The sequence below is a fragment of the Microtus pennsylvanicus genome, chromosome 11, assembly GCF_037038515.1.
Source record: "Microtus pennsylvanicus isolate mMicPen1 chromosome 11, mMicPen1.hap1, whole genome shotgun sequence".
NCBI classification, from domain to species: domain Eukaryota; kingdom Metazoa; phylum Chordata; class Mammalia; order Rodentia; family Cricetidae; genus Microtus; species Microtus pennsylvanicus.
In genome coordinates, this window is record NC_134589.1 from 20,954,507 (window position 1) to 21,021,047 (window position 66,541).

General features: G+C 49.7%; 7 protein-coding genes across 19 annotated transcripts; 2 read left to right on the forward strand and 5 right to left on the reverse strand.

Annotated features, from left to right (window-relative positions):
• Positions 1-206: 206 nt before the first annotated feature.
• Positions 207-5,798, reverse strand: LOC142860006 (tubulin gamma-1 chain). The gene is made up of 11 exons (XM_075990679.1): positions 5,661-5,798; positions 5,241-5,353; positions 4,899-5,066; positions 3,519-3,587; positions 2,800-2,879; positions 2,258-2,384; positions 1,996-2,082; positions 1,750-1,899; positions 1,190-1,342; positions 951-1,112; positions 207-602 (listed from the first exon to the last, which is right to left on the reverse strand). Exons 1-11 carry the CDS (start codon positions 5,707-5,709, stop codon positions 405-407), a joined length of 1,356 nt encoding a protein of 451 aa, XP_075846794.1. The 5' UTR covers positions 5,710-5,798; the 3' UTR covers positions 207-404.
• A 215-nt stretch (positions 5,799-6,013) lies between these two features.
• Positions 6,014-33,614, forward strand: Retreg3 (reticulophagy regulator family member 3). Its single transcript, XM_075990707.1, has 9 exons — positions 6,014-6,330; positions 22,046-22,152; positions 25,425-25,455; positions 26,343-26,469; positions 27,502-27,586; positions 28,768-28,905; positions 30,051-30,133; positions 30,632-30,764; positions 31,498-33,614. Exons 1-9 carry the CDS (start codon positions 6,092-6,094, stop codon positions 31,953-31,955), a joined length of 1,401 nt encoding a protein of 466 aa, XP_075846822.1. The 5' UTR covers positions 6,014-6,091; the 3' UTR covers positions 31,956-33,614.
• Positions 33,615-33,707: 93 nt separating this feature from the next.
• Positions 33,708-38,438, forward strand: Psmc3ip (PSMC3 interacting protein). Of its 5 annotated transcripts, XM_075990715.1 has the most exons (8): positions 33,708-35,172; positions 35,256-35,356; positions 35,449-35,538; positions 37,167-37,278; positions 37,759-37,904; positions 37,986-38,039; positions 38,179-38,238; positions 38,313-38,438. In XM_075990715.1, exons 1-8 carry the CDS (start codon positions 35,139-35,141, stop codon positions 38,367-38,369), a joined length of 654 nt encoding a protein of 217 aa, XP_075846830.1. In that variant the 5' UTR covers positions 33,708-35,138; the 3' UTR covers positions 38,370-38,438. The 5 variants fall into 5 exon arrangements, with proteins under 5 accessions (XP_075846830.1, XP_075846828.1, XP_075846829.1 ...); XM_075990713.1 differs by having other exon boundaries at positions 37,759-38,039; XM_075990714.1 differs by having other exon boundaries at positions 38,179-38,328.
• Positions 38,313-43,534, reverse strand: Mlx (MAX dimerization protein MLX). Of its 4 annotated transcripts, none has more exons than XM_075990708.1 (8): positions 43,251-43,485; positions 42,983-43,019; positions 42,449-42,538; positions 42,083-42,189; positions 41,759-41,858; positions 41,484-41,583; positions 40,577-40,778; positions 38,313-39,549 (listed from the first exon to the last, which is right to left on the reverse strand). In XM_075990708.1, exons 1-8 carry the CDS (start codon positions 43,452-43,454, stop codon positions 39,493-39,495), a joined length of 897 nt encoding a protein of 298 aa, XP_075846823.1. In that variant the 5' UTR covers positions 43,455-43,485; the 3' UTR covers positions 38,313-39,492. The 4 variants fall into 4 exon arrangements, with proteins under 4 accessions (XP_075846823.1, XP_075846824.1, XP_075846825.1 ...); XM_075990710.1 differs by having other exon boundaries at positions 38,560-39,549; positions 43,413-43,532; XM_075990709.1 differs by lacking the exon at positions 42,449-42,538 and having other exon boundaries at positions 43,251-43,469.
• Positions 43,535-44,198: 664 nt separating this feature from the next.
• Positions 44,199-48,376, reverse strand: Coasy (Coenzyme A synthase). Of its 3 annotated transcripts, none has more exons than XM_075990684.1 (10): positions 48,253-48,376; positions 47,241-47,948; positions 46,149-46,363; positions 45,828-45,959; positions 45,508-45,697; positions 45,361-45,425; positions 45,137-45,221; positions 44,922-45,019; positions 44,666-44,812; positions 44,199-44,575 (listed from the first exon to the last, which is right to left on the reverse strand). In XM_075990684.1, the coding sequence occupies exons 2-10, from the start codon at positions 47,935-47,937 to the stop codon at positions 44,513-44,515; spliced, it is 1,692 nt and encodes a 563-aa protein (XP_075846799.1). In that variant the 5' UTR covers positions 47,938-47,948; positions 48,253-48,376; the 3' UTR covers positions 44,199-44,512. The 3 variants fall into 3 exon arrangements, with proteins under 3 accessions (XP_075846799.1, XP_075846800.1, XP_075846798.1); XM_075990685.1 differs by lacking the exon at positions 48,253-48,376 and adding an exon at positions 48,224-48,240; XM_075990683.1 differs by lacking the exon at positions 48,253-48,376 and having other exon boundaries at positions 47,241-48,235.
• A 3,727-nt stretch (positions 48,377-52,103) lies between these two features.
• Positions 52,104-53,904, reverse strand: Hsd17b1 (hydroxysteroid 17-beta dehydrogenase 1). Its single transcript, XM_075990691.1, has 6 exons — positions 53,808-53,904; positions 53,553-53,720; positions 53,224-53,403; positions 53,042-53,135; positions 52,530-52,704; positions 52,104-52,425 (listed from the first exon to the last, which is right to left on the reverse strand). The coding sequence occupies exons 1-6, from the start codon at positions 53,902-53,904 to the stop codon at positions 52,105-52,107; spliced, it is 1,035 nt and encodes a 344-aa protein (XP_075846806.1). The 3' UTR covers position 52,104.
• Positions 53,905-54,605: 701 nt separating this feature from the next.
• Positions 54,606-64,862, reverse strand: Naglu (N-acetyl-alpha-glucosaminidase). Of its 4 annotated transcripts, XM_075990686.1 has the most exons (6): positions 64,451-64,862; positions 63,496-63,643; positions 61,424-61,570; positions 61,167-61,252; positions 58,835-59,091; positions 54,606-56,218 (listed from the first exon to the last, which is right to left on the reverse strand). In XM_075990686.1, the coding sequence occupies exons 1-6, from the start codon at positions 64,825-64,827 to the stop codon at positions 55,014-55,016; spliced, it is 2,220 nt and encodes a 739-aa protein (XP_075846801.1). In that variant the 5' UTR covers positions 64,828-64,862; the 3' UTR covers positions 54,606-55,013. The 4 variants fall into 4 exon arrangements, with proteins under 4 accessions (XP_075846801.1, XP_075846803.1, XP_075846805.1 ...); XM_075990688.1 differs by lacking the exon at positions 63,496-63,643 and having other exon boundaries at positions 64,451-64,565; XM_075990690.1 differs by lacking the exons at positions 61,167-61,252; positions 63,496-63,643 and having other exon boundaries at positions 64,451-64,571.
• Between the last annotated feature and the right edge of the window lie 1,679 nt (positions 64,863-66,541).

A 66,541-nucleotide genomic window follows, 5' to 3' on the forward strand; every position in this document is an offset into this window, starting at 1 on the left:
TGCGACCTTTCACTGTGGGAAGGAATCGAGCAGGGTCCAGAGCCACCAGTGTCCTCCACAATTAGGCTAAAGGCAAAGCCAGAGGCGGCTTCTGCCCGGAGTTGAAGATGTCGCAAGTGTGAAGTGTGGGAGAAAAGCATCAGAGATGAAGGACAGACACGCACGTCTGTCCCCAGCTCCAAAGCCTGAGTTCAGAGACTGGTGACTTGATTTCCATCCAGTGCTTTATTAAAGATAAATACTCTCAGAGAAGAAGTAACCCATCCCCAGGCCAACAGACAGTGCTCGTACATATGTGTGTATATGAGTATTTGTGAGGTCCCTGATCTGTGCTCTGAGGCGTGGTCAGCTAGGCAGAGCCTGGGCCAACCGGTAAGGCAGATGAGGGTCCCTGTCCTGGGGACTCATTGCTCCTGGGTGCCCCAGGAGATGTAGTCTGGCCTCGTGGCCGCATGGTACTCGTCAATCAGCTGCTGCACAATCTCCCTAGATGTGTCCATCTCGTCGAAATTGTCCTTGAAGATGTCCTCCTTGCGGAACTGCTCCATGAAGGCCTCCCTTTTCCGCAGCTTGTCAAACTGGCGGCAGGTCCGTTCAAAGAGCTTAGGGTATGAAGACATCAGAGGTCACAGGAAATCAAGGGACAGTACAGCCCTAGAGCCAGGGAACCAAGACTGGGTTATCCCCTCAAACAGATGGCAGAGCAGGGGAGGCAGGGATGCAAACAGGCAAAGCACAGGGAGTTTATACAGCTGGGGAGGAGAGAGCTTCAGAATGGCGTCCAGTTCAGGACACCAACTAGGGACAGACTGGGAAAGCTGATGACAGTATACAGTGGAAGACAGTGGCCAGGAGCCAGGGGTGTGGCTCCCAGGTGGCACCCTTGCCTACCATTCCTGAAGCCCTGGGTTTGCTCCTTGCTAACACACAGACAACAGGAGACTGCTCACCGAGGAGATACTGGTGTGGTTGGCCATCATGAGCCCGCTGACCCGGTGGGCTGATGGCAGGTAGGGGGACTTCCTTGACAGGGCCACCTGGATGCTGGCTGGGCCCCAGGGGATGAAGTTGGCCAACTTCCTTTCCCGGATCCTCTGCAGGCTCTTGTGGACCTAGGGTGGACAGAAGGTGGTAGCTGCCTCTCCTTCACGCTGTCGACCAGAGGGTAGGGTGATGGGGCCTCCCTTACCTGGGTGGGGTCCACCTCTCCCTGGATGATGTTGAGGATGGCGATGTAGCAGTGGTTGGTCTGGCGATCCCGGCCTGTGGACACCATCACGTTTTTGGGCTGTAGCAGCCGCCTCATGACATCCAGGACCGTTGTCTTCCTCACACTGGCCACCTGAGGGAAGGGGGGTTTGCAGGGACAATGTGAGCAGTCAGGGAGCAACCCAGAGATGCATGGATGCCCAGAGAAGAGTCTACTATGTTCCCATCAGTTTGGAGGTGGCTTGGTCTCTGGGGAATCTTTCGATCAGGTCCGTGCTGAGTCTCTGCCATGAGGTTAGGGTCTCTGCCCTCAGCTCAGCAAACCCATGCCCTTGTGCATGGGCAGAAGCAGATCCCAGCCAGCACTGCTCCTGCAGGAGCCAGGGGCTGCGCGAAGCGGAGATGGCAGCAAGGAGGTGGCACAGTGTCGGTCCCTGAGAACAGAACCTGGGGAAGCTGGGTGCAGAAGAACTCAAAGGGCAGCTCATGGCACAGCAGGGGGAAAAGGCCACAGTCTGGGGACACTGCGGGAGCTCTTACTGACTGGTCCGTGGTGAGAGGTGTATAGCCAGTCATGAGGAAGTGGAGCCGAGGGGTGGGAATGAGCGAGGCAATGAGGCCGATGAGGTCATTGTTCATGTAGCCAGGGTAGCGCAGGGTGGTGGTGCTGGCTGACATGATGGTGGACACCTGGGAACAGAGATACAATATTATGGGATGGGAAGGGTGTGGGACATCCCCTGTCTGATGACCCTCTCGTAGAGGGCTTCCAAGAGTGGGACTCACCAGCTGGTTGATCTGGGAGAAGGATGGGTTCTGGATGTGCAGGCGGTCTGTGGCGATCAGGTTCAGAGCTGTGTTGTCCAGCACCACCTGGGAGGGATAGCATAGGGTTGGAAATTTATGGAGACAGGGTCCGAGTCCAGCCATGAGTCTAGTAGCCAGAACACTCATTTACAATGGACTCTTAAGCTAAGCCACAAGAGGGCTCAAATGAAAATAGATACAGACAGGAAGATGGGAGTAGGAAGGAGAATCCAGAGCTCACCACACAGTCTGCATTCTGGGTCAGCCGCTTTAGGGTGAGGAGGGAGTTGTAGGGCTGCACCACCACGTCGCTCATCTCGTCCTGGTTGGGAAACACCGAGTATGTCTGCACTAGTTTCTTGGGGTACCTGGTGCATTGGGAGAAGATTAAAGATTAGGAGAACATCAACCTTCACAACATGTCTAAAAGCATTTGTCGGTAATAGTGAAATTAGGATGGGACCACAAGCCATAGAAAAGCTGGGTTTAAGCTTTGAAAAGATAAAACCCCAAAATGGCAAGGGAATAGACACTATAAAATCCTAGGTTCCCAACCTAGACAGATTCCTTGTACATTCAAAGTACGGCCTAGATCCCGGGCTCTGACCTCTGGGAGTATCACTGGGTTTCTCCATGGTAACTTCGCTTTCCTCACAGTAAGAGGGAATGGAAGGGCTCTTTACTGCTCCAGCCAATAGGGAACTATGTCTGCTGAGCCCCAAGTGCCTTAAGAAACAAAATAAAGGCCCTATCTTCACCTAGTTCCCCCAAACACAGGCTTACCTGTCATTTAGACGTTCCAAGAGGTAGGAGCCCAAGCCCGAGCCTGTCCCCCCGGCAATGGAATGGCACAGCACGAAGCCCTGCAAAGGAAAGAGGCTCTAAGTGCCCAGGTGTTTAGTGACAAAATTTAATGTGCGTGCCTGCATGTATGCACACACAAATATACATGTGCTCACATGTGTGAGCCCGAAGAGGGCATCAGGTCTCCTAGAACTGGAATTATAGACGAGTGTGAGCCATATGTGTTAGGAACGAAACCCACTCAGGTCCTCTACAAGAGCAGCAAGCGCTCTTAACCACTGAGCCATCTCCCTAGCCTGCCTTCTGTGGCAGGGTTTCAAGCTAGACATATCCCACAAAGTCCTAGACTTTTGTCTTCCCATGTCCCCTCACTGCCTAGGAGATTCTGCCCGTCTTCAATAAGGCCCAGTGGCTTCTGTCTAATGCAGAGGATAAATGAATGGATCTCATACCTAACAGGCAGCTTTAATAAAAATTATTATAATTATTGTGTATGAGTGTGCCACTGTGTACGTGTAGAGACCAGAGGACATCATCTCCTTCTATTACGTATTTTAGGGCTCAAACTCAGTTTGTCAAGCTTGAACACAAGCAGTGCTACCCGCTCAACCATCTCAATGGTCCCTAACAGGTTGATTTCTAAGTAGCGTGGCCAAGCCTCCGCATATCCAGCTCCACTGACATCCCGGGATACTCACCTCTAGGCTGTCACTGCCATCTGCCTCCCGATCTATGATGTCAAAAATGTCCTCGTGGATTTTTTCTCCCTGGACAGACATGGAGAAGGGTGAGATGGGACAGAGCATGGGACAAGGACTGACCTCATGATAGCCACCCTTGATTCTTATTTGGACCACAGCTACCGCGCTTTACAAGCAAGTACTTTGCCTCCCAATCCACATGATCTGTTTACATACAGCTTTTCATTCCCAGGACCTTGCTTGAGCTAGGAATGGCTCGACAATTCAGACAGGATTTCATGTAGCCCAGGCTGGCATCAGACTCTGTATTTAGCCGAGGATAACCTTGACATCCCGATCCCCTTGCCTCCACCTCTACCGTGCACATGTCTGCCCAGTTTTATGTAGCTGCCAAGGACTGAAGCCCGAGCTTCATACACACAGTCAGTGATCTACTAAATGAGCGCTATGCCCCGCCCACGTCTACTACTGGATAGCATTTCTACCTAGTTATATGACTTTGGGAAGATTTACCTCAGTTTCCTCATTTGTAGAATGAAGGTAAAAGACAGTCCACAGTCCATTATTTAAAATTTGAGAGGCCAGGTATTTTTAGGGATCAAAATATTTTAGGTTTTTGAAAGGTAGTTTTATGTATACGTATATAAAACACATATTATCCAAGTGGTGGCACACGCCTTTAATCCCAGCACTTGGGAGGCAGAGGCAGGTGGATCTGAGTTCAAGGGCAGCCTGATCTACAAACAGAGTTCCAGGACAGCTACGGCTACCCAGAGAAACCGTGTCTCAAAACAAAACAAAACAAACAAAAAGTAAATAAGTTAACATTAAGCAAAAAGACCATGTCAAAGCTGGGGATTTATAGCTCAGTGGTGTAAGTCTGTCTAGTATATGTTAAGGCCTTAGGTTCTGACCTGGAACCACCAAAAAAAAAGACGCAAATACAACCATAGAGGTCTGAGGTGCATTATCAAATGGGTTAATGAACGCAGGGAAAGGTACAAGTAATGACAGTAAGCTGAACGGAAACATCAACATAGCCTATCTCCTTTGAGTGTTGATTTTGCTAAGCAGAGTTTGGAATATCTTTTGGTATCAGAGCTGTCTGAGTATGAAAAAGGAGGTAAAAGACCATAGACCCATAGTACTTCTAGGATTATTCAGAGGTTTATGAAGCTAACGTATAAAGTACTTAGAACGGCTGGCGACCCAGCACTAGCTAGAATGGGTTCTTAGCGCTCCAGTTAGCTCCTGAAGCCATGTCTGTCTTGCTCTGGCACTCTTACTCTCTGACCCAGTTTCATCTGGAGACAGTTTCATCACAGGGTCTGTGCCCACCCAGTGAGTTGAGAGCCCTTAGGGGGAACAGCAAATGACCTGGGAGAATCCACTAGCCCAGTTGTTGCCAGCTCCTCCTCCGTGCTCAGACAGGTAGATGTTCTCTGGGTTGTAGAGCTTGGCATAGGAGGAGTTGAGGATGGAGTGGATCACCCGGGGCTCCAGGTCCAGCAGCACAGCCCGGGGGATGTAATGCTCATCATCTGCCTGCCAAAGGGAAGCCAGGATGAGCCCGTGAGCCTGGCTGGGTCAAGTCCTGCATCCTCCCAACTCTGGCTCCTACAGGCCCTCCGTTCTTAAGACAGCCGTTCTGGTCCCATCCTGCCCAGTGAGTTTCCCAGCATCAGGTCACTGCCCTTGATGAAGTCATGTGGTGGGCACCTGGTAGAAAAAGACGTCCTTGCGATCAGTGCCTTCAGTGGCGAACTCCTCCACGATGCCCTCGGGGCTGATGCCATGCTCGGCACAGAGCTGTTTCCAGAACTCGAACCCAACTAAGAGAGGGAGGCGGGCGGGGAAGAAAAAGAATACGGGGGTCTGGGTAGGTTCCAAGTAGCCAGTGGCAGATGGAACGCATGGGTCTAGGGATCAGAAATTAATCTTACGACTCCCTAGTGTCCAGCCCAGCGACTGGACAGGCGAAGGCCCTTTCTTTGGCTTTGGGTACAGGGTCGGGATCGCCTTTCTGGGGGAGGAGGGAGTACGATTCTGAGGACAGATGAAAACAGACAGAATCTAGGATCTCGTTGCAAGGGCCCATTGAATCTAAGGGTCCCGCGGAGGGTCTGGAGGTTCGCTCACTCTGATTGCCGCACTGGCCCAACTGTAGGGTGATGATTTCCCTCGGCATCGCTCCTCAGACAGAGGCGTTACAGCCTCTCCCGCCAGCAGCGCCGCCGACCGCTAGCGCGCTCGCCGCAAGACGCAGGCGCCAAACAATCCGCTCCACCCCTGAACTTTCTCCGCTCCAATGAGAACTAAGCTCTGCACAAGGAATTTCCTCATTCATTGGGCTTCAGTCATGCAGGTTGCGCATGCGCGATTGCCGATCGCGCTCACCGCCGGGAACCTATTTCGACGCAGCTCTGCGCGCTAGCGTTTGTACGCATGCGCGCGCACGGGTCGATTCGGCCTTACCCCCCGCCCCTCCGCAGCCAAATCGCGCTTCTGCGCAGTCGGTGTTATTGTGACTACCGGGCCGTGGCCCCGGATGTTGTGGCTGCTGGAGCGAGATGGAGGAGGCCGAAGGGGTGGCTGCTGCCCCGGGCGCAGCTTCGGGGGTGGCTTTCAGTGGCCGCCGAGCTACGTCCGGCTCCTGGGAGCGCGATCAGCAAGTTGAGGCGGCGCAGCGGGCCCTGGTGGAGGTGCTGGGGCCCTACGAGCCTCTGCTGAGCCGGGTGCAGGCAGCCCTGGTGTGGGAGCGGCCGGCCAGGAGCGCCCTGTGCTGCCTGGGGCTGAACGCGGCTTTCTGGTGAGAGACCCGGACGGGACCCTGGCTAACCCCTACAAGGCGCGGATTCGTCATTTTGCTCTCGGGGTCTACCTCTCGCCTGCCCTGCCCCGTTTCCTTTCGCCGCCCTGGCTGCTTCTCGTTCTTGCCTAATGATGCTTCACTTGCCCCTCTCCCGCCCGTCCGCCCGCCTCCAGGCTTTGGCACCCCGGACCCTCACAGGGCTTGATTTCCCGTCTTCCCTGCTTTCCCCGCGCCGGCACCCTCGCCCCGCACACTCTCCAGGAGCTTCTGGTCACATCTTGAGTCGCTCGCAGTGAGCCAGGGTTCCTCCTCTTGTTGGCCAAAAAAAAAGCTAGTTCACTTTGAGACTATCTCCTGTTTGCCTGCCCCAGTGTGGTTTCCAGAGATTTTAACTTACCGTGGGAGGAGAAGCAGAAGGTCTTGTAGAAAGGTATCCATGGGTGTGAAGAGAAAAACGAGCTTGAACCGGTTAGCGTGAATTAGCATGTTAGGCAGGTACCGTCTCACCTAGTCAAGTTGGTGAAGTCAGTTTGGAGCTTCAGCCTGAAGAGAATTAGAAGTCTTAAGAAAAGAAGGGGACTAGGAAACAATGATGAGATGTCAGCCTTCTCAGGGCCATTTAGGATTTCTCTTCCGAGGAGTTAGGAAGGCATCCTTAGCCGTGGATTACAGTCAAGGGGGTTGAAGATTTCTGCGAGCTGGGAGTTCTCTCTAGCCGCACAGGAGGCACTGCGTTTAAGTATCTGTTTGTTTCACTCTCTTGGACAGTGAAACCTCCTATGCGGACTTCGGGCTTCATAGTCTACCAAGCACGGTTTGGGTTTATTAATAACCAAAGTACTGATCAAATTCCAAGGGAATTAACTGACACATTACTGAGGCCTCTAGAGCTGTGTGAGATGAGACTATCCTGAGTTAAGTCTGAGAAAACAAAGTGGGGTGTGTGTGTGTGTGTGTTAGGGACTGGGGCTCGAACCCAGGACCTTGTGCATGCTGAGTAAGTGCTCTAGCGGTGGAGGTACGCTTCAGGCCCATGTCATCTATTTCTGGTACTGTTTCTTTCTTGGCTTCAGATATCAGGCCCTCCCCCCCCATTATTAGTGTTTATCAGGCAGAACTCCCAGGGAAAAGAAATCGGGCTACATTAAACCGGTTTGTAGAATGTGAGGTTGAGGTGTACATCAGGGACAGCACAAAAACAGCCCTTTTTAAAAAAGGAGTCAGGGCCTCACCATATAGCCCTAGCTAGCTAGCCTGGACCACTCTCTGTAGACCAACTGATTAAAGAAGTGCGCCGCTGTGCCTGACTCATGGAACGTGTTTTTAAGGATTTATATTTGTTATTTTAATTATATCTCTGTGTGTGTGAGAGAGAGAGACAGACAGAGAGAGAGAGAGAGAGAGAGAGAGAGACAGACAGAGAGAGAGAGAGAGAGAGAGAGAGAGAGAGAGAGAGAGAGAGAGGAGATGAGAGAGTGAGAGAGTATGGGCAGCAAGTACAGGTGCCTATGAAGGTCAGAGGCATTGGATCCCCCTGGAGCTGGAGTTACAGGTGATTGTGAGTGCTGGGACACTGAACTTCTGGCAGAGCAGTGTGTGCTCTTAGCCATCGCGCCATCTCTCCAGCACTGCAACATTTTTTTAAACTGCATCCGTATTTGCTGGTCTCCAACAGTGTATTCTTTTTTGGTCCTGTGTACACTAGGCTGGCCTTGAACTCTGAGCTTCCTGCTTTTACCTCCTGAAGGTTAGGCTGTAGACATTGGCCACCACGCTGTGCCTGGACCCTGGTAGTGTTTACTTAAGCTAAGTCTGTGTTTAGAATCTTTCTTAGAACCCCTCTTGTGTGCTGTATCTCTTAAAACCTTGTGGCTGGTGTTTATCTTTGGCGTTTCCTGGTATTTTGCCTGCCGCGTAGCCACAATCCAGTTATTCTGGTTACATTCCCATCTCGCACTAGAATTCTGCTGGGGGAGAGCCTGGTGGTTTAGGACTTAGAGAGTAAATTGAGCACGGCATTTATGGAGGGGAGTCACACCTTGTGAAGGGGATAAATAGTTGAGAGTAGCTGGGCATTGGTGGTCGTAGGATGGTTTGGGGAGAAATGAGCTTCCTTTGAGGTTTGAGCAGATTGCACTCGTGTTTGTGGGCACTGCCATTTCACTTAGGAAAGTAAAAAATGATTGTTTAGATTTTAGACTTTTTGAGAAAGGGTCATTACTTTAGGTCAGAAAAACCAAATTGAAAAACTTTTCTTTTACTATTTGTCGGGACTAATGACAAAAAAAGCTGGGGTGTTTTATGCATTCTGGGGTGTCAGAAGATTGGGCAGAGGACTAGAACCTACCTTCAAGCCTGATGACCTACCTCCTGCAAGTTGTGTGCATGTGCACACACACACCCACACACACACATACACACACACGTACACACACAGCACATGGCGCACACACACACACATACACACACACACACAGCACACGGCGCGCGCACACACACATACACCCACACACAGCACATGGTGCACACACACACAGCACCTGGCGCGCACACACACACATACACCCACACCCACACACAGCACATGGCGCACACACACACACAGCACATGGCGCGCACACACACACACGGCACACACACACACACACATACACACACACGTACACACACAGCACATGGCGCACACACACACATACACCCACACCCACACACAGCACATGGCGCACGCACACACACAGCACATGGCGCGCACACACACACACATGGCACACATACACACACACACCCACACACACACGTACACACACAGCACATGGCGCACACACACACATACACCCACACCCACACACAGCACATGGCGCACACACACACACAGCACATGGCGCGCACACACACACATACACCCACACCCACACACAGCACATGGCGCACACACACACACAGCACATGGCGCGCACACACACAGCACATGGCACACATACACACACACAGCACATGGCGCGCACACACACACAGCACATGGCGCACACACACACACACACACAGCACATGGCGCGCGCGCACACACACACACAAGTCATCCAAACTCAGAGAACAAAGTTCTTTCAGTGTTGTGTAGGTTCAGGTTGTTTTTGAATATGGTCTCTTAACTCCTACACATAATAGGTTCATAAAAGAAATCATGTATATAGTATACAATCATAGTATTTACAGCACCCTCCTCAGGTTCCAGAGAAATTATGGTGGCCCTATCAGAAGTCGTACCGCACACCTCACCCCTGGTCCTGGCCTGTTCCTGTCTTTGGGATAGGAGCCGCCCCCCTCTATTTTCATTAGTCTCGGCACCATCGGCAGGTGGGTGATCTCAGGGAGACCATGAAAGTCAGCAAGACTTTCATGACAGGGTCTGAAAGGAACAGGCTCCTGTGACTTTGATCTGACTCACAGGTGATAAGGAGCCCGAGAAATGTGTGGGAGCTGCAGGCTCCTTCCCCCACTTCACTAGCAGCTCTGGGCTCACAGAGTTATGGACCTCGGGGCTCCTTTCCAACCTTGTCTGATTCTGGGTGGTTGTTGGGGATAATGGCATAACCCACAGTTGATTCCCTGTCGTTTACCATCACCATTGTTACCAGGGTTATCCATTCTTTACCTGCGTGTGAGGGTGTGTGTGATTGTGCGCTATGGCAGTGTTAACCATTCTCTACAGGGAGGTCTGAGGGGGGATGTGTGATTGTAGACTGTGTTGTTTGCATGACTTAAAAAGTTATCCTTCCCTAAAACACAAGATTGAAAGTGATCTGCAAGTGGCTAAGGGTGTACAAGAGTTCCAATTTACGGAGTTAGATGCAGCTAGAAAACGGTAGGACTAGGAAATGAGGGGACCCCCATCCCTTTGGGAACCCCACCCTCTTCTTGAATGAGTTCTGGAAATGTTTTATTTAGAAAAATAAACATTACTGGTTTTAAAACTTTAATATTTCCTTAAATGGCAAGGAAAACCCCTTTGGATAGAGACATCGTTCTTTGGGGCACAAATGGATGGATCAGAGTGGTGCAGGCTGTTAGCCCAAGCACTCAGCAGGGAGATCTCTGAGATCGAGACTAGCTTGTTCTGTGTAGTGAGTTCCTGGCTGGGACGTGGACTGTCTGGGGGGAAGCAAATTTTAGATGAAAACACTGTCGACTGTTTCTGCTGATCAGTTCTTTTTCTTTCTTTTTTCCTACTGTTTTTGCTTAAAGACAGGGTCCAGGTAGTCAAAACTGGCCCTCTCTGCTCTTGGGAGTCTGTTGCCTTGCTGGCCTCCTTTGTCTCATTGGTGGCCTAGAAGGCTCCTGATAACGTCCTCCTCAGCTGTGTCCCTTTGCAGACGAGGGGGATTAGTCACTTGTTTGTTTTAGAGCTGGGGTTAACTTGGGCTTCATGAAGGCTGGGCACACGCTCTGTCTCTTGAGCTGCCGCCAGCCTTACCTTCAGTTTTTGTCTGCATGGTACTTTCTCTGTTTCAGGGTCGGGTGGTTTCACTTCTGTTTTTTTGTGCAAGCAGCAGCTATCATGTGATATAGGTTGGGTTAATTTTTCCTTTTCATTTACCAGTGACAGGCTCATCAGCTCGTTAGGCAGTCACAAGTGCTGCACAATAATGGGCTCCCTGTCCCTATAGAATGGGATGCTGTGTTCTGAAGTGCCGCAGAGACAGACATGCTCTGTAATGACACAGGAGCCTAGAAATAACAAATTTGAAAATATATGTGACATCATTTATGATTGAATATGTTGCTGTGTATACTGAATGTACTGAACCTAGACCCTCCTATATGCTAGGCAACATTATTTATAACAAATTCTAACTTCTGTTAGTACTGAAGAGCCATGCTATATAGTTAACTCCCGGAAAACTAGTGTTGTTGTTGTTTTTAAAATTTTTATTTTTATTTTATGAATATCAGTGTTAGCTATGATGTCCGGTCCCCTGGAACTGGAATTACAGTTATGAATTGCTGGGTGCTTGGAATGGAACCCAGGTCCTCTGGAAGAGCAACCAGTGCTCTTAACCACGAGTCATCTCTCCAGCCCCCCAGAAAATTGCTTATTTCTAGAATTTCTCATGGTCTTTTTTGGACACTAGATTGCTATTCCAAGAAGCACATCTTATTTTTTTTATTTTTTTATGTTTTTTTTAATTTTCGAGACAGGGTTTCTCCGTAGCTTTTGGTTCCTGTCCTGGAACTAGCTCTTGTAGACCAGGTTGGCCTCAAACTCACAGAGAACTTGCTTAAAGTTTTAGAGTGCTAGTCCATGATCATCATGCTGGGAAGCAGGCAGGCATGTTGTTGGAGCCGTAGCTGAGGGTTTTATCTCCCCAGCTAGGGCCAGCAGGTAGAGAAAGAGATACTGGGACTGGCATGGACTTTTGAAACAAACACACCCCCATTGACACACCTCCTCCAACAGGCCGCACCTCCTAACCCTTCCCAAACAGTTCCAGTAATTTAACTAGGAACTAAGCATTCAGGCATTCTCATTCAAACCACTAAATTATACTTCCCAGTGATTTGTGTGTTTGTTTGTTTGTTTATATTTGTTTATTTTAGACTTGTTAATCTTATGTTCATGAGTGGTTTGCCTACACATGTGTGTGTATGTATGTGTGTGTGTGTGTGTGTGTGTGTGTGTGTGTGTATGTATGTATATTACGTGCATGCCTAGTCCCTTTGGAGGCCCAAAGAGGGTGTTGAATTCCCTGGGACTGAAGTTACAGATAGTTGTGAACCTCCGTGTAGGTTCTGGGAATTGAACCCAGATCCTTTGCATGAACAAGTGCTCTAACTGCCCAGCCATCTTTCCAGCTTCTGTTTTGTGTAGGGGTGTGGGTGTGGGTGTGTGTACAGACGCAGGGACACAAGTGTGGCGGTCAGAAGAGACTGTGGGAGTTGTCTGTCTTCTCCTACCATGTGTTCTCCAGGGGTTGAACTCAAGTTGCTAGGCTTGATAGCCAGTACCTTTATCCTGAGCCATTTTGTTGGCCTCCCAATGTTTTTATATGTTAATATTTTTAAAATAAGTACTCATTTTTCAGGACATATATGTGGGTGGTGGACCATTTTCAAAACTTTAATTTCATATATGCCTCTGTAAAAAATAGATGTTTAAGATGCTGTTATTTTTATCATATGGAAAAATGATTTTGTGCGATGTTGAGATGTCTGCTTTTCCCCTCAAAAAGGATGCTTTGGCGTTAAAAACAAGTGACCAAAAATCTCCTTTCTCTTGGGTTAATAGTTAAAGTGTGTGGTTGTGTCTGCTTGCTCCCAGCAGATCCATTGTCCAGAGGTTGCTCTTGAGACTTTGCCGCTGGTCCCTGTGACTTAGCACACTCCTGCCTCATGTTTCCTATAAATTGGGTTGATTTCAGAAGCATGATCAGATTCAAGTTTATAGTTCTCTTTCTCTCTTCCTTTTCTCCCCTTTCTCCCCTTCTCTTTTTTTTCTTTCTCTCCCTTCCCTCCCCCACACTGTCCCCTCACCATCTCTCTCTTCCTTTTTCCTTTCTCACTAGGTAGCTAGCTAGCCCAGGCTGGAAACTTAGGATTCTCTTGCCTCAGTTTTCCCCTATGCTTGGTTCTGTGTGTGTGTGTGTGTGTGTGTGGCGGGGGGAGGCGGGAATGGTATGTGTGTTAGTACTGGGGGTGAACAGTAAGGTGGGGTGCAAACCAGGTTGTTTCATAGTGATATACTCATTTTTATTATTTTCTTTTGTTGTGTTGTTTGTTTTTTGAGACAGGGTTTCTTTGTGTAGCCTTGGCTGTCTTGGAACTCACTTTGTAGACCAGGCTGGCCTCGAACTCAAATAAATCTGCCTGCCTCTGCCTCCGCCTCTGTCTCCTGAGTGCCATCACGCTCGGCATTTTATTATTTCTTACATTTTCTAAACCTTCACCAAATACGCTTGCCCTTAGAAATAAGGAAAGTTATTAAGGAAAAATATGGATGAGCCTGTAGTAAGCAGAAAGACTAGCAGACAAAGAAAGCCCCCAGTTAAATAATTCATAGTCCCAGTTGGCTGTATTTGCAGTTGTTTTTTGCTTAGTTGGAAAGTTTTTATGCTGATTGTAATTGCTGAAAAATGTTTTGTATGCTTTTTTTTTTAACAAACTTTGTGGATTTGGGGTTTGAGTTGTGTGTGTGTGTTTTCTAGAAAGGTCTCATTATATAGTTCAGGCTAGCCTCAAACTGTTTATCCCCCCGCTTCAGTTTTCTGAGTACTAGGATTATAGGTGTGCAGCCCTGCTCCTAGTTTGGATGTCTTTTTCCTTATTCCCTCTTGTTCAGATTCCTTACCACTTGTCTCTCTCTTTCTTTCACATGTCCGCCTCCCTTATTGTTACTTCGGCGTGTCACATTGAAAACACAACTGTACTTGGGTAGGGCACATGCCTCTCTATTATTTCTGTTTATTTTGTTACAGGGTCTGACTGAAGTGTGCCTGGTTGAGTTTGCTTAGTTGTTGAGAAGGGGTGCTGGCTTTGAGGAGATGAGTGACCTGGGGCACCTCTCGTTTATTCCTGCTAAGCTGCCTTCATTCTTTAATTGTGTGAATAATTGTGCCCTTTTATTGTGCCTGTAAGTGGTGGAATAGGAACATTGGAATCGAGTTGTCACTGGTGACTGGGTTTCTGAGTCTCATTTTCTTTCATCCTTCGGTTTATTGTATTGTACTTTAAAGTGTACAGGTGGTATGCATTGCTGTTTGTTGTACAGAAATGTCTGTGGACAGAATCTGAAGTTCCTTTACCAATTCTGTGTGTGTGTTTGTCTTCATGTGTATGCCTAGGTAAGGCTTCTTGATTTTCGATGCTAGGAATTAATCTGTCTTATACAAACTTTTACTTTTTAAAAAATTTTATTATCTTTTGGTGTTTTGAGATGGTCTCTCTGGCTGTCCTGGAACACACTGTGTAGACCAGTCTGGCTGCTGCCTCTGTCATTCCAGGTGCTGGGATGAAAGGCATGTGCCACCATGTCCAGCTTTGGAGACTGTCCGTGGCCTAGCATGGTATTAAACTCCCTGTGAAGTCCTTTGGCTCTTCCTGCTTCTACTTCCTAAATCCTAAGGATCAAAGCCGAGCCTTAGTGCATGCAGAGAACCCTGCCAGCTGAGCTCCGTCCCTAGCCTTTTTGTTTTTTATAATATAGGAATACTATCCTTAAAGCTCGTTCTGTGACTACAGAATGTCATTAGGCAAGTTTTGATCTGAAGGTGTTCCAAGGTGACTACTGAAGACCAGCTCTTTGTGACCTTGACCTGTTTGACCAGGTGAATGACAGCTGAGCAGAACTGTGTTAGGCGGGTGTTGGTGCCTTGCATTTTCCTCTTGGCTTTTTTTTTTTGAGGGGGGCAGGATCAAATGTGATATTTCATAGGTGGTTAAGTCTGTTGTTTCCCTTTTTAATAAAGGAACAAAAGAAAGAAAAAAAAGAAGAGGTCTATAAGATAACCCAGGTTGTCCGTCCTCTTAACTCACTAGGTAGCCAAGCATGACCTTGAACTTCTGATCCTCCTACCACTCCCTCCCAAGTGTTGGGATTGTAGGTGGTTTTTCTAGTGCTGAGGATCAGACTAGGGCTTCAGTCAAGCAGTTTACCAACTCTGCTAACCCTCTGGCTCAAGAGGAAACTAATGAAGTTCACATAATGTTTCTGTTTAGGGAATCAAACTCAAGGTCATCTAACTTTATTTTTTATTTAAATTTTATTTGTATAGTTATTATTATTGAGACAGGTTTCTCACTCTGTAGTCCCAGCTGGCCTGAGATTTGCTATATAGACCAGGCTGGCAGCCTCAAACTCAAAGATTCTCCCTCTGCCTTCAAAGTACGTGAATTAAAGGCATGTGCCACTGTTTCTGGCCTAATTTTTGTTTTGTTTTGTTTGTTTGTTTTTTGATTTTTTTGGGTTTTTTTTTTTCGAGACAGGGTTTCTCTGTGGTTTTGGAGCCTGTCCTGGAACTAGGTCTTGTAGACCAGGCTGGTCTCGAACTCACAGAGATCCGCCTGCTTCTGCCTCCCGAGTGCTGGGATTAAAGGCGTGCGCCACCACCGCCCGGCTGTTTTTTGATTTCTGAAAACAGGTTTTCTCTGTGTAGCTCCTGGTTGACGTGGAAACTCACTCTGTAGACCAGGGTGGCCTTGAACTCAGAGATCACCTGTCTCTTCAAGAGCTGGAATTAAAGGTGTCCACCACAGTCGCCTGGCTAAGTGTCTGCTTTTTGTTTGTGTGTCTGTCAGTGCGGGTGTGCACACGTGGAAGTCAGAGTTATTCTCTCCTTCCACTGTGGATTCTAGGGACCCAACACAGGTTGTTGGGCTTGTGCTACAAGTCGTCTTACCCACCAAGCCATCTCTCTGTTCCTATTCTAACCTTAAAGCTGTGTCTTGCTGGGCAGTGGTGGCACACACCTTTAATCCCAGCACTTGGGAGGCAGAGATAGAAGGATCTCTGTGAGTTCGAGGCCAGCCTGGTCTACAGAGTGAGTTCCAGGACAGCCAGGGCTACACAGAAAAAACCTGCCTTGAAAACACCAATGAACAAACAAAAAGCTGTGTTTTGCTGGATGCAATGGTACTTGCTTGTAGTCTCAAAATTTGAAGGCTGAAACAAGATTACTTCAGCCCCTGACTATGGAGACATGGGGCTAGAGAAATGGCTCAGTGGTTAAGAGCACTTGACTGCACTTCCAGGGTTCCTGAGTTCAATTCCCAGCAACCACATGGTGACTCACAACTATCTGTAATGGGATCAGATTTCAGATTCCCTCTTCTGGTGTGCATGAACAGAGGACTCATACACAAAATACATGAATAAGTAAATCTTGGGGAAAAAAAGTAGAACAACCAAGGCAACCTAACAAGATCTTAACTCTTACAGTGACATGCCGCCAGATGGTGGTGGTGCACACTTTTAATCCCTCATTCAAGAGGGAGAGGCAGGCAGATCTCTGTGAGTTCCAAGACAGCCGATCTACAGAGAGAATTCTAAGACAGGAGAAACTCTGTCTCAAAAAACAATTAAATAACAACAAAAAACCCAAAACTGTCTTAGGATTTCTATTTCCCTTTGAGGGCCATTTTCTTTCAAACCACAACATTCCGCTTACTGGTGCCCAAAGGCTTGTAGCCACGTTGTAATGTGCAAATGCATTCAGTTCAACTTGACGGGTCCCCATAGGCAATCCCAATCCCAACAGTGTTTCAAAGTTCAAAGTCTCTTCTGAGATTCATGCAGTCCCTTAACTGTAATCCCAATCAAAATTAAAAAACAAGTCCAACATGTAATGACATAGGATATACATTACGGTTCCAGATGTAGGGAAAGGAGCATAGTAAAGAAATACTGTCCCAAAGCAAGACGGAAAACCAGCTGGGCAAACTCCATGACAGATGTCAAAAGGTTCTGAAGCAAGCTTTTATTTATTTGTTTGTTTGTTTTGTTTTTTTGTTTCTTGAGACAGGGTTTCTGTGTGTAGCTTTGGAGCCTGTCCTGACACTGTCTCTTAGACCAGGCTAACCTCAAACTCACAGAGATCCACCTGCCTCTGCCTCCCAAGTGCTGGGATTAAAGGCATGAGCCACCACCGCCCAGCTGAAGCACGCTTTTTTATCAGAATGTTTAGATCACCAGCCCCAAATAGCAACACAGTGACTTATATTAATTATGAAAGCTTGGCCATTAGCTTAGACTTGTCCTACTAGCTCTTATAACTTAAATAATTTCCTTCTATTAATCTACATTCTGCCAAGGGGCTCCATTACTTCTCTGTACTGTATGTTTGACTTGTTTTGAATCTTGCTGGCATCTCTCCACCTCTCTTCTTCCGAGAATTTTCTCTCTCCCTGGAAATCTCACCTGTTCTCTCTTGCCTAGCTATTGACCATTCTCTTTATTAAACCAATCAGAAGGCATCCTAGGCACATCTTTACCGTGTACACAGATATTCCGCAGCAAGGTTCTTCAAATCCCCAACTCCTTTCAGCTTTGTTGACTGAAACACACTTCTTTCTCTTAGACTGGTCCACTCCCTATTAGCAGTTTTTCTTGTTAGGTATCCCACAACTCTGGCATCTCCAACATCTTGGGGTCTCCAAGACAATCCAGGTTTCAGCTTCTCATAGTGGCCTCTCTAGGCCTCTACCCAGGGACACCCCGACACATGCCTGGATTCAGCGGCTTTCTATTGGGGACTGCGGACCACCAGACCTTCAATTTCTTGTAAACAACTTCTTTTCCTCTGCTCTGAGCAGCCTGCAGCTGCTCTGAGCACGAGACCCCGATGGCAGGGGAGTGGGTTCTGATGAGACTGCAGCCGAAAGATCCTGAGAGCTGGGGCATGGCCCTATAGAAGCTGCCCCTGAGCACAATAAAGGGGGCATTCTTGTATCAGGGATGACCCATGTCTCCGTGTCTGTGTGTGTGTGTGTGTTTAAGTCTCCAGCTTAGTTCCTGGCTCACATACCATCCCGTAGCAGGCACTACAGCTTTCCTTAGTCGTAGAGGCAAACCCCATAGCTCCTTTCTTCTGTCCTTAATTCCAGAACCATGTGGCCAAAGCTGCCAAGTTCTCTGCTTACTGGAACTGGAACATGTATCCCCTAATCAATTACAACTTCACCAACTGTACTGTTTGCCTGTACTATGCCTGTAGTATGTCGCCTGCACTACAGGATGGTTCATAAGCTGGGAAAGGGCCTGGAGATTTAAACACACAGAGGCAGAGACACGGGTCATCCTTGAATTTCCCAAGAATGCCCCCTTTATTCTGTTCCAGGGCAGCTTATGTAGGGATCCTTAACTGATAACCATGCCCCAGCCAAACCCACCAGAAACTAACTACTCCCCTGCCATTAGGAACTCCTGAGGGTCTCATGCTCAGAGCAGCTGCAAACACAAGTTGCTTACAAGAAATTCAGGGTCTGGAGGTCCAGAGCTCCCAACAGCTCCCCCCTTTTCTATATAATTAGACCAAGGTTCTGGACTGGCATGGGTGTAGCACAAATATGATAGCAATAGGTTGGAAAATGCCCTAATGAACATGCTCATTCTGTGGTCAACAAGAAATTAAATGCTGGTGCCGGCTACAAGATAGTCACAGCAGCCATCTGGCTGGTGACAGTAGTGGCCACCGGCATGATCCCGAAGTCTTGGCCAGGACAGCTCTGCAATCGTCCTTGAATTCCAGATCCTCCTGCTTCTGCCTCCTTCAGCAAATCCTATAGGCATGCACCTCCACAAGTGGCCGACGTAGCTCCATCAGACTGGGCCAAGGCAACAGACCTCCTGCTGCCACTGGGAACTGGGGCAGCAGGTGGGCTTGGGGACCTTCTGCAGCCACTGCGTGGGTTCCACAGGTCTTGTAGGAAAGCCTGATGCTTTTGCTGCAGACTCTTGAGCACGCAGAGCCGGGAGCCACTGCCACTTTCTCGATATGCCGCATGCAGATGGGCAGCCCTGGCTCCAGCACTTGTTGCCACGGTTGCCAATGCTCCTGGCACTGCCGTGGTGTCCCCCTCGGCCCCACAACCTCTAGTAAATAATTTTGGGAATTTGGGCATCATTCTCTATACTACTTACTGCTGTCTATTGGGCAAAGTATCTTTGGGGGTATTCACAGCGACATTTCAGGGGGTCTTGGTGCATCAAATCACGTTGGCCTGGAATGAATCCACAGATTCTCATCTTCTGTAGAAACAAAAGCAGAACTTCTTTTCCAAAGCAATATATCCTTAGACCCATATTTTAAAGTCAAAATACCTTTCTTAGCAGTTCCCCAGAATCAAATGTCTCTCTTTAGTCAAAAAAACCAAAAGATAACACAATATACATAGTCCAGATTCTCTGTGCACATTCCATCCTTTCGTGGCTTATTATTTCTTTACTCCTTTTTACCTGACTGTCTATACTGTCTCTTTAAAGACTTACTCTTTTTTTTTTCATTCTCTTTGAGTCCTTCAATTCACCCTCCCGCCTCCTCCTCATTACTTTCCTGCTGGCCAGTCTTCCCGAGGGTATCCCTCTCGGTGGATTCCTAGTTCCCAATCCTGCTGGGAGCCTCCACTTGTAGCATCCGCTGCACTACCTGCCACGGTACGGCCTTTGAGTTTGGAACTAGGCTGAAGATTTAAAAGCATACACACACAGACAGAGAGACATGGACATGGGTCATCTTTGAAACAAGAATGTCGCCTTTTTTGTGCTCCAGGGCAGCTTATACAGCTTCTATAGGGATCCTTAACTGATAGCCATGCCCATGGCCAAACCCACCAGAAACCATTCCCCTGCCATCAGGAACTCCTGAGGGTCTCTTGCTCAGAGCAGCTGCAGACATAGGAAAACAAGTTGTTTTGCTCAGAGCAGCTGCAGGCATAACAAGTTGTTTACAAGAAATTCAGGGTCTGGGGGTCTACAGTCCCCAACAATCAACTTTCTGTTTCCCATGATTTCCTTCACTATCTAAGCTTGGCTGTTCTAGAACTTTCTCTGTAGACCAGACTGGCCTCAAACTCAAAGAGATCCTTCAGCCTCTGCACTGCTTTCCAAGTGCTGGAGTTAGTGTACCACCACACCAGACTCTTAAGTCTTAAGTGGGATCTTGCCCTGAGGTCACTACTCCCTTTATTCCATTTCTTAATCTATTTTTCCCCTTGGATACAGAACTTAGCTCTGTTTTTCTTCCTGGTGCTCCTTTTTCTCTTCACATATTTTTCTTGCTCGGTTTGCTCCTCTTAAGTATCTTCATTAGAGTTAACACTAGTAACCACATAACAAAGTCTATACTAGGCTGCTTTGAGATTTTCTCTGCCAAGGGAATTAATCCAAAACTCTTTACTTTAGCCTCAGGCAAACTTTTCTGATAGGGCGAAAAGCAGTAACATTCTTCACCAAAATATCACAAGAACAATGTGTTGGCAACAGATAAAATTCTCTGAAACCTCGTGAGCCAGCCCCTACAGTTCAAATCACTCTTAGCACCACTGTTCGTACTGGTATAGCCCATTAAGCATCGCTTAAAGCATTCTACTGCTTTCCTAACCCAAACTCCCAAATTCATATTCTTTCAAACAAAAGCATGATCAGGCCTTTTATAGCGATATCCCAGTCTCTGGTACCAAGTTCTGATTTAGTTAGGGTTTCTAACTAAATTTGCTGTGAAGAGACACCATGACCATCATAACTCTTTTTTTTTAAATTTATTACGTATACAGTATTCTGCCTGCATGTGTGCCTGCACACCAGAATAGGGCACCAGATCTCATTCTAGATGGTTGTGAGCCACCATGCTGGGAATTGAACTCAGGACCTTTGGAAAAATAGCCAGTGCTCTTAACCTCTGAGCCATCTCGCCAACGCCAAAGGCAACTCTTATGAAGGAGATATATTTAATTGTGGTGGTGGCTCACATTTTCAGAGGTTTAGTCCATTATCACCACGGTGCATCATGGTGTCATACAGGCAACAGGAAGTGATCTGAAACACCAGGTTTGGCTTGAGCATATATGAGACCTCAAAGCCTGCCTCCACGGTGACACACTTCTTCTAACAAGGCCACGCCTCCTAACAGTACCACCCTCTTTGGAGGGCATTCTTGAAAGATGATATAGGCATGCCCTACTATGCCTGGTTTATACAGTACTGGGGATTGAGCCCAAGGTCCCATACATACTAGACAAGCGCTCTACCAACTGAACTATATTCCCAGGACCCCTCGTTTTATTGATGTGATGTGCTATGCATATCTCTGTATGTTGAACTGCCATCCTTGCTGTCATCAGATAAACCTCACTTGGGGATGGGGAGCTGCATATGTAAACTTCCTGGCATGCAAGCAGGAGGACCTGAACATAGATCTCCAGCACCCATGTAAAAGCTTGGTGTGATCACACATCTATAACCATAGTGCTAAGAAGTCAGGGACAGACAAATCCCTGAAAGTCATTGGCTAGAAATCTATCCAGTTGATGTGATGAGGTCTGGATTCATTGAGAAACCTGATAAAGTGGAATGCCATGTATTGTTGAGGCGCACCTTTCATCCCAGGACTCAGGAAGCAGGTAGTCTCTGTGAGTTCAAGCCCAGCCTGGACTACATAGTGAGATCCAGGATAACCAGGGCTCTATAGGAAGATCTATCTGGAATGATACTTAGACATACTCCATACAACTGGGGATAACCATATTAAACAAGTACCATATACTTTCTCTCTTCTGTGCTTCCTAGATTGTGTATTGCTATATCAAGACGTGTGTATGACTTGACAGGGGAAGTGGAGGAACAGAGAACTGGTGGTGGGGAGACGAGTGAGAGATGCAGGGACGGGTGGGCATAGGGATGGGATAGGCTGCATTGACTGGGATCAGCACTTCCTGTAGTAAGTCAGTACTTGCTGTCGCCCTAACTTGTCTGAACTGGATAGACCGCACAGTCGAAAGGATCTCCAGGAGGCTATTTGATGTAGTCCTTTTCCCTTACAGAAGCAAATTACTGTCTCCATAGGAAAATACCTGAGGTCTGGAAAGTTGGTGTGGTCTTACTGGCTAACATCTGAGCAGCCACCAAAAGCCTAGAACTAGGGTGCCCTCACTGCAGCCCATAGTGCACATGTGATCTCTTCACTGGCTGCAGTGCTTAGTGACCCTCTTCTGTTTTCTTTCTCTGTAGGTTTTTTGCACTGACATCCCTTCGTTTTGTGTTTTTGCTTGCATTCAGCTTGATGATCATTGTCTGTATTGATCAATGGAAGAACAAAATTTGGCCTGAGATAACAGGTAAGATTTGTAGTATTTAGAACAATTTGAACTGGCAACAACTTTTTATGTGATTTTTGCCTTTAGGTTTTTTGTTTGTTTGTTTTTGAGGGATATGTGTTGCTGGGGACTAATACCTGAAGTCTGAATTGCTTGTTTTAGGAGACATTTGAAAAATATAAGCCTTAGGCCTTACACCACCTTAGGTGGTGGAGCACCCCTTTAATCCCAGCACTCAGGAGGCAGAAAGAGGCACTCTATGAGTTCAAGCACAGCCTAGTCTATATAGTGATTTCCAGGACAGCCAGGGAGACCCTGTCTCAAAAAAAATAAGAAAAGCTTATGCCTCATGTATGGGTTCATAGAGCTGGGTTATGCCTCCCTGTGGTTACATTAATGTCAGCAGATCTGTGTCTGCCACCTGTGGTGGTGATGTCAGTATAACTGGCCTGAGGAATATAGTCTTAACAGCTTTTTGTTTGTTTTGTTTTGTCTTTTAGACGTAAATGATCTTACTGGATACTGTTATCTACTGCGATAGCATCAATTCATTCTTATTTTATGTGAATGGATGTTTTGCCTGCATGTATGTCTGTGTATCTCTTGTGTGCCTAATGCACACAGAGGCCAAAACAGAGCATTGGATCCACTGGAATTGGAGTTACAGAGAGTTGCTAGCTGCCACATGGGTGTTGATAATCAAACCCCAGTCCTAGAGGAGCAGTCAGTGCTCCTAACTGCCAGACCATCTCTCCATCCCCTTTTTTGAGACAGGGTCTAACTGTGTTGCTTTGGCTGGCCTCAAACTCACAGATGTTCATCTACCTCTCCTTTTTGAGCACCACCATGCCTGGTCATCAATTAAAACAAAAACAATACCCATTGTCTCATGTAGCCCAAGCTAGCTTCCAGTTTACTGTGTAGCTGAGGATGGCCTTCACCTCCTCATCCTCCTGCCTTTCCTCCCAGATGTAGGGATTACAGGTACGTACTACCATATATAGCTCCAGGTAGCATCAATTTACCTCCCAAGAGTTTCTTTATATATATATATATATATATAATGTATACAATATTCTGCCTGTGTGTATGCCTGCAGGCTAGAAGAGGGCACCAGACCTCATTACAGATGGTTGTGAGCCACCATGTGGTTGCTGGGAATTGAACTCAGGTCCTCTCGAAGAGCAGTCAGTGCTCTTAACCGCTGAGCCATCTCTCCAGCCCCAAGAGTTTCTTTTAAATTATATAATAACCTCTAATAAATATGGTTTTTTGCCATGTGTAGTGGTGCATGCCTTTAATCCCAGCACTCAGGAGGCAGATGGATCTCTGAGTTCGAGGCCAGCCTGGTCTATGAGAAGAGTTCCAGTACAACTGTGGCATTACACAGAGAAAACCCTGTCTTGAACACCCCCCAAAGGAAAAGAAATATGAGCTGGGTGGTGGCGCATGCCTTTAATCCCAGCACTCGGGAGGCAGAGGCAGGTGGATCTCTGTGAGCTAGCCTGCAAGAGCTAGTTCCAGGACAGGCTCCAAAGCTACAGAGAAACCCTGTCTCAAAAAACAAAAAAGAAAAAAAAAAGATACGGTTTCTCTTTTCAAAAACTTATATGAAAGAAAAATTAACATACTTATTGAAAGAAAAATTAATGGCAACTCAAGGGACAAAGCGATATATGCAGTGTGTGACTGATATATTCATGTATTTATCCCCATTTCAGTTGTTGCTTATTTCAATCATTGAATGAAGCAAAATATATGGAAGATAAAGAAAGAATACATTTCTAGGCAGGCCAGTAGCTTGATTAAAGCACTCCAGAGTAGTGCAGCGTGGTGTCATACCCTTGTTATGCCAGCCGTGCAGCAGGACTTCAGAGTCAGCCTTGGCTGTCCAGTGAATTGGAGGCTAGCTTAAGTATACGAGATCCTCTCTACAAACAAAAGAAACACAATTTGCACAGGGTCTCCTGAGAACAGAACTGAACACTTTGGTAGGAATGAGAAGTCTGTTTTTAAGAGAACTTAGGTTTATAAGTTCTTGAAAGTTAGGCTTACATGTTTAAGTAGTGAATGATCATTTAAAAACTTTTTACGATTATGTTGGGCAGTGGTGGTGCACGCCTTTAATCCCAGCACTCGGGAAGCAGAGGCAGGCGAATCTCTGAGTTCTGAGTCCAGCCTGGTCTACAAGAGCTAGTTCCAGGACGGGCTCCAAAACTACAGAGAAACCTTGTCTCGAAAAATAAACAAACAGACAAAAAGAGCTACATACATACTGAGTTGAGAGTAAAGATTAATTTGATGGCGTTTTATAGGGTGGATGGAATAAACCAAAGGGAAAGGCAGAAGCTATTGGGAAACTACAGCTGTATCTCTGTGGGAAGAAATATATTGTCCATGAAACTCAGTGATGGGTGTTTGGAAAGCATGAAGAAGAAAGATAGCTCAGTCTTAGTATTGATCGTTAGTGGATAGGGTCAGAATAGGAAGAGTGGGGGACTGGCATGCACTTCACACAGGTGGGCAGAGGCAATGGAGATTGGATCAGGTGGGACCCTGAAAGGGAAACTGATGTGGATTCTGGACATGTCAGGGTTGAAGTGTTGGCAGGACGTTCAGACCACAGCATAGAGCTTTATGTACATTGCTCTATAGAGTCCTCAAGTAGTCAGCCTGTCTCATGTCTGAATGTCAAAAGACCACATTATTCAGAGCACAGGCAAATCTCTAGAGGTGGAGTAGTTACAGCATGCCTTAGAAGTTTGGCAGGTGATGTGTTTGAGCAGTCCGACATACTCAGGGATGGAGAGACTGTGTTCTCATACCCCTTGGCTGTAGGCTGAAGTAGTTAGCACAGCTCTAATGGTACATATGTGTCCTTTCTTTCTTTCCTCATGGAAAATCTTTTATTTTCTCGTTTGAAGACACATAAACCATTATTCCATTGTCTGCGGCTTCCTAATTCTGGTAGTATAACATGGGGTTTCTTTTTTATTGACTATTAATATAATTTTTTTTGTTTGTTTTTTTTTTCCAAGATAGGGTTGCTCTGGAGCTCTGGAGCCTGTCCTGGAACTCTCTCTGTAGACCAGGCTGGACTCAGAACTCACAGAGATCTGCCTGCCTCTGCCTCCCGAGTGCTCGGATTAAAGGCGTGCGCCACCATTGCCCAGCAATTTACTTTTTCTTAAATGTTAAAACTTGAACAGTCAGACCAAGAGACAGCCTAATATTTTCATGTTTAGTTTTGTCTACCAACTAATACTGGTGTTTGTTTTGTTTTATTGTTGTAGTGCCAAGACCTGACGCATTAGACAACGAGAGGTATGGAATACCAATTACTTCTTTTTGTTGTTTTGATGGATTCTGTTGTATTGTTCTGGTTACATGTCCCTAGCCCCATGTTCTGGACACAGCATTAGACACCTAGTCCATTCTGAAATAATCACAAGTCCCAAAGTTCAGATTGAGAATACGCAGTGTCTTCTCGCCCTTATAGTATGAGAACTCTGGAGAAGGAGCATTGGTGACTTACAGCCTGACATGCCCGGGAAGTAGCTGTGTTAGTAAGCCGCAGCCTGAACACAGAGGGAGCTAATTTAATTTGTCTCCTGGCTTTTATCCTGCATCCTTGGTGTTTTCTGTGACCTGTGGCTATTTTTAAGTTCTGGGTCAGAAAACATTGGTTCCTGGCATCAGCAGAGCAGTGCTAGAGATCCCTCCCTGTGTGTCTTCGAGTTCTGCTTCCATTCCTTAAGCCATCCACCCCACATGTCTGATAGAGGGATTTCCTCTGCTCTGATTGTTTCTGGTTTGCTCTACCCCCTCACATTGCCTCCCTCTTGGCTGCAGTGGAGTCCGTAGACTGTGCTCTTACTGTGTCCCTGGATTGCAGTCACAGGGAGTGGCAGTGGTCCAAGTGTGGTGAAGACGGTGTTCTGAGCACAAAGGGCCTTGGAGCTAGTGGCAGGTTTATACCTGTGGACTGAGCCACTTGCTCATAGGGTGGAGTTGTCAGAACAAGTTTGTCTTCCTAGTCCCCAAATTCAAGTTTAAGCCTCGTAAGCCAAGAAGAAAGACACGTTTCACATCCAAAGCACCTGGGACTAGCCGCTCCCAGCCTGTTTAAACCCGAAGCATTGGCTTCCTGCACAGCAGGTAGGGAACCCTAAACAGCCTCCTTTCACAGCTCCCCCTTCTCTCTCCCATAGTTGGGGCTTTGTGCACCCTCGTTTGCTCAGCGTCCCCGAGCTCTGCCACCATGTAGCTGAAGTCTGGGTTAGTGGGACCATTTTCATAAGGAATCTTTTGCTTTTCAAAAAGCAAAACCCAGGCAAGGTAAGACCTCCCTTTTAACTTTTAGCTCTGACCATTAGTTCAGCTCATGTTAAGTTGAAACCCTATTTCATGATGTGTCCTCATTCAGGGAAGAAGAGACTTGAGGTTCGTAGAAACAAAGGGAGGTTATAGGAAGGGGTTCCTTCTGGCCATCACAATGAAGGCAAGAGCAGGACTCCGTGTTTGTTGTGCTTGTCACTTGGAGTAGCTGTTTTCTTTTTTTCTTTCTTTTTTTCCTTCTTTAAATTTCTTTCTGTGCTGGGGATTGAATCTAAGGCTTTCTGCATGCTAGGCAAGCTCTACGACTGAGCTACATATCCAGCTCCACAGAGCAGGCCATTTTCTTGTCTCAAGAAGGGAAGGAAGACCAGCCTGGTCTACAAGAGCTAGTTCCAGGACAGGCTCCAAAACCACAGAGAAACCCTGTCTCGAAAAACCAGAAAAAAAAAAAAAGAAGGGCCGGGCGGTGGTGGTGCACGCCTTTAATCCCAGCACTCGGGAGGCAGAGGCAGGCGGATCTCTGTGAGTTCGAGACCAGCCTGGTCTACAAGAGCTAGTTCCAGGACAGGCTCCAAAACCACCGAGAAACCCTGTCTCGAAAAACCAAAAAAAAAAAAAAAAAAAAAAAAAAAAAGAAGGGAAGGAAAGCTTGCTTGTGGGCATTCTTTGTCATATGGAATATGATAAATTGTAGGGTTTTATATTTTTGCTTTCTTACTTAAAAAAAAACTACACCACTAATATGCGTTTTCTGAGAGAATTTTTGGCTCAAACTTACTCAAAGCAATTTCCTGGCATGAAAGGTCAGCTGTATGGGGCTAGCCATGTACAAGAAGCTTGAGTAGAAGGGAATGTTCTCTTGACTGCCCAGGGAGAATCCCTACTGGACTCGAGTAACCGTAGCTGTTGTTCAGACATGTCCATGCTTCACTCAGAGCATAAAGAACCTTTAGTCACATCTCCACTAATCCCCACCCCACCCCAGTCCTTTGCTAGGTGGCAGAAACTTATTACTGCTTCTTGCTTCTCCAGTTCTGCTTGCTGAGCTGTGGGATACTGACCTTTTTGGCCATGTTGGGCCGCTACATCCCTGGGCTCCTGCTGTCCTACTTGATGCGTAAGTATAAATGTATTTCCCCTACAAGCTGTACGCCGCTCAGGGCTTTCCAGTCATAGTCAACCTTGGGTCTAGGGCATTGGTTCTTATCTTCCTAATGCTGCAACCCTTTAATACAATTCCTCATGTTGTGGTGACCCCAACCATAAAGTTATTTTCATAACTGTTGTGACTCCTAATGTAAATATCTGATATGCAGAATATCTAATATGTAACTCCTAAGAAAGGATCATTTGACCCCAAGGGGTTGCAACGCACAGGCTGAGGACCACTGGTCTTAGAAGAGTGCTATTAATATTTTGTTCTCCAACAATGACTTTTTCATATCCTCAGGGCACGATTAGTGTCGTTAAATGTCTTTTCACATGGAACTGGTACTCCACATATAAAGGCATAAACTCCATTTTCCTTTGGGGGGTGCTTGCCCAGCATGTCATGCATGTCAGGCAAGTGTTGTGCCGCTCACGTATGTCCCCAGCCCATTTAACTAGGTGTAGACGTTGATGAGGGTTCACTAGTGCACGTGTGTCCCACCCTGAAGGACTGGCTCTGTATGGAGAAGGTTTCCGGACAGTTCTGAGTTCCTTCTCTGTTCTCGCTCTGGAGGACTTTTCCCTCCTCTGAAGTACATTTCTATAATGTAGTTACTTTTTGTTGACATGTACTGTTTGAGGCTGGAAGAAATTTTGGGTATTTTATTTTGCTTATATTTTTGTGGGTTTGTTTGTTTGTTTAGAGACGGACTCTGCATAGCCCTGGCTGTCTTGGAACTCACCGCGTAGAGCAGGCTGGCTTTGAACTCACAGAGATCCACCTGCCTCTGCTTCCCAAGTGCTGGGATTAAAGGCCTGTGCCATCACGATGGGCATCTAGGAGTACTATTTTTGTACATAATTTATCTCAGAGTCACTGGTTGTCACCATTTTGCTTTATATGTCCACACTTCCTGGTTCTGTCCCTGTGCTGTCTGTGGCGTATTATATTGTTTATAGCCATGACCTGTACCCTGTGGAGGCTACACATGTCCCGTTCTCAAAAACTATATATAACAGGCATTGTTAGTGAGGGGACCAGCAGAAAGAAGCAGAATTGTTCTGCCCCTTCTGAATTAGGACACAATAGCAGAGGGTAGGCAGGATTGCTGTGTGCGCTCTCCATTTTCCTACTGTTTCCACTCTTAGTTGTCACTGTCATGATGTGGCCTCTGGCTGTCTATCACCGGCTGTGGGATCGAGCCTATGTGCGACTGAAGCCAGCTCTGCAGCGGCTGGACTTCAGTGTCCGTGGCTACATGATGTCCAAGCAGAGAGAAAGACAATGTAAGTGTCATGGGGTGGCTTTCTTCTATGTGACAGTTTGAGAAAGAGGAGAAGCCAGGCCTCACATACTGGATAAGTCTTTAGAAGCAAAAGAAATAGGGTCCATGAGATGGCTCAGCAGCTTGCCACCAAGCCTGATGACTTGAGTCTAATCCCTAAGACCTTCACGATGGAAGAAGAACACACAGTGTGTTGTGCTCTCACTTCTACAGGTATACTACTTCACATGTATATAGAAACAATAACTAGATAAAAGTAATTTTAAAATTTTCAAGTAGAAGTAGGGGATGGTTGGTAGGAATACAAAGTGGTAAGGAAGTGTAATATCTTATTTCTGAGAAACCTAGGCAGGCTTGCCAATTCTTCTGACTTAGAATCCTTAGGCCTTCATTTTAAACCAGTTTGAGAAAAGCTCCAAGTTCAATGAAAGACATTGAAAATGTCCATAGTCCATCTGCTATTATGAAACACCTTCCAAGAGTCTGAGCACCATATTGACTGCTTCCATATACAGTTTTAAGTAATCTTTGCATCAACCTTGAGATTCAAGTGGTTTTGAACTGGGTAAATGTTAATGTAGGATTTTTGCACTTTAAAGTTAGCCTCTTTCCATTACTGAAAGCTGTCTTCCAAAGTGGACCGAAACCAGCCACCATAGATGCCAGAAGTGCACAGCATAGGTGCCCGACACAAAAGGGAGCACCAATGTGCCCCGTTCTCTGCTGTTATCAGTTTGGGTGTTTCATTAAACCTTGGCCTTCAAAGAATCCCATATGTGGTCACCAGCTTCATCTGGGCCAACTAGTTGAAAAATCTCAGTCCTAAAAGCCAAGGTGAGCGCCTCCCTTCTCTTGCTTATGACTGTGCCCTCTTATCCCTGGCAAATCCTCAGAGTTGCTAGGTGGTTTGGTAGTTTATCTTCTAGCAAGAATCTCTAGAGATGTGTAGGGCTTGGAAGAAGGAGGGATGTTGGAGGAGAGATGTAATCTCATGTTACTACTTAGCCTCAGCATCCTTACCTTCAGACATTGCTATGTAGACTTAGAACCTTATTTAGAGGGTCTTTTCCTGTGTTATGGTGTTTTTGGAGTTCAAAGGGAGTTTTTCCCTTGAAGGCATCAAGCTCTTCTGCTCTTTCCACATAGTACGCCGCAGAGCTCTACACCCAGAACGTGCCCTGGACAACCACAGTGACAGTGAAGAGGAGCTTGCTGCCTTCTGTCCTCAGGTATCTTGTGTGGAAGCTGCTCCACTGGGCCCATTTTCTTAATTCCTCTTTATCCGTCTGGCAGCTCACATTAAGATGGTAACCAGGTTTTAAGCCTATCAAGGACCCTCAAAGACCCTAGATTCCCCTTATTCTCAATAGCAGTTCTGAGGACAGAACCTGGTGTTGTATGGGGCCTTAGAACTCAGTTTGAGCCTGGTGAACAGCATGTTCCATCAGGGGAATACCTGGAGCTGACAGAAACTTTTCAACCAGTCCTCCTAGAGGTTTGGTTAATAAGTATATTTTTCTGGTTACCCAGGATTGTCTGAGATCAAAAGGTTGATGAGAAAGAATGTTTCTTTTAGGGAAGCACCGTAACAGGCATCAAGATGGTGGGCGCAGTTCCCATCTCTCTTTGATTTCACTGGTGGGCTTGGGTCTCTTCTAGGGCTTGCATTAGTAAAGCGAATTGGTGGCGGCATCATCTCTGACTTGTTGCTGCTTTCTTTTTGTAAGCTGGATGATTCTGCTGTGGCCAGGGAATTGGCTATTACAGATTCGGAGCACTCTGATGCTGAGGTCTCCTGTACAGACAACGGCACATTTAACCTGTCAAGGGGCCAGACACCTCTCACAGAAGGCTCGGAAGGTGAGAACCTTTGACTTGAGTTGATAGTAGCTCTGACTTTTGTGTTATAGCTTCCTTAGACAGGAGTCTTACTGTTGCCCTCCTCTCCTGGGTTTGTGGCTCAAGTAGCAGAGTCACCCGAGGGTGTGGTATAGCACTGCTGATACTGCTGCTTTTCTTGAAGCCCCCAGTCCATTATTAATCTTTGCCTCTGGCCTCATGGGCACAGTAGAGGAAGACAGGCAGTTCTGTGGCAGTTAGTCATCTAATTGGCAAATGGTCATCTGAGTGACGACGAAAAGCCAACCAGTCCCACAGGTTTTGCTTTATCTTAAGAACAGGGAAGCTGGACGGTGGTGGCATATGCCTTTAATCCCAGCACTTGGGTGGCAGAGGCAGGCAGATCTCTGTGAGTTCAAGGCCAGCATGGTCTACAAAACAAGTTCTAGAACTGGCTCCATAGTTACTGAGAAACCCTGTCTTGAAAAACCAAAAGAAGAAGAAGAACAGGGAAGCTGGGTGGTACTGGAACATGTCTTTAATCCCAGCACTTGGGAGGCAGAGGCAGGCAGAGCTCCGAGTTCAGGGCTAGCCTGGTCTATAGAGTGAGTTTCAGGACAGCCAAGGCTACACAGAGAAACACTGTCTCGAAAAACAAAACAAAAAGGTACAGGGTAGGGGAAAACCTGGTTTTGGGGGTATGGAGCACAAGGGGCCAAGTAGCCACCATTTTCACATACCTGTGTTCTCTCAGACCTAGATGGTCACAGTGATCCTGAGGAATCATTTGCCAGAGACCTTCCAGACTTCCCTTCCATTAATGTGGATCCTGCTGGCCTGGATGATGAAGACGACACCAGCATTGGGATGCCCAGCGTGATGTACCGCCCCCCGCCAGGGGCTGGGGATACCCAGGTCCTGCCTGCTAGTCGGGATGAGGCTGCGCTGCCAGAGCTCCTGCTTGGGTCCCTTCCTGGAGGATCTAACCTTACCAGCAACCTTGCCAGCCTGGTCTCCCAGGGCATGATCCAGCTGGCCTTGTCAGGGGCCTCCCAGACAGACCCTTCTGGCCCACCTCCCCGAAGAGCAACAAGAGGCCTCCTCCGGGCTCCTAGTTCAGACCTTGACACTGATGCTGAGGGAGATGATTTTGAACTTCTGGACCAATCAGAGCTGAATCAGCTAGACCCTGCCAGTTCCAGGAGCCACTGAGGAGAGACTCCTTTGAGGGGGTCACTGTGATGTAGGGTTTTTTTCTCCCCACCCCACTTACTGTGACGGGGCAAGGGAAGAACCCAGTCTTGTCCCCTGAATTTTATCTGTGTGCTGGGTGGCCTGGCTGATGCAGAGGCCTGCTGAGAGAACATACTCATTACCTTGCTGCCAGCTAGACACCATTTCTGTGCTTAGTCACTGAAGTGAGCACATGCTGCCCCGAGGGAGACGTCTCTCCACAGGGCGGTACTGCAGGCAAGAAAGGAGGAATAGTGGTTCCCCTTGGGGAATCAATATTGAGGTGGTAGTGCTGTTGCTTTTAGGTCTGGGTGCTCAGGGGCCTTCACTGATGTAAGAGCCCATCTCTTCTCACCTCACGGGAGCCACAGAAGTCAGGCAGCAGCTACAAGACTTTCCATTTTTGTCTTTTACCATGATTTGATTTGTGTTCTCAAAGCAAGTTTGTCCTTTGGTTCTGCAGAGCAGGCCCACTTCCTGTCCCTGAGCCCATCTTCATTTCTCGATGACTGACCTTCAACACTGCAGAGTGCTTGCAGAACGTAAGAAATGTGAATGTGACGTGGGCTGAGCCTCTGTGTCACCATGAGCTGTAGGATCAGCTGGTGACAGGGTTGGTGAGTGCCTCTCTGTCCTGAGGTCTCATGGAATCTTTTGGAGCTGTGTGGTTGTCTTTGGTGCTGTTAACCCCTGGCTCCATTTGACCATCCATCTGAGCAGCGAGCAAAGCAATATCATACCCATTTTTATGTACCAGTTCCTCCCCTGCTCCTCCTCCGGAGAAGCAATAATTCCGCAAGGGATAGGTGGCAAAGTAGCACTTTACAAATGGCTGTGGCATTCATCCGAGGAGCCAGCAGCTCTTCTTCCCACACTGCTTCCTAATGCCTTTGAGGGCTCACCCTCAAAGTAAGGATGTGCTGGTAACCAGCAGACACTGCTCTGAAGGGTGTGTGTTAGCAGTCCCTGGTCAAATCATGTGAAACAAAGCCCTGTAAATGATCATTGGTTCTAAACCTTTGCCAGCCTACTGCCTCTCTCTGTCTCCCAAATGAGAGCTCAAGCCAAATTCTCTATCCTCTTTCCCTCTTGCATTAACCCTTTGCTGATCCTCAGGGACCACTCCCCCAGCACCCCCATATTTGGGTGAGGGACGTTGGACAGAGCCCATTTTCATGTGCTGCAGGTTGGGGGTTGTGCTAACATGTTTGCTCTTGGTTGATGGACAAGGTAGAGAGGCCAGGGAGTGAAAATACTTAACAGTGAGAAGGGCAACCGCTAGGTGCCTGTTTCATAGTCATTGAGTGTGAAAGTTAGGGAGGAATAATGGCATCTCCCCACTTTGAGGTTCTCAGATGCTCTGGACATCTCTTTCCTTAGAGCCAGCTGTGTTACAGGTGAGCTCTCTGGAGAAAATGGGAGGTGATGGAAAGGAGTGGAATATTGCGTGTTTGCATGAACGTGTGTAACTTCATGCTTTGGGAGTTGGCAAGAGGAAGAGGGAGGGAAGGAGAGCAAAATCCAGAAGGTCTTTCTTGTACCAGTGGGACCCTGCTCTGAATCTCCCGAATCTTCCACTGTGAATTGGGGTGGGGGGTGGGTGCTGGGGAATAAATCTTGTATGAGAACAATCTTTAAGAGACTGCCATTGCATGGTGTACTCCTTTGATAGGTCTTCTCTTACTAATCTGGTATTAGCTAATTTGGGGCCGTGACCACCTCAGAAGGGGACGCCCAGGTAGGTGTCAGGGGCCCACCTGCCCCTTCCTGTTTCTCCCTCATGAAAGCATTTCCCCTCCTACAACCAAGACATCAGTACAACACCCTTGCTGGCGCTTGTCCCGTTGGGTTTTGTTTTCTTCTAGATTTATTTATGTACATGAGCATTTGCCTGCCTGCATGCATGCACACACACCACAACTTGCCTGGTGCCTGGGGGGTGGGGAGGGTCTGATCTCTTGGAAATGGAGTTACAATTAGCAGTTACTTGAGTGCAGGAACCAAACCAGGGTTGTCTCCAAGAAAACCAAATGTGCCTGATGGTGGCACACACCTTTAATCCCAGCACTGGGGAGGCAGAGGCAGGCGGATCTCTGTGAGTTTGAGGCCAACCTGGACTAGAGAGTGAGTACCAGGGTAGACTCCAGAGCTACTGAGAAACCTTGTCTTGAAAAAACAAAGTGCCCTTAACTGCTGAACCATCTCTCCAGCCTCATTAGTCCATTTTTAATGCTTTTTTTTTTCTTTCTTTTTGCAAGACAGGGTTTTTCTGTTTAACAGCTCTGGCTATCCTGGCTACTTTGTAGACCAGGCTGGGCTCAAACTTTCAGAGATAAACCTGCCTCTGCCTCTCTAGTGCTGGAATTAAAGGCATGCGCCACCACTGCCCGGTTTCATTCTTAACACTGCCCCTTATATAAGAGGAGACAAAAAAACCATGATCTGAACAAACGCTAATAAGTTTTACATAGCAGAAGACTTGAAAAATTAATACTGTGCCTTTTCGCGGGACTCTGAGCTGCAAGGACAGCTGCTCTTTGACCTTCAGCAGACCTCAGAAACTAGAAATATTTATTTCAGGCTCCACCGGACTGACCACCGAGGTCAGGAATGGAAAGCACCTGTCAGGTGTTGCTGCGGGGGCTAACTGGCACTTGTGGCTTGAGTAGTAGCCTCTACTCCCTACCGCCTTTTTGGGCGTTCAAACCACCGCTGGTGTCGAGCGCCCCCTACATGCGACACACGGAAACGGGCGCTGTTGGCGCTCCTTTTCCTAACCACGCTCCCGGGGGTGCACCCTGTGACTCTGAGCGGCGCGGGAGCTGGGACCCTGAAGTTTCTTCCCCTTCCCACCCCTGGGCCAAGTTCAGGATCACGAGTGCTCACATACGGCAGCTTAAAGTGGAAGGGGCCACTAGGTCCAGCTAGCGCGGAGGCCTAGGACGGCCAGTGACCTGTCGCAAAGGCTGACGCTCAGTTTCTAGACCGCGCCGGTTGGGTGGGTGGGGGGCGGCCTACGGGGTCCCGGAAGGTAAGGGCGCATTTCCTGAAGACTTCTCCTGCAGCCAATCAGCGTTAAGACCTTCCTCCTTCACCGGAAGGCGCTGTCTCCCGGAGCAACCAACCAGACCGCTGTCTTCAGTTTGGTGGCGGGAAAAGGCCATGAGTAAAAGCCGGGCCGAGGCTGCGGCCGGAGGTAACGGCGGCGCCCGCAGGACACGGGAGGGGAGCGGGCGAGGGGTTTAGAGGTAACTCGGTCTCCCACCTCGTCTCTCGCAGCCCCCGGGATCATCCTGAGGTACCTGCAGGAACAAAACCGGCCCTACAGCGCGCAGGACGTATTCGGAAACCTGCAGAAGGAACATGGACTGGGCAAGGCGGTAAGACCGCGCTGAACTCCCTTTTCAGGCGTGGGTCCCCTTTTCCGTCACCAGCCCATGTCCTCTCATTGCTCCCCTCTTCCCTCGGCCAGTCGGTGGTGAAGGCTCTGGATCAGTTGGCCCAGGAAGGCAAGATCAAAGAGAAGACGTACGGCAAACAGAAAATTTTTTTTGCCGATCAGGTGAGAACTCCCGCAGATTAGCCCCCACCTGAGAACCTGGCTGAGCGAATCAACTCCCAGCATTAACTAGTTAGTGTTGAGGCACCTCATAAAATTAGCCTAACCTGAGCCAGAAAAGGCTTCAGGCTTTTTTTTTTTTTTACTTACTTATTTTGGTTTTTCGAGACAGGGTTTCTCTGTAACAGAGAACTCACTTTGTAGACCAGGCCGGCCTCGAACTCAGAGATTCGCCTTTCTCTGCCTCCCAAGTACAGGGATTAAAGACGTGTGCCACCACTGCCCGGCTGGCCTCAGGCATTCCTAAATCATGGGCACACTGCCTGTGATCACACTTCGCCAGTGTTCATTTGAGGTATGGACAAAAGACAGAAGACCCTGGCTTGTTACTGCTCCCAGCCTCCTTTCCGCTTGGAAACACTTATTGTTTCTTCTAGCCCCACCCTCTGCCCACAACCACAAACATCAAATTTGTATTCTTCCACCTAGATTTCTCTCTGGGTGCCTCTCAGATATTAAGCATCAGTATCAATATGACCGAAGTAGAATGCTTGATCTCTGCCCCCCTCTCCGCCCGCCAAACTGGCTTTCTAGCATTCTTTTGTAAGAGAAACTCTTTTCCCCAATTCTTGGTTTCTTTTACCTTGCATATCTGACATGTGTGGTTATTTACGAATTATATCCGATTCCCCCGACCTAACCCTTTTTTGGGGGGAGGGCAAAGGGTTGAGACTGAGTCTCACTATGTAGCCCAGGCTGGCCTCAAACTTGCTTTCTTGCCTCAGCCTCCTGAGTGCTGAGTTTATAAGTGTTTGTGTATTTGCCAGGGTGGCTCAAGGTTTTCTTTATTGAATCTAACCTGTCTTCACGGCTCTCTATCAGACCCTCTTCGATATTGTAGCCAGAATGATCTATCTAAACACAAATTTGGCTGGTAAATGGCTAAGGGGCCTGGAGGTAGTTTTAGACTTTCTGAAGCATTTGTTCTCACTATTCAGCCCTGCCATTGTAAAACAAAAGTAGCCATAGATGATGCAAAGGAACAGACATGGCTGCAAAATTTCATTTTACATGCGCGAGTTGAGCAATGGCTCCTGTTCTTCAGACTCACCTTGCTGAGTTCCCCGTCACACTACATGGTCTGGCGTGCCCAACCTTTTCTAGCTACTCCCAGCATCAGCTGAGGAGGCTCTCGTTCATCCCCAGCGGCCCTCTTCTCGCAATATCTCCTAGGGAAGGAGCCTTTCCTTACACAGGACCCACTGAGCCTCTTCCACTGGAGATCTGGTCCTCCACTTCAGAAGGCATGTTGCTTCATTCTTTTAGATGATGAGAGGTTTTATTGCTAAATGGAAATATATTTCTCATGTTGGTTTTTTGTTTTGTTTTTCTTTTGAGACATGATCTCTCTCCATAGCCTTGGCTGTCCTGGAACTCACTATATAGTCCAGGCTGGCCTCAAACTCAGATTCACCTTCTGTGACTCCCTAGTACTGGGATTAAAGGCATGGGCTGTCACACCCGCCCTTACACTCTGAGCCAACCTCAGGCTCCTGGGGACAGGCATTTCACCTTTTGTTTATCTTTGTGCCTCACACGAACTCGCTTGTATTTCTCCTCTTGGCTGGCAGGACCAGTTTGACGCAGTGAGTGATGCTGACCTCCACAGCCTGGATGCCAAAATTGCAGCCCTCACTGCCAAGGTGCAGAGCTTACAGCAAAGCTGCCGCCACATGGAGGCTGGTAAGACCAGAACCCCTTCCAGGATGCCACGGTTTGGAGGTCACAAATTGCTGACAATGGTTTCTTATCTGCAGCATCTTATTGCAGCTAGGAACCCCTTTACCAGGTGCCTACACTATTACATTGAAAGAAGTGCAGAATTACTTAAGGCTTTTGTGTACAAAAAGGCAAGAGAAGAAGCCACTTGGTTTCCCTGCCGCAGTATGAGCACGCCACATTTTATTTCCACTTCTTTAATTACCTGTGTATCGGTCTGCCCAACTTTATATGCCACTGATACTTTTAGGTGGAGAAGGAAAGAGAAATAGAAAACTATGCTGTAAGCTTTTTTCTTGAGCTTTTCCAGAATGTGGGGTCCTATTCTGGAGAGGTCCCAGAGCAAGATGGAAGCTGACCTCCCACCTCTGGGAAGCACCTGCTGAGCAAGACGGAATCCATTCCTCGCATGTCCCTGGTAACACTGGGGGTGTGTGGTTTCAGAGCTGAAGGAATTAACAAATGCGCTGACCACTCCTGAGATGCAGAAAGAGATCCTGGAGTTAAAGAATGAATGTGCTCGTTATACAGAGAGGCTAAAGAACATCAAAGCAGCCACCAACCACATCACTCCAGAAGAGAAAGAGGAGGTGAGCGGGGAGGCTGGAGGCTGCCTGTGCAGGTCTGGAGTGAACATGAGGTGCACAGACGGCTGTGGTTCTTCCTTGCAGGTGTACACAGACAGACGGAAGTATTGTAAAGAGTGGAGGAAGCGGAAGAGAATGGTGAGAGCTCCAGGGGTGGCTGTGGAGGTGCTGGGAAGTGACAATCACCAGGGACGTTTCTGTACAAAAGGATCCAGCAGCAGCAGGCAGCACCCTGTGCTGCTTCTGCCCAACTGAAAGGGGCTTTCTTCCTTGTCAGACCACCGAGCTGTGTGAAGCCATCCTTGAAGGATACCCCAAGAGCAAGAAACAGTTCTTTGTAAGTGACGCTTGCTCTTACTCCCCTGGGATCTTTGCCCAGAGGACTCCTTCATTCCTTTCCTTGCCCCACAGGAGGAAGTCGGGATAGAGACAGATGAAGATCATAATGTCACACTCCCAGACCCTTGAGGGGCCCTTGGTGGAGTCTGGGAGCAGATGTCCCAGGCTGGCTGCCTTGTTTAGGTGGCCTTATTGTTTTTGCTGGTCTTCACCTTTGAGTGGTGGGGAGGGAAGTACAAAGCTGGTAATCAGAAAGAGATGCTCATGTCCATTTTGTTGTCTGTATTACAGAGGCCTCCCCAAGGACTTAGAACAATCCTAAGGGAAATTATCTAGAATATTTATTGCAATATAATTTGATATAAAAATACTTAATTTCCTCTGGATTATCAAACCTCCCAGATGTCAAACCTGGGGAAGGCAACAGGGAACACCAGGGAGAAAAGTACAGAAAGGTTTTCATACACCCAACATTTGAGAACCCTAAGGCCTACCCCCCAGATGACCCGAGTGTCTTCTGTAGCTATCCCCAAGTGCTAGGAGGAATGTAGGCCAACACTGGTGCTGGTACACAGTACACAGAGACAGCTGGGTGCTCTGGGGGGGGTCACTGGGAATTTGGGGAAACTATAACAAAAGCACGCTGTTGGTGTTTAGAAAATAAATTCATATGTGTTATGCTGTGAGATGCCTGCCTTCGGAAGAGTGGCTGAACATGCGGGACAGTAGGACCCTGGGAACCCTACCCTGAGCTGGCTAGAAAGCCCTGGCTTTGCTCAGTGCTAACCACACAGCACCAGCCTAGGCACAGGTGGCCTTTCACCCTTCGTGGCCACAAGACTCTTCTTTTTCCCAAGTCAAAAACTGCCAAAATACTCCAACTTGAGCCAAGTGTTGCCCAAGAGACCAAGCAGAGGCAAACAATTTCCAAATTATATATAGAGATTGTGAGCATAAACCCAGCAGCTAGAGAAAGGGCTGAGGGGCCAGGGCTTCTGTGAGGGTCCCTGAACAGGCTCTTGTTCTAGACACTTTTCCTGGGAAGGGGGAAGTTGGGTGGGTCCAACACCGGGCAATATAATAAATTAATGAGAGGCCTTCAGAGAATAGCCTCACTGAAGTGGGGCTGGGCAAACCAAACACCAAGTAGAAACCAGCTGACCGGTGTGAGGTGTTGCAGTCCAGTCTCAGGCCCAGCAGTTCCACAGCCAAACAGACCAAAGACCTCTGCCCTGCAGGTTTCCAGGAGCCATCAGTAGAGCTGGTTCTTCAACTGATGTAGGACTCCAATCACAATTTCTCGTAGAGTCTAGGAAAGAACGGTCAGGTGTCAGTGCAGACCTGTAAGATGCCTGCCTAGACCAAGTGTGCTCTTGAACGGGGCATTTCAAATAGTCGCCTAAGGGCTGGACATAGAGCTTGGGGTATGGAAGCAAAGGAGGGCTGGGAGATGGCTCAGTCACAGTAAAGCCTCTAGCCATGTGAGCCTGGTGAGCCGAGTTCCAGCTCCCTGGAACGCACATAGAAGTGAAAGGAAAGATCTGACTAAAAAAAAAAAGTTGTCCTTCACCCTCTCTATATGTGCTGTGGGGAGGGGGAGATGTCTCACTGGTTAAGAGTGCTTGCTGCTCTTGTAGAAGACCCAGGCCTTGTTCCCAGCACCCAAATGGTGACTCACAACCACCTGCAACTCAGGTTGCAGGGGATCCAATGCCCTCTTTTGGCCTCTGGCACACACATATGATGCACACATACATGCAAACAACACACATGTATGTAAAATGTGTTTTGTCTTTTCCCTGAGATGGAATGTTGTCTACTTTTAATTTTCAAATACTCCTACTCCTGAAACAAACATGGAGACAGATGAGTATGCCATCGGTATAACTGACATGGTAGATATGGGTGTTCCCTGGTACAGTCTTTAAAGTACTTCACAATCAAAGTGCTGAGAAACTTAAAAGGTAGAACTCTGAGAAAAAATAGGCCTCAAGAGCAGAAGATGGCACAATAAAAGCCCTGGGACTATAGGGAGGTGAGGGTGTCTAGAAACTTCCAGTAACTGCTACTGGCTTCCATATAGGACAACCAAGGAGTAGAGTGGCTAATGAGTCACCAGTGACATGGGCCAAAGCTGGACCTGGCACTGAGTGCTCACATTATGGTTGCCAGATGAGACCTTCACTGGGTTAGGCAGCAAGGAGAAACAGAATACTAAACTTGTAGACACCCTGTAGAATCCCAAAGACAACTACACTGCTTTTCTAATGGTTTGGATCCGTTTGCTTGGAGGTAATAAGAGAGCCTCAGACCCCATGACCCCTGCTGTCACGTACCTGTGGCTCACAGTGTTCCTCAATCCAGCTGAAGACACAAGCTGACAGCTCCTGGAAGCTGGCCACAGAGATAGAGGCATTGAAAGACTGGAATAGGGAGTCCATGATGCCTTGGAACACGTTGAACTTGACCTGGTCAGAGACCTGGTCTTCCCCCTCGTGAGGGTTGTCTTGATGTGCCTTCACAATCTGCTCATAGTTCCTGGAAGCAGGCAAGCAAGCAAAGCTGAGGTGCTACCACAGCTTCACCAACCTGAGAAGCATGAGATAGCCCAGTGGTCGCCCCAGAAGAGGATTCATAGAGCCCTTCGGGGATGCATTCAACAGCTAAACACTACTAAATCAAAACTGTGACTCCTGCAACCTACAAGTGCTTTTCTTTCTTTTTTGTTTTTCTGAGACAGGGTTTCTCTGGGTAGCCCTGGCTGTCCTGGAACTTACTGTACAGACCAGGTTGGCTTCAAACTCAGATCCACAGATCCACCCACCTCTGCCTCCTGAGTGCTAGGATAAAGGCATGCCCCACTGCCACCAGGCCCCTGACCGGTGTTTATTTCCTGTATGTCTGCTCTATGTAAAAGGCTGATGGGGACAGACAGCCCTGCCTTACAGCGACTACCTTGAGTCGGCATTGCCTGCATGCATTCTCCGATACAGCCTTTTTGTTTGTTTGTTTGTTTGTTTTTGTTTTTTAGAGACAGGGTTTCTCTGTGGTTCTGGAGTCTGTCCTGGAACTAGCTCTTGTAGACCAGGCTGGTCTCGAACTCACAGAGATCCGCCTGCCTCTGCCTCCCGAGTGCTGGGATTAAAGGCGTGCGCCACCACCGCCCGACTCCGATACAGCCTTTAAACGGAGAAAGTGCACTGGGGTTGACTTGCACGCCCCTCAGTTCCCCACCCTTCTTACACTTTCATTATCTTCAGGGCTGTGACATCCTTGCGCAGTGTGGATACTTCCTCCTCCTGCTTTTTCTTCTCCTTGTGTAAAAACTGAATGTAGTCAATGGCTGGTCAAGAGAGGGTTGGGAACAGAGAGGAAGTCTGAACCAGGAAGATGGCTCATTTTGTTTCCCCTTCCCCTGGAAGTCAACTTGCCCAGCACAGCCACCACACCTGGGTCAGACCAGGTACCAGCCACTCCTGGTCACTACTACTACCCCTGCCCTGTCGCCCTGGTCATACTCTTCTGTAGAACGATGGCTTTGCTGAGTTTCTGGGAGCCAATGGAGAAATCCTGCTGCTGGCAAGTAGGGACAATGGTCTGCAGATCATCGTAGCCTCTCTGTGGAAATGGCAGTGAGATGGGTTTCTTAACTCAGGGACAAGACAGACTAGCGCAAACTTGATACCAGTTCCATGCTCAGAAACTCAAAGCATAGAGGGCCGGAAGGAGGGGGTAGGGGCAATGGACTAGCCCTGCAGACTGCTGGGACTAAGCTCAGGACAGGGTGAATAAGAACCACGCAGAGTCCTCCCTTGCTTCCTGGAATACAGGCCCCTAGTCACCTTGATAGCGTCCCTCCTCTTCTGCTCAGCTTGAGTGTGTGCACGCCGCCTCCGGTCTTTGTAGGACTCCTTGTAGGACTCTTGCTGATAGTCACTGTCCTCGTCATCTACGCTCAGATGGAGGCAGGGGAAGGTCATGCAGGGTCCACTGAGTCCAGTAAGCCCACCTACCCCTAGTTTAAGAACCTGCTGCCCAGAGACGGCAAATGGAAGAACCTAGTGTCGTAGATGAACGATAGTGGGGTGAGGCTCGGCACTGCTCCAGCCGCCCCACGTGGGCTGTGGCGCTCCCTATTAGGAAGGATACTAAGATGGTGGCATAGCTGCGTTTCCCCGAGTGTGTGTGCGAAGTGTGTTGCTGCCTACCTGTGTTGGGGACGGAAGAGGCACTGGTGGAACCGATGCTATTAGCTCTGGACACTACACTCCCCTTGTGGGTGCTTTCTACAAAAAGCCCTGGAAAAAAGAGGCCTCAATCACTAAGAAGTGGGGAACATGACTAGGCCCTCGGTCACCAATGGGCACAATGGCTTCAAATGCTAACCTCTCCCCACCAACTCCAAAGTCAGCCACCACAGGCCACCCATTTCATGCTGCAATGCTCCTGTCTCTAGTGTCAACACTGCCCACAGGCCTAATTCCTGGCTCACACAGGGGCACCTGGATGAAATGAACACGCCCAGCTGTCACTGTTTCCATCATTTCCCGTTATAGAGCAGAGAAACCAGGTGTGACCCATGGTTGCTTCCTGCTTATCCTCCAGCTCCTCCCTCACTTCTCAATCCAGGGCCTTGGCGCAGTAACAGTGGACTGTGCTCAGGTGTGGCTGGCAAGACCACAAATATCTACAGAGTTGAAACAGGTCATTCCTGACGCGAAGACGGTGGAGAAGCCACTCACCAGGGTCCAGGCTGTTGTCACTGTAGGCATACTCGACCTGCAGCATCAAGCAACGGAGAAGCCTGTCAGACCTTTGCCTCTTGGGAAAGGCACGCGCAATCCGCGGATGCACGTATCACGGATGCGGGGACCGCTGAATGGTTCTCCCAAGGCGAGCCTGGCTAGGCCGCAGGGGCGCCGCCCCCTCTGTAGGACCCCTGCCGTTCCCGCCCCACCTCCCAGGCACATCCCCCTTGTTCCCGCACACACGCCTCATTTGTCTCCCCACCTTGGCATACGCCGGGTGAGAGCTGTCTTCTCTGCAGCCCCGGGGCCCGGACAGCAGGGGAGACTCTGGGGATAGTTGGGGAGCCCCGCGTCTTCCGGACCCCCTACGTGCACGAGCCCGACCCGCCCTCCCCTCGCAGGCGTGCGCGTCCGCGGAGCTTGCCTTGACCCAGGGGTCCTCCGGAGAGGCGCCCGGCTCCGTCATCGTGGACCTACCGAACCGGAAACGAGCCTGCGGACTGGCCCCCAGCCTCCAGGAAGAGGCGAGGCTCAATCACGTGATCCAGCCCACCAATCTGCAACCGTGGGCATGGGCAGGGCGAAAGCGCAGCGCTTGCGCGGCTCCAGTTATTAAACGCCTGCTGGCGGTGGCCACACCTGACCAATTCGCGTTCTTAATGCAGGCAGTGCCAGCCCTCGTGGGTCCTGCTTGCCTCCAAATGAGAATCTAGAATGGAGGCAATTTTCTGTTCGATGGAGCTCTCAAAAAAGATTGTTAAAAGGGCTATAAGTGTACTAGTTTGGGGGAGAGCCCCAAACCCGTGAGAGCCCCAGCACTGCTCACAAAAAAGCGTCTAAACAGTGAGACATCATGTACGCACGCGCACAGCTGATCGGGCTGGCAACCACAGCAGGGTCAAGAACTTCCCCTATGTCACATGATCAGATCCAATGGGAGCACAACGCCACCCCACACCCGGCTGGTGTCTGATGCAGCGCTTGTGTAATTAAACCTTCTGTAAAGGGGCCTTTGAAGTCAGGCTTATTGGCAGAACAGTAGAAAAGTCTAACATACTCAAAAGCACATCGCTAGTCACTGATAGGCCTCAAAGGCTGCGCTCAACCACAGCAATCCCTAGCTTCCAGCTCAGGCCTTGCCCCTGAATTTGGAGCTTAAATATCCAAAGATACCTAGAGGCACTGCAGCAGGAAGGAGAAACCACACAGGCAGCATTGGAAACAGCTTTAATTCGGTGACTGGGTCCAGTGTTTCAGCACGACCCATCAACAGTGGGCAGACATCACACATCCGCCACTGAAGAGGGAACAGAACCCTAGAGGGGACTGCTCCCCCATTTAGCTATGTCCTGCTGGCCAAATTCCAGCATCTAGGCAGACTTCCGGGCTTCTCTCTGTGTCCTGCACAGCTACTAGAAGCCTCTTAAGCCTGCCATAGGGCGAACATGGAGGCCCCCACTCCTCCTCACCACTGGATTTGTTAGTCTGGGGGGGGGGCAGTTTGGTGCCACAGAAAATTCGCTGTCAGTTCTTGGTCTGATGGGTCTTAGGGAGGCGCTTCTGTAGAAGAGTCCAGGCTTTTTCCACCTTTGGCCAGTCCAGAATGGTAGAAGAAAAGACGGGATCAGGAGGACGACCACTGGACCTTCCCTCCCCACAACTTCCCTTTGCACCAACCTGTCGCTGCGTGACACCTGGGTCCCACAAGGTGCTCAGAACCACATGGCTCTGCTCCACCAGCTGCTGCCCGCTCATCTGGCTCTGCAGCCGGCTTTGAGCAGCTTCTTCGCTCAGTCCATCCCTCTCTACAATGCGTCGTACAGCCTGGGCACAGAGGGCACACCGATCAGGAAGGACCTCAGCTCAGTCTACTGGATCACAGCAGGAGACTACCTACAGTGAGCTCAGACGGGGTAGAGTGGGGTCCAGATACCTCGGTCTCGGGGATGACAATGGTCCACACCTCGTGTACCATATTCTGCCAGCCGGCTTCCAGCAGCATGGCGGCATCAATCACACACACCGTCTTTCCTGTGGGGAAGCCCTAGTCACTGCCAGCAGCACCTTGACACTTGCTACCGCATGGGGCCACGGAAGACTCCATGTAACTTCCCCACTCTGGACGCTACCGTCATCCCGCCCACTCACCCTGAGCCACAGCCAAATCCATCTCTTCTCGAGCCAGCTTCGCGATAACTGGCCACATAATATCTGTGAGGATCTTCAGCTGCTTCTGGGGAGGGGGACAGAGAGCGGGCAGAGGTTAGCGTCCCTGAGGAGGTGGGGGCTGGGAGCAGATGAGCAGAAACAGACTTCCTGTGCCAGATTCGGGAACAGAGGGTTCCGCCGGTTGGCAGCAGCTGCGTGTTTACCTTGTTGCCGAACACCCGGCTGCCCAGGATCTTCCTATTGATGGTGCCATCTTTATGGAGAATATCTGGGTGACAGAAAGACGGCTAAGTACAGAGGCCGGCCCATCTTCTTACCTTCGTCCACCTCCACCCCTCCACAGCCAGTACCTGTTCCAAAGGCTTCCACCACAGGCTGGTAGGCAGGGCCCCCAGGAGCATAGGCCCGATGGCCCAGATGGTCACTGTCAATGACATATGCACCCAGTTTCTTCAACCGCTGGGCTACTGAGCTTTTCCCAGAGCCGCTGATGCCCGTCAGCCCGAGCACATAGAGCCCTGACGGGATCTCTGGCCTTTGCTGCAGACAGGTAAGCGGGAACCTCAGTTACCAGGGAGTTCAGGCTCCCACTTCCCTCGGACGGCCTGTTTCTACTCTCCAGCCTTTCCAACACGCACATTTGGTGAGGAGTTAGGGAAGGCAGACTTACGTTTGGAGCATGAAGCAGGTTTCCCAGAATCCGCTGCCGGAAGCTGGAGGAGCTGACCTTATCCTCTTCGTTTTCACTGTGACTTTGGTCCTTCAGCAGCTGGATCTGGTATAAGGCAAGTTCCTCCTTGCCCTGAGGTGAGGGGGGGTAAGAGAAAAGACGATGACTCTGGAGGCCCCAGTTGCCCTCTTCCTCCACCTCCCCAGGCAAGATCCTTCCGGCTTCCTCCACCCCGAACCCTCCCTTCCCGGCCCTGGGGCCACAGTACTTCCAACAGGCCTTCCCATCCCATTCCCTCTGCCAGTCTCCTTCAGGGGTTACATTCTCAAGGCGGAAGCGGTTGACGGCCATCCCCCCACGGTAGGTCTCCTCGCTGACCACCAGGAACTCCAAGGTGGGGTCAGACCCAGCAGGCCCATAAGGGTCCAGCAGGGGGACGATATCAAAAGTCAGGGAGGGCTTGACGTCCACCAGGAACTCACTCAGATGGTCCACACGCTCTGCATAAGGCTGGAGCAGCTCAGGGAGTACCTTGCCTGGAGAAGGAGCCGAGAGCAACCGTGAGATCTTCCCATTGAGGCAGACAGATACACGGGCACACTTGGGGAAGAATGCCCCTAGGCACTGAGATGTCCCCAAGCGGTGGCAGCGAGAAAGGGTGAAACTGGGAGTTTGGGGGGAGGGGGACAAAGGGGAGGAAACAAAAAAGCAGCACAGACACTGCAGGAGCTGGCATGTACCCAGAAAACGGGCCACCAAGAAATGACCACAGAGACGAAGCGGTACCCGTAGGTATCAGCTAGGTGGGGAACTCCAAGAGCTACCCACTCTTAGCGCCCCCTCGCTGTCCGTGGCACCACTAGGTCACCTAAACTCATCTCCCAAACATTTATTTTCAGTGTTTCAGAGCTGATCACTAGGAGAACCATAAAGGGCAAGTTCCTTGGTTCCCATTTGGGGAGTTCTGACTTCAGTAAAGATGACTGAACCGCACACTAAGAATGCCACATGTATTCATCAAAAGTCCCAGAGCAATAACAGTGCCAGGTATTGTGGCATTTTGGAAGGGTGAGAGGTGGCCCTACCCTTCCTTGATCTTGGCACTGGGGGGAGCCAAGAAAATTTAACGGGGCCGGGCGGTGGTGGCGCACGCCTTTAATCCCAGCACTCGGGAGGCAGAGGCAGGCGGATCTCTGAGTTCGAGACCAGCCTGGTCTACAAGAGCTAGTGCCAGGACAGGCTCCAAAGCCACAGAAAAACCCTGTCTCGAAAAACTAAAAAAAAGAAAGGAAGGAAGGAAGGAAGGAAGGAAGGAAGGAAGGAAGGAAGGAAGGAAGAAAGAAAGAAAGAAAAGAAAATTTAACGGGTGTCCTCCATTGCCCTATTCCGGGGTCCCTCGTCCCTCTAACTCACTCTTCAACAGATCTTTGTCTGCTACTCCCACCACAAGCTGCTCCTGGGCCAGTACACATGCAACACTGAGCAACACTTTGTGGGCATTGTGCAAGCGGTCAAAAGTGCCACCCACGGCCCCACGGTGGTAGCCACGCACAGGCTGCTTTGGAGATCTGGCAACCGGGGAAGCTGGCCTTATGGTGGAGGGTAAGGGGACATCCAGGGACTCCACAGGCAGCTCTCCAGTTTCACAGTCTGGGTACAGCAAGACAGAGGACAACTGCGAACAGCAGCTGTAACAACTGGTGGCATAGCGCTCTAGCTGTTGTTTAACAGGGTTGTACTGGCTCCCATCCAGGGTCTGGAAGTCCGTAAGTATTACTTCTGGAGGGTGGGCCAGATTCTGGACCGAGGGCAGAACAGGGAGGAAACTGCTCTTGGTCTGGATATTGGTCAGTAGAATTCTGACGTCCAGGTGCCTGAGCAGGTCGGCGCCGCTGTAGAGGTGCGTGATGAAATCCAGAACTTCAAAAGTGGCCTGCACAGGGCTGGCCTGGGGCTGGGCGGGGCCCCCCAAGTCCATGCCCGGTTGCAGGTGCACATAGAGGGTGTGCTTGACCAGGCGGGCCGCCGAGGTCAGAATGGGCGGCAGGCGTGGGGCCAGGGTGGCTAGCGGCGCTGTCAGCACCAGGAGGCCAGAGCGGAATACGGCCATGCTGCCCAGGCCTGCAGACAGGGAGACGAAGCGAGAGTGACTAGCTGGGCTGAGGATGAGGGCTGCAGGGGAACTCGGATGCAGGAGGAGGGACCTGGAGCAGGGCTGGGGACCGTTCGCTGATAGAAACTGGAATCCTGGCAGGGGGAACCGGCCGGGAACCTGAGTCATGGGGGCTGGGGCTTCAGGAATCCTAGTCCCTCTGGTTAAACTGAACCGGCATCTGCGAAGACTCGATTACGGGGACTAGAGGGGACGCTGTGGCTCGGGCCGCTTCCCTACTCACTGAGTTCTTGGGATTCTGCTTCTACTTACACCGCCGCGGAGGCGTCCTAGGCTGCGGCCCGGAAGCACTACCCTCAGATCTCAGAGCGCGGAGCTACGGGAACTCGAAGCAGTCAAACGGTGCAACTCCGAGGTTGTGGCAGAATTCTCGAGAAGACCTCTGGGGAGGGGCGCGTCGGGGCGGGGCTGGGCTCAGAGGCTTCGGGGTTGCGCGGAACCCTGGCACCGGATTCTCTTGGAACTGGCAGGAAGCGGGCAGAGCGAGCTGCAAAGCCCGTTTTGCGGATTCCCGTTGACCTTTGCTTCCCTTAGCTTGCTAAGAGACCGTGACAAAGCCAGGACCCCTCCCAGCGTCCCTTCTCAATGAGAGAGACAGGGAGAGTGGGGTCGCGTTGCTGTGCTTGCTCCGGGCCAGCGTTCCCAGGGATGTTGCTGGACATCCCATTTCACATAAGGGAAACGGGGCTTTTGAGTGTTTTGGAACACTTGGGGGCGGGTCTCGTGGCTTCCTAGGACTCTCGTTTGCAGGGAGAGGCAAGAAAGCGATCTCTGCTGTTTGGTCAGTAACGCTGCGGGGGCAATCTTTGACCTGGGAAAAGGGAGACCTAGGGGTGAGGATACCCGGCGAAGTTAACGAGGGCTGGAAAACCATGAGGGCTAGAGAGTCGAGTTGGTAGTCAAGAGTGTGGAGGGGAAGCCAGATATCAACAGAAAACATCTCAGGTAAATCATCCACGGAGATCGCAAAAAGGAGAGCAACCCAGCCTCAAGATTCCTAAAAGAGCCGAGCGTTGATCTGCGATCCCAGCTTTGATCCCAGAAGGATCGCTGCAAGTTCAAAATCAGCCTGAGTTACAAAGCAAGGCCGTGAACGTGGACAGGAGGAGATCAGAAGACCTGTAATGTGTGCAGTGGTCCAGAAATCTGGCCTTATAAAGCAACGAATCTGTTAAGGAATCGAGCTTCTTGCAGGAGGAGTTCAAACTGGATTTCAGAGATGGGAGTCTAAGGAGCCGATGGTTGGGGAAGTGTCACTCTTAACATTGGGCACAGTTAGTTTTTTATTTGCTTGTTTGTTTTTTGAGACAGCATCTCGCTGTGTCGCTGACAAAGCATTGCTTTCATTAGGTAAGTGTCTATTTGGTGCACTGTCCTAGGCATAAAGACAGAACAGAGAACAAAAGTCGCTGAAGTGGATTCGTGTGTGTCCTAGGATGGGATGGATAAACAATAAATCCAGAATACACCCAGTGTTGCTGAGACAATAAAAAGAACTAAAACAGAGGGAAGGAACTATACTGGAGGGGAAGAAATGCTTTTTTGGCAAGGTGGCTCAGGGAAATAGCAGAGATCTAAAGAAAATACAATCAGAGATCAGGGGAAAGTGGACCAGTTAAAAGATGCCAAGTTGGGGCTGGAGAGATGGCTCAGTGGTTAAGAGCATTGCCTGCTCTTCCAAAGGTCCTGAGTTCAATTCCCGGCAACCACATGGTGGCTCATAACCTTCTGTAATGAGGTCTGGTGCCCTCTTCTGGCCTGCAGACATACACACAGACAGAATATTGTATACATAATAAATAAATATTTTTTTAAAAAAGGTGGCAAGTTACCTGGCGGTGGTGGTGCACACCTTTAATCCCAGCAGAGGCAGGCAGATCTTTGTGAGTTTGAGGCCAGCCACAGAAAAACCAAAAAAGAAAAAAGAAAAAAAAGAAAGAAAAGAAAAAAGTTGTAGCTGGATGGTGATGCATTGGCCTTTAATCCCAGCACTCTGGAGGCAGAGGCAGGCAGATAGATCTCTGAGTTCAAAGCCAAACTGGTCTACAGAGTAATTTCCAGATAGTCAGGGCAACACAGAGAGACCCCGTCTCGGAGGGGGGATGGACATGGGGACAAGTGTCAATGAAGGAATTAGGGGCCAGGAGAGCAGAAGTGTGCACGGATGAAGAAGGTGGCATATGAGGTCACAAAGGATACAAGAACTGGGAAGATGAATCATGAGTAAAGCCCGAAGGACTCAAGTTCAGATCTCCAGATGCATATAAAAGTGTTTCCTTGGAGAGGGAGGGGGAGAGGGAGGGAAATGGGAGGATGGGAGGAAGTGATTTTTTTTTTTTTTTTGGCTTTTTGAGACAGGGTTTCTCTGTGGTTTTGGAGCCTGTCCTGGAACTAGCTCTTGTAGACCAGGCTGGTCTCGAACTCACAGAGATCCGCCTACCTCTGCCTCCCGAGTGCTGGGATTAAAGGCGTGCGCCACCACCGCCCGGCGGAAGTGAAATTTTTTAATAAATAAATTTTAAAAAATAATAAAGTGTTTCCTTGATGTCCTCCTGTAATGCCAGCATTGGGGACTAAGAGATCTAGGGCTCTTAGGGGCAAACTGCTAATCTAGACAAGCTGGAATCAGTGAGACCCTGCACCAGTAAACAGACTCCTGGCTTCAACTGTGGACATACACACATATATCTGTATACACACCTGCCCACATACATGGGAACACACATAGACACATGCACAAGCCAAAAGATAGAGGGACATCATAGAAAGTCTTGAGGACTTAGGGTAAAACATTAGATTTTACTCAGATGGAGGTGGCACAAAGTATCTTCTACCCTCAAACTCTGAGGGATCAAACTCTGCCTTCTGAAGCAAGCTCAGTCCTCTGAGCTAGACTCCCAGCCCAGCCAAGGGTGTTTTAAGCAGATACAATTCCACCCCCCAACACCCTTTTTGTTATTGTTGTTGTTGAGACAGGGTTTTAACTATGTAACACTGGCTGGTCTGGAATTTACTATGTAGATCAGGCTGACCTCCCTCTGCCTCCCAGAATGCCTTGGCTTGTTCCCTTGTATCCCAGGTTGGCCTTCAATTTACTACGCAGTGGATGGATGATCGTGAGTTTCGGACACTCTTGCCTTTACCTCTCGGATTCTGAGACTACAGGAGTGCTACTCACTAGGTTTTTAGTAGTTGTAGTATTTTATGTATATAAGTGTTTTGTCTGTGTACCACATGCATGGCTGGTGCCAACTGGGGCCAGAAGAGGGGATACGATCCCCTAGAATTGGAGTTACAGACAGTTGTGAGCCTCCGTATGGGTTCCAAGAACTGAACCCAGGCTATGCCCAATTGAACAGCAGCCAGTGCTCCTAACCCCGCCCCCAGCTACCTCTGTACCTCCCTCCCCTTGGGCTCTCTAGCAGCCCAGATTGGCTGAATCCTCCTGCGTCCACCTATAGAGTGCTGGCATTAGCGCTGGCTCCTTCTGTATACTCGCTGCTCTCAGGATGCATTTAAAGAAATCACACTAGGAAGTCCAGCCTGGCGGCTCAGGCCTGTACACCCAACACTCAGGAGGATCAGAAATGTCAAAGTCATCCTCAGCTACACAGCTGGTTCAAGGCCACCCCGGGCGACGTGAGACACCGATTCGACAACAATTGGGCTGATCCCAGTCATCGCAGACAGTTAAAACCTCCCCCAACTTGCTGGCTCATAGGTTAAAGACATTTCCGGTTCAAGCCTGAAGACCTGGAGTCCATGGTGGGGGAGAGAACAAAGTCCCCTGACCTCTGCACTCTGTGCCATGGTTGATTGTGTCCCCATCCACATCATGAACAACAATAATAAATTTATTGGAAGAAAAAAAAAACCTTAACCTAGAACCTCGGACTATACATATTAGCCCTCAATCTTGACCCATGAGAAAGTTTGCACTATTTAAAATGATTCTGAGAAGGGCATGGTTGCACAGGCCTTTGATTCCAACCCTCAGGAGGCAGAGGCAAGTGGATCTCTATGAGTTAGAGGCCAGTCAGGGCTACATAGTGAGACCCCATCAAAGAGAAAACAAATTCTAAAATAAGAAAAGGAGACTCTGGTTTAGTTCTTTTGCTGGTAGCATGGTTTGTTCTGACCCGGCTTATCCAATGCAGGCCAGCACAATTCAGATGCCACCTGAGGGGTCGCGCACCCAGAGAGGCAAATGAGGGCGCTGGAGGCCGCGTCCAGGTCCCCCGGGACTCTGGCCCCTGTCTCGGAGCCTTCCTGCGCCTGGAGGTCAGCGAAGGCCTCGCGGTGCATGGCAGTGACGTAGCTGTTGCCGCTGGGATCCTCTGTGCGCAACCGAGTCAGGGGCAGGAAGCGGTGGGTGGAGAAGTAACGCAGGGCTGGCCGCGGGGCTCGCAGCGCGGTCAGAAAGAGCTGCGGCGGGAAGAGCAGCACCGGTCTGTGGGGGAACCACTGGGGGGTGCACAGCCACGCCCCACCCGAAGACTGTGCCCGGAGGAGTTCCCGTTTGCACCCACCTCTGTCACCTCCTCTGGGTCCTGTGCCTCGCTCAGAGCTTGCTCATAGCTACGCTGGTAATGCGTGAAGAGGTGGCGGGTCTGGGCATCTGCACGCTCCAGAGCCCCGCCGGGACCACCCTCTAGCTTCTCAAAGAAGGCTGTGTGCACTGGCCCGCACTCGATGAGGCTCACGCTGCAGGGGCAACAGCAGTGACTGGTTATTGGCTGTGACCACAAGCCTAACCTTAGCTCCACAAAGGGAGGGCACTGAGAGGGACTGTGCCCAGGTGACAGATGCTGGCATTACCAGAGCGCTCTGGAGTCTAGTCACCTACTCGCTCTGTTTTACTCATCCCAACATGCCTTAAAGCTAGGGAGGCTTGTGAAGTGAGATAACCCGTGCCAAGCTCCCTGCATAGCATCTAGCACACAATGTGAGCTGGAAAAGGAGGGCCAGAGGCATTGCCCAAGAGTGTCTTCAAGTTTGGGGTTCCCAAACTTCAGAAGATTGTGGAAGGCTGGTGACTCACTGGATTCCAAAGAGCGGCAGCAGGATCGCTAGACTCTCGCACAAACCCTCGAGCGCAAACTTGCTGGCGCAGTAAACTTCGTGGAACGGCAGCCCTAGGAGGGGAGTCAAGGTTGCAGAGGCCCTGGCGCTCCTCGCCTTGCTCAGTACCCCTTACTTACTCACTCTGTCCCTTTTGCTCACCCATCAAGCCTCCTACACTCGCAGTCACTAACACACGCCCGGAGTGGCGCCTCTTCATGTCCGGCAGAAAGGCCTGCAGCATCCGAACTGTCCCAACCACATTCACGTCCAGCACAGCACCCACCGCGTCCAGCTCATGCGCCTCCAGCGGCCCGAATAGGCCCCGGCCGGCATTACACACTGGAGGGAGAGAGAACAGACACCGCTTGCTCATGCATGGCTCTTTCCCACTCCCAGCTTGTCCTCCCATGTTCCCTGAACTCGGTACTTCCCGGTCTGGTTGAACACTGGGTAGTAAAGCCTATTACATGTATTTCGGGTAGGCTCACCCAGCACGTCCACACGACCCTCGGTCACACGAGCCTGGGCAGCGGCCACAGATTTTGCATCCCTGACATCCAATTCCAGCGTCTCCAGGGAGCCAGGAGGGCATCCTCGAGCCCGGGCTGCCTCCAACAGTGGTCCCTGAGTCTTCAGGTCCCTCAGTGTGGCATATACTAAAATTTGGGAGGGGATAAATGACTCATCACCCTGCTTACCTGTGGGGGCTCTTCCCTGGCCTCCATGCCTGTCCCCTCATATACCTTTGAAGCTCTGGGACTGGTCAGAAGCTAAACGAACAGCCAAGTGCAGGCCGATTCCAGAGGAGCAGCCGGTAATCAGCACTACTGTGCGGTCCATGGCCAAGGGCACTGATGCTGGGAACAGGAAGGGTCCTAGTGGCAGGCTGGGGCTGGGTTTCTGCTTGACTCTTTCCAGTGCCAGTGCCCCCGCCCCTTGTTGTGTCTGCCAGCAATCTCAAGGCTGAGCCAGGTCCCTGGCAGGCTCTCCCCACCCTGCTGTGGGACAAAGCGGAGGAAAGGTGGTTGTGTCACCAAGCTGGCTCAGTTGGTCAGGGTAAAGAAGAGGTTCTCTAAGTACCAACTGGGCGCTCGGGTGCAAACTGAGCAGTGCCAGGGAGAGCTGGCCACAGGGACAAAACTTCTGCCCAAGGAACTTCTTGTTTTTGAGACAAGGGTCTTGCCAGGTAGACCAGGCTGGCCTCAAACTTACATCCACCTGCCTTTTTTTTTTTTTTTTGAGACAGGCTATCTTGTACCCAAGGCCACCTTCAAATTCATAATATAGCTGAGGTTGCCCTTGAACTTCTGACCCCTCCTGCCTCTGCCTTTTCAGGGTTGTTATTTCAGGTGTGTACCATCTCTCAAGATTACCAGCTTGCTGCTGTACAGCTTCTAAGGGGACCAGTGTTAAAACGGGGACGCTGAAGTAAGGCCTGGGAAGAAATGCCCCCACACCAGGCTCCACATGGACACCCACGCCCTTCCAGACATACCAGGATGAAGGCGTATCCGACCGGTATGCTAAATAACCAGACCAGCTCAAAACAACAGATATAATTTAATAATTGAAAACGGGGAAACTCACGCGACCTGAGTAAAAGTTCCGATGTCCAAACTGGTCAGGCGAACGCACACGCAGAGAGCGAACGCACGTGCATCTCCAGGTTTATCTACCTGGCTCCAGGCGGCCACACCCTAGCCAGACGTGATCGGCTGAGCTTCCCCACCACCAGCAGTGTACGGCACCTCGGTTAATAGAGCCAGGCTGGTTCAGCGGTTTATTGTTAGCAGAAAACAGTACTTTAGCCCCCAGATGTAGGGTGACTGCCGAGAGTAGCTCATTTCCCTCCCAGCCATGGCTGACCCTGCTCCTTCTCCCAGGCTCAGGGATCACACTGTACTTTTTCGGTTTGAAGACCTGATCCAGCAGATCCCTGGATCTGCCTGTCACAAAGAGCCTGCCTGGGGGTGATATCTGAGGAAGATCTTCTTGGCTAGGTCCACGGTGTCCCCTTGGGGCTGACTGGGGTATCTCTTCCTATTGATAACGAAGGCCTGCTCCAGTGGGAAGACATTCTTCTCAAACTCGTGCTGTTGGAAGGGGACTCCTCTGGCTAGGCTCTGAGCCAGAGTTTCCACGAAGAGACCCCAGCGCGGCTGGTAGTAGTCAGCCACCAGTCCTGCCAGCTGCTTATTGGCGTAGTCTAGAATGTTACCCTCAGGCCCCCACAGGGTCAGCTGGTAGCGGCTGTTTTGGTCATAAAACTGGGCCTCGGCTTCACTCACAGCCACTGCCCGGGCCTGATCCAACCAGCTGCCCAGCAGGAAGCGGCTGTCACTGGCCAGCAGCTCATCCAGGGCAGGCAGGAGCTTATAGGCCAGAAGGCCTCCAGCCCTGAGCAGGAGATCAAGCTCCCCCTTCAGGTAGGCGGTCCTGGCCTCCTCATAGCACAGACTGACCAGCTCTTGCACTGCTTGCCTGGTGACATCCAGCAGGTCATAGCGGAAGGCTGGACTGGCGGTCAGGTTGGGAGCCGCAGCCAGCAGCAGTCGCCAAGCCTCAAATACATCTGATCGGTTGTACCAGACGGTGGTATTCATCCGTAGGGATGGCCGCTTGACCAGCGGGCTCCGATTGTGCCCACTGCAGGTTTGCCCAGAGCAGTTGTAGACACTCCTAAGAAGGAGTCTCCAGGCTGCCCCCACATCCGGTTGGGAGATCCCATATCGGCGACTGGCAAAGCCGCTCACCCAGGCCACCAAATCTGGCACAGGGTCCTTGCGCCAGCCCAGTTCGGCCATGAGAGCATAGACTACTTCATTCTGGCCAATGCCCTCAGGGACTATGCCAGTGCCAACCATGGTGGAGTTGGGGAAGAGGCGGGCTGCCCTGGGGCCTTGGTTCACAGCCTCCAGGGTTCCAAACAGGCCATGGTTGCCCCCAAAGTTGTGGAGCATGCACCAGATGAAGGGCTGGCCGTGGAAGGAGGCGGTGTGGAGGTAAACTGGCTGGCTCTCGGCAAACAGGTCCAGAACCAGGAGACGACCGCGGGGCACAGCCTCCAGCACAGCCTTGACCTGAGCAGGGCCCCAGAACTGGGGCTGATGCTGGAAAAGCCAACCTTGGAGCAGCCACATAGCATCGGGGTCCACTGCGGGGGGCAGGGAGGGCAAAGAAAGAGATGAGGAGGCTGATGTGGACCCTATTCTGCCCAGGAGGAAAGAAGACGATTGTTACAGGGTACTCATCACCCATGTCTGATCCACCTGCTGTTCTGCCACCCCCGGACCCCTCCCCCAACCTGCCTCCTCCTGTACAGTACTTAGCCAGCTTCTTGGACATCAGAGCTACCCAGAAAGTTTAAGACACGGATGCTTGGGCCCCAAATTCTGGACCTGCTCAATCAGGAAACCCAGCGGTTGAGCCTGAGAATCCTCATATCTGAAAGTATTTGGGTTAAGATAGTGTTGGAGTATGTTTCTCCAGGGTTCATAAGTAAAAGATTAAAGTTTTATGCCTAACCTCCACTGTGAGATAAAAAGGTGGAGACTCAGGTCTGCGAGACGGCCCTGCTAGGGAAGGTTCTTAGTGTTAAACCTGACACCCAGAGTTCCATCCACAAGCCCACAAGACAGAAGGAAAGAACAGACTCCTACGAGCTGTCCTGTGACTTCCGCATGCCCCTTATTTTTTTAAAAAATATTTATTTATGCTGGGCGATGGTGGCGCACGCCTTTAATCCCAGCACTCGGGAGGCAGAGGTAGGCGGATCTCTGTGAGTTCGAGACCAGCCTGGTCTACAGAGCTAGTTCCAGGACAGGCTCCAAAGCCACAGAGAAACCCTGTCTTGAAAAACCAAAAAAAAAAAAAAAAAAAAGAAAGAAAGAAAGAAAAAAATATTTATTTATTATGTATACAATATGTCTGTCTGTATCCCTGCAGGCCAGAAGAGGGCATTATAGATGGTTGTGAGCCACCATGTGGTTGCTGGGAATTGAACTCAGGACCTTTGGAAGAGCAGGCAAAGCTCTTAACCTCTGAGCCATCTCTCCAGCCCCCCCCCCCATTTTTTCCTTAGTTGAAAAGCTACAGCCAATGCCGTGGTGGTGCACACTTTTAATCCCAGCACTTGGGAGGCAGAGGCAGGTCGATCTCTGTGAGTTCAAGGCAGGCCTGGTCTACACAAGGCCAGCCTGATCTACAAAGCAAGTTCCCCAGGGCAGTCAGGGCTATTATACAGAGAAACCCTGTCTCGAAACCATTCCCCTCCCCCCCAGAAAAAAAAAAGAAAAAATGAGGCTTGGGCCTCTGGCTCCAGATCATGCCTGGAGAAGCATAAGCCAATGTGTGCCTTTCGGGATGACCCATCATGATGACAAACAGCTCTCCCTCACTTGTGCCCCTCCTCTTCTGTAAGTGGTAGATAGAAGTCTTGGCCTCATATCTGTCGGACAGGATGGATGTAGAACCTCTGGCCTTTACAACTGATCCCAACAATGAGGTGGAGACAAATAAATTATTGTTGCTGTTGCTTGGTTTTGAGACAGGGTCTTTCCACCTCAGCCCGGTTGTCCTGGAACTCACTGTGTAGTTCTGGTTGGCCTCAACTCAGGGATCCACCTGCCTTTGCTTCCCGAATACTAAAATTAAAAGTGTGCGCCACCATGACCAGCTCCAAATAAAAGCTCTGTTATTGCTGTTGTTCGTGTATCTGGTGTGTATGTGTGCACACACGTGGGGAGGCCGCAGAACAACTTTGTGGCGCTGCTTCTCTCCTTCCATCTTTGTGTGGGTTTCATGCATCAACTTCAGGTTGTTAGGTCTGAAGGCCTTTACTCATTCAAAGCATCTCGCTGCTGCTACCACCCCCTTCTGAAGTAGCCCAGGCTGGCCTTGAACTCCCAACCCTCCCGCCTCTGCCTCCCAAACACTACGGTTTCAGGCCTGTGCCACCATGCCTGGCTTAAAATATTTTTATTTAGCCGGGCGATGGTGGCGCACGCCTTTAATCCCAGCACTCGGGAGGCAGAGGCAGGCGGATATCTGTGAGTTCGAGACCAGCCTGGTCTACAAGAGTGAGTTCCAGGACAGGCTCCAAAGCCACAGAGAAACCCTGTCTCGAAAAACCAAAAAAAAAAAAAAAAAAAAAAATTTTATTTTTATTCACTTATTTGTTTGTTTGCTCATTCAAGACAGGGTTTCTCTGTGTAGCCCTGGCTGTCCTAGAACTTGCTCTGTAGAACAGGCTGGCTTGGAACTCAGAGATCCACCAGCTTCTTCTGCCTTTCCAAGTGCTGGGATTGAAGGCATGCACCACCACTACCCAGTTTAAAAATCTCGTTCATAAGCCGGGCGGTGGTGGCACACGCCTTTTTAATCCCAGCACTTGGGAGGCAGAGGCAGGCTGATCTCTGTGAGTTCGAGACCAGCCTGGTCTACAAGAGCTAGTTCCAGGACAGGCTTCAAAACCACAGAGAAACCCTGTCTCGAAAAACCAAAAAAAAAAAAAAAATATCGCGTTCAATGGCTTTTTTTTTTTTTTTAACAAAGCTAGGCACCCTGCTCTACTAGATGAAGCAACAAACCCCGGGAGGGAAAGAATCCCTTGCCAATATCAGCCAGACCTCAGCACCCAGAGTGGGTAAGTAGCATGGCATATGTGCACAAAAGGCTGTTGAGCTAGAAAGTGTGGTATCCCCAGGGTACAGGTCCTCCTCCCACCCACCCCCTCTCCCTGAGGTCCCAGGGGGCTTCCAATCCACCATACCTGCAATCATGGCCTCATAGACAGCTGCAGTGGCTGCGGTGAGGTAGGAAGGCTCTGGAGAGGGTGGCTGCATCTCGTTGAAGGTGTCAGCCCCGTAGATGTGATCTGTGCCAAACTCTTTGGTCAGCTCCCGCAGGAAGAGGCTCCCGATGAGGGGGAATACGGGGTCCCCTGGAGCCAGAAGGAAGGAGCACGAGTAGGAGCAATTGAAGTGTCCCCAGCTGCCTAACTGGGTGACGTTGACCTGTGGGAACACCCTGTGGGGGGAAAAGAGGCTCAGGGTTGGCAGAGGCTGACGCAGTGTTTGGCTTGGTCTTATACCCCTCATCAGCCTCACATCTGTGGCTTTCTGGAATGCGTCTGAGTTTCTCACAACGCCATGTCTTTCCATACACTACATCCCTTGCCTGGTACACTTCCTCCACCTCTAAGGCTTATCCGCCCAGTTCTTCCTCACTATCCCCAAGAGTAGCCTGTCTAAACAGGCTCTGCTATCTTCTCCATAGCCAATCATTTCTCCATAGGGACAGAGCCATGGGTGCCTTTGTCACTGCAACCCCAGGACCCAGCACGGGACTGGGTCTGACATCTGTAGACACCTGGGAAGATGTTCACTGAATGAGAAGAAGGAGGTTCCCACTGCTTGGTGAGCAAGAGGAAGGGGTAGCCCATACTCGGTGACTGTGAGGGGAGCCAGGTGCTCCCAGGCATGATGGGGGCACCAGGAGGTGTTGGCAAGGCTTTACGAAGGAGGAGACTCATCCAGACCTCGAAGGTCTGTCCAACCACAGAAGAGAAGACAGGGTACAAAACACGGGCAGAGACCAACACAGCCCCTGGGTCACTGGCAAGACCAGCAGCTTACTGACATTCTGTGCTCGTATATACGTACCCAAGGTTTGCAGGAACTACCTGTTAGTAATTTTTCACTCCTTTTCTTTAAATATTCTTCTATTAAATAATAATAATAACAACACACACACACACTAAATTAAACTTAGGGACTGAAATGATATCTCAGTAGTTAAGAACACTGGCTGTGCCAGGCGGTGGTGGCAGATGCCTTTAATCCCAGTGCTGTAGGACAATGGTTTTACCCTGGAAAGATTTGTTTCTTGTACTAGTTTAATAAAATATTGATTGGCTAGTAGCCAGGCAGGAAGTAGAGGCGGGGCAACGAAAACAGGAGAATTCTGGGAAGAGAAAAGTCAGTCTGAAGTCATGATCCAGAGACAGAGGAAGCAAGACGTGACTGTCTTGCCAAAAAAGATACCAAACCATGTGGTTAACACAGACAAGTATTATGGGTTAATATAAGTTATAAGAGTTAATAAGAAGCCTGAGCTACTAGGCCAATCAGTTTATAATTAATGAGGACCTCTGTGTGTTTTCTATGGGACTGAACGACTGAAGGGCCGGGTAGGACAGAAATCCCTGTCAACACACCAGCACTCGGGAGGCAGAGGCAGGCGGATCTCTGTGAGTCCGAGGCCAGCCTGGTCTACAGAGCTAGTTCCAGGACAAGCTCCAAAGCTACACAGAGAAACCGTCTCAAAAGACAAAAAAACAAAAACAAAACCCAAAAAAACAAAAACCAAAACAAAACACTGGCTGCTCTTCCAGAGGACCGGGTTTGATTCCCAGCACTTACATGGAAGTTCACAGCCATCTGTCACTCCAGCCTTAGGGGATCTGATGCCCTCTCCTGTTCTCCACCAGTAGCAGGCATGAATGTGATACGCACACACACACAGACACAAACACAGGCAAAACACCCATACACATAAAATAAACTAAACCCTTTTAAACTTGGTGAGCTTTCTAAGTTTGATGCTAATAATTTGGGAATACTTTAAGATTCACTGACTTTTATGTGCATGAGTGTTTATCTGCATTTATGCAGGTGTATGCAGTGCCTGAAGTCATCAGATCCTCTGGAACAGGAGAGACAGATGGCTGTGAACTACCACGTGAGTGCTGGGAACTGAACCATGGTCCTCGGCAAGAGCGGTGGGCCCTGACCCCCGTGGGTATAAATTTACATATAGAAAGACTGGGTTTCTCTATGTAGTTCAGGCTGGCCTGGAACTGGTGGTGTCCCCACCTCAGTCTCCTGAATACAAAGATCAGAAGAGTGTGTCCCATCCTACCCAGCAATGGACCCATTTTACAAGCAAGAAAACTTAGTCACGGAGACGTCAAATCATCTGTTCAGGCAATGGCCGATGGCAGAACCAGGAGTCAAGAGACTCCAATGTCCAGAGCTTCTGTGATTACATAATGCTTTTCAGGGCAAACCTTTTCCCTTTGAGTTGAATAAGGAGGGCCTCACCTGGTAATGGCCTTGGGGACGTGTCCTGCGAAGGCAGGCAGTACTGGGATCATGCCAAAGGAGCGCATCCGGTCCAGGATCCGATGCTGAGAGGGACAGAGGTCAATGTGCCAGGACCTCTGCTGGGAGAGGCCCTTGCTTATTCAAGGAGGGAAGTTCCCTGTGGACCAGTTAAGAGCCTGAGGGCTAAGCATCGCCATCCCTGGGTCTGAGACCACCCAACACCCATTCTGCCTTTTTCCTTCTCCACTCCTTACCTGCAGGTAGACTTGCTTGAGATGCCAGGAGCGGGGCAGGGGGCCACCCCAGGTGTGCAGATTTCCCATGCGTTCCCAGGCCAGGAAGGCCGGACCGGTGAAGTATTCATCGATCTCTGACTGGGTCAGGCCCAAGGCCAGGTATACCTGCAGAAGGAAGAACCCCCACACCTGTAAACACGTGACTCTCCGTTCATCGCTGCTGCTATAATACGAACTGGAGTCCAGCCTGCAGGGAGCTCCAGTCCAGAAGAAACGGACCTGCTGGGTAGGAGAATCCACAAAAATAACACCTTTGTGGGACGGGTAAAGATACAGGACCTAAAGGGGCTTTGTGACCCATGGAGAGTCTCTCTGCCAGTTTTTTGTTTTGTTTTGTTTTGTTTGTGAACTTTACTTAAGCTAGGGTTATCTGGGAAGAAGAAACCTCCACTGAGAAAATATCCCCATCAGATTGGCCTGTAGGCAATCCTGTGCAGGATTTCCTTTTCTGTTTGTTTGTTTTTGAGACAGGGTTTCTCTGTGGCATTGGAGCCTGTCCTGGAACTCACTGTGTAGACCAGGCTGGCCTCGAACTCACAGAGATCTGCCTCTCTCTCCCTCTCTTTCTCTCTCTCTCCCTCCTTCCCTCCCTCCTGAGTGCTGGAATTAAAGGTGTGCACCACCACTGTCCAGCAGGGCATTTTCTTGACTGATGATTGATATGGAAAGACCCAGTCTGTTGTGTGCAGTGCCATTCACAGGCAGGTGATTCTGGGTGTATAAGAAAGCAAATTGGGCCAGGCGGTGGTGGCGCACACCTTTAATCCCAGCACTTGGGAGACAGAGGCAGGTGGATATCTGTGAGTTCGAGGCCAGCCTGGTCTACAAGAGCTAGTTCCAGGACAGTCAGAACTGTTATACAGAGAAACCCTGTCTAAAAAAAAAAAAAAGGAAAGAAAGAAAGAAAAAAGAAAGCAAACTGGGGGCTGGAGAAATGGCTTGGCGGTTAAGAGCACTGGCTGTTCTTCCAGAAGTCCAGAGTTCAATTCCCAGCAATCACATGGTGGCTCACAACCATCTGTAGTGAGAACTGGTGCCCTCTTCTGGTGTACTTGAAGACAGGTCACTCATATACATAAAATAAATAGATAAATATTAAAAAAGAAAATGTTGTGCTGTGGTCTGGCAGTATGGAGACACCCAGGCAACTTGCCTCACAGTTTCTTTTTTTTTTGTTTTTGTTTTTGTTTTTTTTTTCTTTCGAGACAGGGTTTCTCTGTAGCTTTAGAGCCTGTCCTGGAACTAGCTCTTGTAGACCAGGCTGGCCTCAAACTCACAGAGATCCTCCTGCCTCTGCCTCCCGAGTGCTGGGATTAAATGCATGTGCCACCATCACCTGGTGCCTCACAGTCTTGAACATAGGGAAGATCTTCCTTTTAAAAAAAAAGAAGAAGAAGAAAGCAAACTGAGAAAATAATATAAGCAGCGTTCCTCCATGGCCTCTGCCTCCCTGGTTCTTGCCTTCTACCTGGCTTGAGTTCTACCTTGGTTTCCCTCAGCGATGAACTATGGCTGGATGTGTAAACCAAATGAGCTCCTTCCTTCCCTAGTTGATTTTGGCTATGGTGTTTTAGTATAGCAACAGAAAGCAATAAGAGGGTCTTTGAGTAAGGTTGGCCAAAGGGAAGGGAATTAGCCAAGACTAATGAAGTAGAGGAGCCTTGCCCCTCCCTCACCAGACTCTTGGAACTCACTACCTAGCTGAAGATGACCTTGAACCTCCCCCCCCCTTTTCCTCCTGTTTTTTTGGAGACAGTTTCTCTGTGTAGCCCTGGCTGGTCCATCTGCCTCTGCCTCCCACCAAAGGAGTGCTCCACCACCACCCAGATCTTGAATTTCTCATCCTCCCACTTCTACCTGAGCGCTGGGATTACAGGCATGTACCACCATTTCCAGTTGTTTCAATGGATTGCTGGAGTCTCACCTACAGTAAGAACCCAGTTTGTCCCACCCAGGGAAGCCTCAGTCCCCCAGGGCCAGAGGGTGTGTAAGTCGGGCAGGAGAGCGTGAGGGGCCAGGTTGGCACAAACCCGCTGCCAGATGGCCTCCTGGCCACTCCAAGCCAGAGCCAGGTTGATGCCATTCAGCGCCATCCAGTCAATCTCTTGCTCCCAACGGGCCCAGTCCCACCACACGAAGGAGTAGCTGTGCGTGCACACATTCTGGTAATAGCGGTACCTGCAGGTAGGGGGCACATTATTGGGGACATATGGGATGCCCCACTCACCCATCACCCTGGAGCACCTCAGAGGCAGCCTGGCTCTGGAATACTACCCCCAACACACATACACACACAGGACAATGGGCACGGGTTTCCAAGAGGCCCCTCTACTGCTCATTCCAGATCCACCCAGGTAAAAGCCAACACCTAGTGCTGGACCTTCTCTCGGGGCTCCGTAAGCTTTAGCGATTGTGGATACATTAACTTCATTTTCATTGAAAATGCCCAGACCCTCTACTGTGCATCGTGGGAAGGGGGTGTCCTAGGATGTCAGTGCCTTAAGGCAAAATTGGTCTCTGTCCCGAAGTGGATTCCCAGTTCCTTCAGTTTTATGGGGTAGATGGTTGCGCGAACACATCATGCCCACACAATGTGCCAAGGGCTAGAATAAGGGCCCGGGGCTTCTGGAACGGTCACTCCACAGCATCGTCAGAGAGGCCAAAGGAGGGGCATGGAATGCATGGATCACGAGAACGTTTTTTGAAATTCTACCATCGCACGCTGACTTTCAATCAACAGCGTGGCGGGCGTCATTATTTGCAGCAGGGGCTCTGAGAAGCTAAGGGGCTTTGCTTAAGAACGGACATCTATTAGAGAGGAGCTAAGATTTGAAGGCACCGTGGTAGGACCCCACTTTCTTCTCCGTCTTCTAGGAGTCTGTAACTGCGGCTATCCCCACCCTAGCGTGGTGGGCCTCTACAACGGTGGGTGCCCCGAGGCTACAGGCCTCTGCCCCAGCCAGTTGGGACCTACAGCGTCGATACCTGTTGGGCGTGGCCTCGGTCAGCTCGTCGTGCACAGCGGGCAGCGGCCGGGGCAGGTGCAGTTGAGAGCCGGACCAGGCCACCTGGCAGCCGCAGAAGTCGCGCAGGTAGCGGTGCAGCCCCGCGGCGGCCGCCACTCCCGTGGAGCCGCGCACACGCACCGGCGCCCCGCCGCCGCCGCTCAGGCTGTAGGTGTCCAGACCCGACTCAGCCGCCAGCGCGCGATCTACGGACACTAAGAAATCGGCTGCTGGCCCGGGTCCCAGCAACCGGGCCACCAGCTCCCGTACGGCCTCTGCCTCCCGAACCTCGTCACCCACTGAGTCCCCGGCCAGGAGTAGGAACCCCAGAGCCACGGCCAGCACCGCAGCTTCCATGATGCCAACTTTGCGGCAGACCGCTCACAACCTATACGTAGTTCAGGGCCAGGGGCGGGGCTTCCCGCATCCAATCCGCTGCAGACCTCGGGCCACGTGGCCTGAAGGTTGGGCTCCAGCTACCCGCCTGGAGACTTGGTTTCCGGACCTAGACCCTAAGGTGTCTGCTGACCGCGCTCGTGGCTAGAGGGCGCGTGACCCCATTAACATCCGCGGCCACACGGGACGCTGCACAGGCCCCAGCCCTTTCGGGTGCAGCCCGCTTCCTTTTGCAAGTCGCTTTCATCCAGCCAGACACCCTTTTAAGTGATGAGAACTGAAGCCAGCCAAGTGCTCCACCACTAAGCCCTATCTCCAACCCCCTCCTCTAGTAACTATGTATTTTATTCGTATCAGACGCTGCCACTGCTACTGTTGGACGGGTAGAGGACGGCCCCAGCTGTTATTGTGGCCAGAGACCTGGAAACAAATAAGGATTTCCCTTGGTGAAGAGAGAGATAGGTCAGTGGGTAAGGCCCTTGCACCTGAGGACCCGCGTTCGAATCCTCAGGTCCCAGTAGTGGCCCAGTAGTGGGAGTCTGCCGTCCCAGTGTTGGGTGAGTTGAGAGATGGAAACAGTTGGCCCGGTGTACAAAGTTACAAAAAGGAAGAGACCCTGTCTCAAGGTAGAAGGTAACACTCGAGACTTGTCCATTGACACACAAACACAGCACTTGCTTCAAAAGGACCGAGATAGTTTGTTCTGGAGCCAAATATGAGTGACCATGGTCTGGGAACAGTTTTAGGACACCCCAATTCCATGTTCCAATGTGGAAATGATTTGGTGAAGTTTTTACAGTAGCAGAGCAAAGAAAGTCATAAATCAAGACACTTTTCTTAGAGTTTATTATATGTGCATTGGTGTGACAGTGTCAGATCCCCTGGCACTGGAGTTACAGACAGTTGTGAGCTGCTGGGAATTGAACCTGGGTCCTCCGGAAGAGCAGTCAGTGCTCTTACTGCTGAGAGGTGGGGTAGAGTGAATCTGGGAAGTCTGTTTCAGGCTTCTGATGACATCCTGGGTTCTGGGATGATGGGAGCCGGTGGTCTGATGCATTCCAAAGCAAAACTAATGTTCTCTGCGTTCCAATGTTCATTCCAGTGTTCTGTACACTCCAGCACTATGACATTTATTTGTCATAAAGCCGTTAGGTCAAGTACAGGGGTGGGTAGGTAACAATGGCTATTGAGAGAGGCTGAAGACGGCCCAAGATAATTTGGTTCTGAACCCGCAACATTCCAGATTCTTTAGCTGCTCAGCACGGCAGAAGGTTCAGGAGAAACTACTTTTCTGGAGCTCTGGTTCAAAGCTCTGACCATCATGTGTGTGTGTGTGTGTCAGACACCTACACTCCCCCACACACATGTGCAAGCACACACACTCGATAATAACATAATAACTCAGAAATAACAGAATTTCACCCAGGGCTGTGACGAATCCCAAGTCTTCAAACAGGCAGAGACATTTTATCTGACACCCAAGGATAACTAAGAATTTCCAAGAAGGAGGAAAAAAAGAGCCTTCTAGACAGAGGGCACATAGATAGAAGAGAGTGTGGAGAGGGATTTGAGGAACTTGGGGGACTTGAGGAACTAAAATGTGGCCTTGTGTGCCCAGCTTGGCTAGCAGCCTACCAGCGGATCCTCAAAGGGCTGCAGGAGCAGAGCAGGGACA

Bases quoted from the DNA above. Each gene is read 5' to 3' on its own strand.
- LOC142860006 (XM_075990679.1), bottom strand. From the start codon at position 5,709: ATGCCGAGGGAAATCATCACCCTACAGTTGGGCCAGTGCGGCAATCAG. The intron at 5,067-5,240 runs GTGCCCACCACA...TCCCTTTGGCAG, and splicing joins AGGACGTCTTTTTCTACCAG to GCAGATGATGAGCATTACAT. The intron at 2,083-2,257 runs GTGAGCTCTGGA...TATCCCTCCCAG, and splicing joins CCCAGAATGCAGACTGTGTG to GTGGTGCTGGACAACACAGC.
- Mlx (XM_075990708.1), bottom strand. From the start codon at position 43,454: ATGACGGAGCCGGGCGCCTCTCCGGAGGACCCCTGGGTCAAGGCAAGC. The intron at 42,539-42,982 runs GTGAGTGGCTTC...TCTTTTTTCCAG, and splicing joins TGACAACAGCCTGGACCCTG to GGCTTTTTGTAGAAAGCACC. The intron at 39,550-40,576 runs GTACGTGACAGC...GTTCTTTCCTAG, and splicing joins AGGAACACTGTGAGCCACAG to ACTCTACGAGAAATTGTGAT.
- Hsd17b1 (XM_075990691.1), bottom strand. From the start codon at position 53,904: ATGGACCGCACAGTAGTGCTGATTACCGGCTGCTCCTCTGGAATCGGC. The intron at 53,721-53,807 runs GTATATGAGGGG...CCCAAATTTTAG, and splicing joins CCAGTCCCAGAGCTTCAAAG to TATATGCCACACTGAGGGAC. The intron at 53,136-53,223 runs GTGAGCAAAAGG...CTCCCCTCCTAG, and splicing joins GAGTGTAGGAGGCTTGATGG to GGCTGCCGTTCCACGAAGTT.
- Naglu (XM_075990686.1), bottom strand. From the start codon at position 64,827: ATGGAAGCTGCGGTGCTGGCCGTGGCTCTGGGGTTCCTACTCCTGGCC. The intron at 59,092-61,166 runs GTGAGGCCCTCC...TTCCCCCCACAG, and splicing joins GTCCCCAAGGCCATTACCAG to GGTGTTCCCACAGGTCAACG. The intron at 56,219-58,834 runs GTATGGTGGATT...TGCCCCCCGCAG, and splicing joins CTATGAGGCCATGATTGCAG to TGGACCCCGATGCTATGTGG.
- Retreg3 (XM_075990707.1), top strand. From the start codon at position 6,092: ATGGAGGAGGCCGAAGGGGTGGCTGCTGCCCCGGGCGCAGCTTCGGGG. The intron at 22,153-25,424 runs GTAAGATTTGTA...TTATTGTTGTAG, and splicing joins AATTTGGCCTGAGATAACAG to TGCCAAGACCTGACGCATTA. The intron at 26,470-27,501 runs GTAAGACCTCCC...TTGCTTCTCCAG, and splicing joins AAAAGCAAAACCCAGGCAAG to TTCTGCTTGCTGAGCTGTGG.
- Coasy (XM_075990683.1), bottom strand. From the start codon at position 48,108: ATGACTCAGGTTCCCGGCCGGTTCCCCCTGCCAGGATTCCAGTTTCTA. The intron at 46,364-47,240 runs GTGAGTTAGAGG...CTCCTTCTCCAG, and splicing joins AGACAAAGATCTGTTGAAGA to GCAAGGTACTCCCTGAGCTG. The intron at 45,020-45,136 runs GTGAGTGGGCGG...GCTTCCCCACAG, and splicing joins GGATTTGGCTGTGGCTCAGG to GAAAGACGGTGTGTGTGATT.
- Psmc3ip (XM_075990712.1), top strand. From the start codon at position 35,139: ATGAGTAAAAGCCGGGCCGAGGCTGCGGCCGGAG. The intron at 35,357-35,448 runs GTAAGACCGCGC...TCCCTCGGCCAG, and splicing joins AACATGGACTGGGCAAGGCG to TCGGTGGTGAAGGCTCTGGA. The intron at 37,279-37,758 runs GTAAGACCAGAA...GTGTGGTTTCAG, and splicing joins CTGCCGCCACATGGAGGCTG to AGCTGAAGGAATTAACAAAT.